The following is a 69475-nucleotide window of genomic DNA, read 5'->3' as shown; positions in this document are numbered from 1 at the left end:
CTTTTTGCAGGTGTGGGTGTGCAAGCTTAAAACAAACAAACATTCCTCAACTCCATGAGCCCCAGCACCACCATCCTGAGCCCATACATCCGATCCGGCTGCTCATCTGGATGCACCTTCTGGTGGTGCAGTGATCAACATACTTTCAGCTCATTAAAATTGGCAGCTTGGTTTTTGGACTGACAAGTCGAGAACTCTTGAGGATGTAGATATTAGTGGGCCCGGTCCTGACTCTAACTTCTGCATACATGTGATTTTAATAATTAAAAATAATGACAGTGATCAATTTAATCCCAGTCACTCTTTTATTCACCCATTTAAAGACAAATCAAACAGTTATCTGGCCTGCTGATTGCAGAAATGATTTATGAACATTATTCTCACCTTTTCAGGTGATTTGACACCTTCTGCCCCCAGTAAACATCACATTTGACAATCAAATTTAAAAAACAAACCAAGAAAAAAAAAAAAAGGTAAGAAAAAGAAAATCTCTTTCAGCAATTACAACAAAAGTATAAAAAAATCTTCACGCTTTCCCCTCAGATCATGGGATGGGGCCCGCAGACGTTCAGTGCTGTGTGTTCAGAAGAGGGGGTGCGATTTTGAGTTTCTGGGTTTTACGTTCTTGAGAGGCCACGGTTGTCAAGGTCTTTGACCTGTGGAGGTAAAGCAGGAGATCATCAGTTGAAATTCAGATGGTTTAGAAGGACAGTAACGGTTAAATATACACAGGTGAGTTAAGATGTACCTTGTATATCCTGACAAGCCAGTGCTCTGTAGTATATGCTTCCTCCAGCACATCCAGCTCAAAGTCCTTGTTGCCAATCTCAGCATTACGAACCCTGTCGTAACCAGGAGGACGCTCTGGAAAAGTAAAAAAAAAAAAATGTAGAATTTAATTCTAGTCATCACTAATTTCTTAGTTTTTGTTGTTCAAAACCTGAACTAAAAGTCAACATGAAACAGCATTTGCAACTCATTTTACTTTTATAATATCAGTTATGAAGCTAATAATAATAATAATAATAAAATATTTACTAAAAATATTAAATAATATTCAAAATAATACTAATTAATTGTGCTGTTATTGTTAACTAAATAGAAATAGAATAGCTATGAATAAAAGCACATCAAATTACAATTTGTTTTTAATGAATATAAAAGTATCAAAACACACACGTACGTATATATATATATATATATATATATATATATATATATAGTAATTTCTGGAACTATAAGTCGCACCTAAGTATAAGTCGCATCAGTCCAAAAATTCGTCATGACGAAAAAAAAAAAAAAAAGTCGCACTGGACTGGACTGAACCAAGAGAAAACATTACCGTCTACAGCCGCGAGAGGGCGCTCTATGCTACTTAGTGTAGGCTACAGGAGCACTGAGCAGCATAGAGCGCCCTCTGGCAGCTGTAGATGGTAATGTTTTCTCTTAGTTCATGTCAAATTCATTTTGATAAACAAGTCGCACCTGAATATAAGTCACAGGACCAGGCAAACTATGAAAAAAAAGTGTGACTTATAGTCTGGAAAATATGGTGTGTATATATATATATATATATATATATATATATATATATATATGTTAAAAAAAACACACACACACTTACTGGCTTCAGTGTAAACCTGGCCGAAGCGATAGTAGCACATCTTGTACATGAGGCAGTTGAGCAGGACGGGGGACCCCTCGCGGTCCACACGGAACTCTCCGGTGGGTGTGTAGTAGTCATGTTCCTTTATGTGCCTCCCTGTGTCCGTGCTGCCCCCGATCCGGACCATCCACAGGAACTTATTAATGTCTACACAAACAAATACACAAACACTAAATACTCATTTTTACATGTTATTTAGGTTTAATCCAATCCAGATCCTACAATTCAAACATTAAGAACCACAAAGCCGTTTCCGTGGGTCAAAATAAATCCGAGCCCGTACCGTCAGATGAATATCCTGTCAGTCCACCAAAGATCACCAGGACGTAACTAACATCCAGTTCTCGCATAATCTCATAGGCTTTCTCCTCAGTGGAGGCCATGGCCTGCAAAGGGCGAAAACCAAAGTATAAAAACTGTAAACAGCGAAACGATATTTTAGTAGTTTAAAATATATAAAGCAACATCCTCACCTGACCCACTCTGGAGATGTGAGTGTTATTCCAAGTGTTGTTGTCAACCAGAATCGTTCGATTGGCCATCGCTGTTATTTGATACCCATAATCCCACCACGACATGACTTTAGCATCCTGTACACGCACAAAAATAATATGAGAGGAGCAAAAATGTTTGGAATCAAAAGTAGCAGGATGTTTGTGAGGGTCAACAGCATGACAGATCTCACGAACCTCTGGTGTGTTGTGTCTGAGCCAGTAATACGCCTCTCTGAAGTCATCGAAGATGATGCGGCTGCCATCACCACCGCGGGCGGAGAGCACGATGGACGGGGAGGAGTACGCCTCGCTGGTCACCCAGGTGGAGTGGAAGGTGTATGTGATGAGGAAAAACGCCATGACCAGAATCATCCCGCTTGCCACCTACGGACCAATCAGAGCGGAGTATCACTGAGGGAACCAATGACGTAAGAAAAGCTAAGAAAGATCAAGAGCATTGATCGTACCTCATTTTTGATTGGGTAAGTGGAGTCCTGCTGCTTCTTGGACTTCTTGTCCGGTCGACTGACATCCAGGTTCTTCATGTAGGTGGTGAGAACCTGAGAAACGCCGATGCCAGACAGGATGCACATGACGGGAGCCAAGACTAACATGAGACGCACCTGAGCAGAACAGATAAAACTAGGGTCAGGGCTTCCTTTTTAAAAGAACCTTGACTAATATGAAGTAAAAGGGTTTTACCATCACAGCTGAGAAGTACATGCTGGTGACGCCATACATGATGATGAAAATCGTGGCATCAGAGAGGTTGTTAAAGCAGTAATAAAGGCCAACTGGAGAAACAACAGATGCAGATTATTTTAGCATTATTTATACACCATTATAGTATTTATTAATATTTTGACTTTCTTTATTTTTATATTTTTAGTTTTCAATTTAATTTAAGTTTTAGCGATTTTGTTATATGTCTGTCCCTTTAATTAGTTTTTCTTAAAAAATATTTCTATTTAGATTTATTTGGTTTTTCAAGTAGTTTTACAACTTCAATGTAAGCTTATTGTATTTTAGTTAGTTGCCAAGGTGATATTTCTAATTTTCATTTATTTATCCAATATTTGTATTTTATTTTACAAAAACAAGCACAGGAATGTGCTGTACCTGGAAACATGAAGACCAGAAGCTGCAGGTCAAAGTAGTAGGAGGACCAGGTGGTGGGCTGATGCTCAGACACAGAGGCGATGATGGGGATGTTGTTCTTGGCGTAGGATGGATCCAGCAGAGAGTAAAAACGGCCAGTCCAAGGTGAGATTTTCCCTAGCATAAGCCAATACAAAAACAAACTATTTAGGAACAATAAAAAATATATATATTTAAATGGCCATAAATAAATACTTACATATTATATATTTATATTAAAAATAAATAAATATTTAACAGGGAGAGTCTCTTCTAACCTGTCAGCATGAGCACTCCACCTGCAGAGAGCAGGATGATACCGACTAGCGAAATGACGCTCTTGAACAACACTTCAAACTGCTGCGTGTTCAGTTTGCTCCGCAGGTAATCGACAAAGGCGTGAATCTGACACAGGCCAAACACCCCGAATGCAGCCATGTGTTCAGAGGACTGGACAGGCTGGAGGAAAAGAGAGAAAGACAGAGATTATTGATCTATTTTTAAGATTATATGATAGTAATTTTTTGGTAGGTGATGTTCAGCTCCTCACCTGGAATCCAACAAAAGAGATCTGCATGGAGAGGACGGTGCCCAGGCAGTAGACTGTGCAGTACGCCACATAGATGCGATGAGTGAAACGTCCGGTGAGCATCAACACCAGCACGTGGAGGGGAATGAGGTTAATCAGAAACACATAACCACCCCAGGAGGACACCTGACGCCAGCACACAAAGTTACAGTGTTATTGAAATGATGGATTTTGTGTATTTCAATAACTCTGAAACATATTCCCAATTCAAAGATTCTATCAAATGTCTCACCATGTAAAAATATGCCAGCGCGCACATGGACGACCAATAAATGGAGCCCGTCTTCACTGCTTTGATCCACATGTAGTACGTCAACAGCATGCAGAAAATGGCGATTCCTTTATATCATAAAAAATACTATTTAATATAAATTCATATATGTATTCATTGTTATATTATATTATTAATGTAAATTGTCAAGGATATTTGAAAACACAATGTCATACAAAGAACAAACTATACTATAAATATATTTATCCACACTACCATTCAAAGGGTTTGGTTAAGTAAGGTTTTTTTTTTTTTTTGGAAAGAATTAATCTTATACTCACCTAGGCTTCATTTAATTAAACAAAAACTATATTATTGTGAGAAAAAAAAAAAAAAAAAAAAAAAAAAAATTATATATATATATATATATATATATATATATATATATATATATATATATATATATATATATATATATATATATATATATATATTTTTTTTTTTTTTATTATTATTATTTTTTTTGTATAACTCCAACTTTCTTATTATCATCAATAATGAAATAAGATTTTAAAAAGTTGCAAATTGTTTTTTTTGTTTGTTTTTTTACAGAAACTGTCACTTTTGAGCAATTTAATCTGTCCTTGCTGAATAAAGTGTTAATTTCCTGCCAAAAGAAAAATCTTACTGACACCAAACCTTTGACCAGTAGTGTATGTTTCAAATAGACATTTAACAAATTCTAAAACTTTTCCTATTGAGACCTTTTTGAAAGCATCAAAAGCATTTTTATAAACCTTTATCATATTGACAAATTTGAGAAACTGAACACATATCTCTGAGACAAGACGGTACCTTCATTGTCATAAGAGCCTGCCACAGAACGGGAGATGTATCCAGGCACGATGGCGATCATGGCGGCAGCCAGAAGCCCTGCACCTGCATCCTGCAACAAAGTGTTACTTCAATTAGGAGAATTAGCTAGACAAATGATGAGCAGGGGGTGTGACGGCCGAGTGCTGAAGTTCATCTCACCTTGAGCTCTTTTGTGAAGTGGTAGGTGACGATAGCGGTGAAGGAGGAGAAGAGAGGGGCGAGGAACACACACACATTGCGGATGTCGATGGAAATGTGGAAGAAGTGTAGAACGTGATACAAAGCTGCAGATGTGATCATCAACCCTATAGTAAAAAAAAAAGAAAGAAATACCACACCGTTGCCATGCAGATGTAGCACTGTTTAAAGTGGTTTCAGCCTGTTGCTATAAAGTTGCTAGTCAAAAGAGTCCCTAAATATGGTTTATATTTACACCACTGCCAGTTTTATCATTCATCAGATGAAAGTCTAAAATGAACGATACTACACAATTTGCGGGGTCCAATACTAATGGTTAGGGGTGTGTTTAACATTTGTAAAATAATAAGGAAGTGACATGACCATTGCCATCAAGACTAGTAATGTGGCTTCATCAAAGAAACAGTTCTGCAGGTCATTCAAGATGTAGAGAAGATGTATTTATCCATCAGAGCATATTTGGAGAAATTTATCATTACATAATGGATCCTCTACAGTGAATGGGTGCCGTCAGTCCAAAACAGTTCTAAACAAATATATTGCTGGATTTTGATGGGACAGTACAAGAGGGGATACAATTTCTTATAGGAGGCATGTTAAGGACTCATTTAATGGCCAGAACCAACAGTCTAAAATGTAAATGTCTTATTGGAGAAATTTTTATATCCACAAACATGCAGCTTTTCACTTCTCAATATGTTCATTGATGGACTAGAGTCATGTGGATTTTTAAGATGTTTTTAATCAGCCTTTGGACAGCACCCATTCTCTGCAGAAGACCAATTGGTGAGCAAGTGATCCAATGCTAAACTTCTCCAAATCTAATCTCATCTACACATATATATATATATATATATATATATATATATTTTTTTTTTTATATATATTTTTTTTATGGTGAACTATTCCTTTACCAATATTTTCCAAGACAACATTCCACTAAAAGCAATGAAACTTTTATAGCACGAGTGAAGCATTCTGGGGTTTTGGATTTGGCTTTATTCCACAAGTGGCTAAAAAACACATTCTTATATTGCTATAAATTTCGAAATCCGTGTTATTAAGCTGTACCGGGATAGATGGTGCCTCCTATAATCCTCCCAAGTGGATACCAAGCCCGATCATCAAACCAGTTATGGAATTGGTAAAAGCCCTCTTCCGTCAAGAAGCGAGTGGTCCGGTAATTGAAATAACTGCCAACAAGAAAACAGCTCAATTAAACAGGTGTTCGGACACTGGTGCACTGCAAAAATGACCCAATAGCTGCACTTACGGATCGAACTCATGGATAACACTCTCGAACCGAAGCACAGAGAACAGTCTGGTGGAGAACGCTGGAGGAAAATGACAAGACAGACAGCTTTAGAGGACAGCTGACATACAGGGAGTCTGATACAAAGGGACGGGCATCCACTCACAGAGGATGGCTGCCATAGACAGGATGAGCAGCTTCAGCAGGGTGTCCTGTTTCTCGTAGGACAGACGCAGGAAGCCCAGCTTGGTCATCTTAACACACAGGAGGCAAGACTAACTCTTGATACCTGACAAAACAGCATGTTTATATAAAAAAATACAACAGTTAATAATAATAGTAATACAACTTAAACTATTCCTACATTTTAGGAGAAAAGGTAAAATTTTAGAGCAGCGTAGGATAGGGCTCCTTTAACAACAAACTATGTACAAGCAGTAAGCCACTGGCAGATTTAAACATCCAAATATGATTATGCAATCCTAAAATTTATTTTTACCCTGATTAAAGAGGTTTTGCAAATCTATTAAGCGTGAAAATGAATTTTAGAGGGTAAAACAGTTGAAGAAATGCATTAATCTGCAAATTGTGTTATCTGTTAAAGTGTCAAAGCTTTATAAAATCAGGAAGAGCCAGTTTGTGCACAATTCCTACTCAGAAACCTAACGTTACTTATTAACACTTCACCACACATGTAACCTAACTAGGAGGTAGAGAAATCAATGCAAAGAGTATAAAAGATGCTCATAATACTGTGTTTATCGGATGAACTATTCGTGATTCTAAACAATTAAAGTCTTGATTAGCTCATTAGCTGCTAGCTAACATTACACCTATCTCACACCATTCCAAGCTTTTTTTTAATTATACGTAAATGTATTATTTAATGCAAGGGAGTAAATATAATGACAACGAACCTGTATAGTTGCAATAAATAAGATCAGAGATTATAAATGTGCAAAATTACCTGTCTTATTCATCGGCGGTTCACTCACTCCAGACCTACCACACTCTCACATACAACCCTCTCTGCGATCAAGCCCCACCTTTCCACGTAGAGAGGGCGCTAATTGGTTCCACGTCACGATTCCGAGAGGACGCCTTTCGCTGATTGGCCTTCGAGATGTCATTCAAGCGTGTCAAGACTAGTTCCGCATGGCGCTCCAGATATGACGTGTCCTAAACATAGCCAGTAAAAGAAAGGGAGAAAAATAAAGTTAGCAATGTGTTGAGTCCATAAAACTCTTAACTTTACAAATTTAACTATAGAATACCATAACATTTATATGTTATTTTAAATGTTAAATAGAAATTTCATAATGAGTTATGTCAAGTTATGTATAAGTTTTATTTAATGCCATGTCAGCATCTGAGGCAATTTGCATGGCAAAAACTCTTAATTACAAAAATACAATTATCACATAAATATAATAAAAACCAAGCAAATAAACAAACACAGCGAGCAATGTTGTAATTTTTTTTAATTAACATACTGTATGATACAAATCTAAAACCTTTTCTGGCAAAATCATACTAAATTAGTACTTACGTGAACTTAACTTCATAAAAGAGCTTTCTGCTTGCATTAAAACCGAGACAGTCAAAAAGAATCGGTTTAATAGAAAGGGGATCTTGCAGAATATGCATAAAGTTGAGTCTTTACCTTTAAACAAAAATGCAAGTCAGTCTTATCTTTCAGAAATCATTCTAATATGCTGATTTGGTTCTAGATATTATAATACATAATAATAAAAATATAAAAAGCAGTATGAGTTATGGTAAGATATGACTTGTTTCCCAAAAAGAACATCTTCAATGCAAAAGAAGTCATTTTTCATTAAAAAAAAAAAAAAAAAACATCTGGCAAATACACAAATGTAAAATATAAAATAAGACCAATCTGTACAAATAATGTACACAGACCAAATTTATTGAAATAATGTAATACTTTTACAAAATGTCACTCACAAATATCCATCTGTAGGTGTAATACTATGGACTCCTGATGATGATTACAACCCTTTTTAAAATACACACCACCCACACCCCACGAATACAACGACTTAATATGTGCTTCAGTTTCAAATGTTTCAAAACAGGTTCCAGATACTGAACTCCAGGAACAATCACCACAGTAGACATCCACTTGACATGCCAGCATTCATCGGAGACTGGATCCGTGATCATTTAAAGAAAAGTTTCACACGTGTCACAGTTTGCCAGTGTCACCTGACAGCAGCAGGTTCATAAAGCTTGTGCATACTGTCGGAGATCATCCCCGGACCGTTACAGATGACACTGGATCATGTTGACATGGTATTCCCAAAATAAAAATGCATTATAAAAGAAACCAAATAAAAGCAGCTCCCTTTTAAGGTTTACGTTGTTACTTGTTCAGAAAAAAAAAGAAAAAAGAATCCATAATTTAATCACTCTCATGTCGTTTCCTAACATGACTGACTTTTTTTCTGTAAAACACGAAAGGAGAAATTTCAAAGAATGTTCCCATTGCTGTTTTTCATAAAATATAAGGATATAGGGACAACATGATCATACTGCAAAATCTCTTCTTTTGTGTTCCACAAATTAAAGAAACATAAGGGTGAATAAATCATTTAGAACACTGAAGATGTGTAATCAATAAAGTAATGAGCTTTAAAATGTCTAGCAAAAAATTCACAACATGAAACATCCCTTACATAAAGAAGCCTTTCAATTTGATCGGTTTTTTTTTTCAGTCTAGTCCACATTTTAGTGCAGAAAAACAAACCACTGGGGGACATTGGGGTCTTTTTCTACTTATCCATATCATAAGTCATTAGCTAAAGCATAGAGCTTAGTGTTAACTGAGAAACAAACTGTCATGTGTCTGGACCTCACAAGGCAGGAAAAGTCATTACATCAAATTAAAAAGAAGGCCATAAATAGATAAAACTCGAGAGTCGAGATAGAAACTACAGGACCTAAAAGAGGAGGGAAGTCAGTTCACAGAAAATGTGCACGCTGAGGTCTTTGTGCTGTCTCTACAAATCACCCAAATGGCACATAACGGGTACAAAAATAGTCACACCAAAAATCATGACCTTGTGTATCAGCACAGGGCGATCCAGTCCCAAACACTGCCCATTCTCATTACTAACCTGTCCCATTCATCCCTCAGAAGAATATCGACAGTTCCTTTCAAATACAGACAACGTAATCTTTTTCCATCCACTCTTTCAAACCAAACTGAGCTGGGGATCTTGAAAGAGGTCACTGGGGGGGCATAGGTCGCTGGCGCGTCGGGGACAAGTGAGGCGAGGACAACTTCTCAGTGGATGTGGAGGTCGTGATGGAGCTCTGCAGGTGCACCGTTTTGTGGAACAGTTTGTTACTGATGAGGACGACCAGGGAAAAGAGGCGGAGCTGGAAATGGCTGCGATGTTGGAAAAAACAGCAATGTTATCAGACAGCAATAAAATCTCTTTTTTAGTAAAAGTTACATAAAACAAAGCAAAAAAAAACCTTACTAGAATTTGACTGGGGTATTTGCTTCATTAGCACTGATGATGAAGAGCGGGAAGAGAATAGAGAACAAACAGCCGCTGGAGGAAAGAGTGCACGATTAGTAGCCACACAGAAATGACACATTATGGGATACTACATATATTCTAGGGATGTCTCAGAGTGATATTAAAACAAGAAAGTTGACATTTATTCACCTTAATGTCGTTCCAAACCTGACTTTCTTTTGTGGATTACCGAAGAAAATATTTTGAAGAATTTTACCAACTAACTAGTTTCGGTTACCATTACCATCGATTTCTACTGTAAGGACCAAAAATATCAAAATATCTTTTTTTTGTGTTCAGCAGAAGAAAAAACAGGTTTGAAATGACAGAGTGAGTAGATGACGAAAATTTTCAGTTTTCCCTTTAATCACGATCAGACCAGAAGACGTTAAGTTGAAATGGACTCTGATTAGGGCTGCACGGTTATCACAAAAATCATAATTGTTGATTATTCTCTTGAAATTGTAATTGCGATTATTAAATCACGATTAGCGCAATTTAAACTGAATGTTGTTTATACAATTGTTTGATGCAACTGCCTGCCGTATTTTTATACGAAAATAAACAAGCTAAAAACACTACTGAAAAGCTCAAATGTCAATTATACATCAGATTGGTTTCTTCTTTAAATTATAAAAAAGTAAAAATAGTAATGGTATTGTAATGTTATACTAAAACTAAAATTCAATAATGGTGAGATATCCTTAAGATAAAAAAATGCATCTTAAGCACGCAGAATAACATGGACTTTGAACGATTAACTGCCGATTTGAACCCTAATTGTGGAATCCATAATTGTAATTGCGATTAGAAATTCAATTAATAGTACTATCCTAACTCTGATCGTACCTTATGATGTATGATGAGGGCAGCGCAGTCAGTAGTGCCATGGGCAAACCAAAGCCAAAGTAATACGGCCAGTTTCTCTCAATGTTTGACAGCCTTTGGTGCATTTCAATTCCTTCAGAAGAGATAAAATGTCAATCAGGAAAGGTTTCGAGTAGATATTCTGATCGTTTGTCCCACTGATTGATCTCAGGAGACACACACTTACCGTGATTAAACCAGCGATATTCAAAGCAGTAAAGCGAGTAAAGCAGAGACATGTGCAGGAGACTGACCAACTGACCAATAGCATCAATGGGAAAGAGACTCACAATCCATCCCTGAAAGACAACAGACATAAAAAAGTGCGTTTGAAAAAAGAGAGATAAACAATCTGAGGGAATCGCAGATGTAAAGATTTCAGCGATCTTCTACCTGAATGAGGAAGAGAGCTTGGAGCAAAAGATTGAAGAGCATGTCTGCAATGATCTTGCTGACACTGGGAAAAGGCTGAGCTTTCCGTCCGGACACTTCAAACGCCAGATCAGCAATGTCCTGCTCGACAAAACAGAACAACAACCACACCTCTACATTTAAAATATCACAAAACAGATATACGTGTATGTAAGTGGAGATGTGTGCTTCTTGAGCAGCGAATCAGCATATTAGAATGATTTCTCAAAGATCATGTGACACTGAAGACTTTTGTAATGATGCCTAAAATTCAGCTTTAACATCGCAGGAATAAATTACATTTTAATATACATTTAAAATAGAAAAAATATATATTTTACTACTATAAAGTTATACTTAACCCATAAATCATGGTAAGATCACTGTGAAGAATGGCTTTATATATATTTTCCCTTATTGCTCAAATAAACTGCCTTAATTACAAGAATGCTGATTTCACGATCAAACCAATAAGTCATCCAATAAAGTATGTTCAAAAAAAGTCTCACCTGGAACCAAATAGCATTAACTATCTTGCTTAGCACAAATAGAGGCAGAACCCAGAGAGCACTGAACACAGATGTCAGAATAAACTCCAGCCAGGACCACACATTGCCGTGTAGCGAAGGGTCACCTGAAACCAGATCAGGACAAGAAGCATAAATACAAAGACAAATCTGGAATATATGACATGAAAGTTATTTAAAAGTGACAAATACCTATGATTTTAGCAGTGAGGGACTGCAGCAGTGGGATAAACACCCGATAAAACAGGAACAGACTTAACTGTGAGATAAATGAAATGGGATTATTTCATAGAAATTTAGCATACACACACCGAAGCATAGTTGACCAATAAGAGACAGAGAAACATACCCAAAATACGCCTCCATTCCAGGCACAGCACTGAAAAATTCGACTTGCTAGTTTCGGTTCACTGTATTAAAAAAAAAAAAAGAAACCTATTTTATCAGGACCGGTAGTATAAGAATAGACTGAATAAATGAATTTGAATGGCACATCTACCAGTCCTGTTTCCGTTCCTCGCTCTGAGCCCGTCTCATCGCCAGGGCCCCGCTCGTTCTGCGCCTCCTCTGCTCCTCCCTCTTCTGCTGGATTCGAGCATCAAGCTTGGAGATGGTTCCAATGCCCAGGATGGAGTCCTTGATTCCCTATATGAAATGGGAAGATTGACACTTTTTCAATAAGAATAAAATAAAATATTATTACAATTCAATAATTCATTTTAAAATGTAATGTATTCCTGTGATGCAAAGCAAAATTTTCAGCAGCCATTACTGTAATCTTCAGTGTCACATGACCATTCAGAAATCTTTCTATTAAAAAAAAAAATTAAAAGACAAGCTGAACCAAAACCAAGAGCTTAAAGGGATACTCCACCCCTAAATGAAAATGTTGTCATTAATCACTTACCCCCATGTGGTTCCAAACCCATAAAAGCTTCATTAATCTTCGGAACACAATTTAAGATTTTTTGGATAAAAACCAAAAGGCTTGTGACTGTCCCATTGACTGCCAAGTTAAATACACTGTCAAGGTCCAGATATGGAAGACATCGTCAGAATAGTCCATCTGCCATATGTGGTTCAACCGTAATGTTATAAAGCAACGACAATACTTTTTATATGTGAATAAAACAAAAATAACGACTTTATTCACCAATTTGTCTCCTCTGTGTCTTTCCACATTAACGTAGAATTATTTTGTAGAATCTGAGTAGTACACAAGCAGCTTACGCTCTTCTGTGTCAGTCGCGATGCAAGGATGTACTGTTTTCTTTCAAACCAAAGATTAAATATACGTAAATAGCATATCCCAGTGGCGCGGTGACACAGAGGAGACAAAATGTTGAATAAATTGTTATTTTTGGTTTTATTCACATACTAAAAGTACTGTCGTCGCTTTATAACATTACGGTTGAACCACTGATGGCAGATGGACTATTCCGATGAGGTCTTTCATTTCTGGATTCTTGAAAGTGTATTTTACTTGGCAGTCTATGGGACAGTAACAAGCCTCCGTGTTTTCATCCAAAATATCTTAAATTGTGTTCCAAAGACTGACAAAGCTTTTACAGTTTTGAAACGACATGGGGGTAATGATTAATGAAAACATTTTCATTTTGGGGTGGAGTATCCCTTTAAGGTGATGATACACTGGGCAACTTTTTAAAGCAATTTTGCTGGGGCACTTTTCCATTGAGAATGGGCAAAAAATATTATAACTGGATTCTTTCGATAGGTCATGTGCCCTGTGTCTTACTTGGTCGCTCAATGAAGGCAACATTGCACAGCAACACTGCTCTAAAAGTTGTATGTGTATCATCACCTTTACAGATGTTGATGTGATTTCAAGTCATAAAAGACATTAAATCATAAGGTTTATTAGATGTAAAATTATGTTCTGACCGTCGCAACATTGCGGACAAACGCTCTGACACTGTCCGTCATCTCCCCACCGGCTGCAGAGTCATCAACTGCAGGAGGGGTAACCAGGGGCCAGGCAAGGTCTCATGTCGGGAGGAGGACACTTCTGTAAACTGTAGTGTCCAGAGAAAAAGAACTCTTTATATCTGTGGCTTCATTACATTTTCATGCTTTTATTTCCGTGTTTAGCAATTTGATCTGAAAATTTGATCTAGCAGCTTTGAAAGAACACCCTGATATTAGTCATGAACTAAAATTATAATGCGTCTTCAATTTTAATAGAGAGAACTTAGAAGCTCACAACTGAAATGACATGACATGCACGTTAACAACATGCCCTAATAGAACTCCATGTGACCATGATCAAGGGTCTCTCTCACTCACACACACACACACACACACACACACACACACACACACACACACACAAACACACAAAAAACACACACACATACATAAATATATATATATACACTAACAAACATGTTTTTGTAAGATATTTTGATCTGAACTAAAGCTTGGTGTAGATAAAAACATTCCATATCACCAAAAGACAGTATGCTTCATCAGGCCAAATAAGATTATCATTATTTCGATTATCAGAAAACATTGTTTGATGGACCAGTTCTCTAGTAAACAACAACAGCAGCATTAGCCACTGGATCATTAGCTGAGCAGCTAACGTTAACTACAGCAAAAATCAGCTTTAACAGATATTAACGGATACTTATAACCATAGAAAACATGATTTCATATCAATCCAGCACATCGTACCTCATGTGCCTGTCTAGGCTAAAATATTCTCTTCACTTGAAGCCTTGGAGTTTCAGACTCTTTTTTTTCAGCTCTCAACAAAACAGCATCAGGCCAGCCCAGATCAGCTGCGCATGCGCGAAGCAGTCTGCCGTATGACGGGATTTGTAGTTTTTAGACCACGTTGATTGACAGGAACTACACCGCAAATACCCAGACAGTAAAGGAATAAATACCCAAAGGTCGCTTTCTGTTTGTTCCAAAACTCACCGCATAAATGTCAAAAAAAAAATCATTTTTTTTTACCGCATCCTGTTTGGCACTTTATTTAAGATTACATTTGATATATTTCATAGCTCCATCAACCAGAGAAAGGAGAGCTACATTTCCAGGGAGGTCTTGATACAGAGTATGAAATTCTCCCCTAATTCCCACATGTAAGAACATTAGCGCTATGTGTGGTCTGTGTACTTTGATCCTGGAATGATCTCACCTCTATTTAATGCCTTGTTGGAATTTTATTTACAGTGGCTCAGTGGTAGAGCATTGCATTAGCGGCGCAAAGGTCATGGGTTCAATTACCAGGGTATAAAAAAAAATTGTATATCCTGAATGCACTGTAGTTGCTTTGGATAAAAGTGCCTGCTTAATGCATAAATCTAAATGTAAACATCTCAGAGAGCTCCTGTTGCCAGTCCTCTGACAATACTGTCGGACTGCTGTTGTGAGGAGGGACTTAATTCCGGTTCTTGTTTCATCCTGGTCTGCATCATTATGTGGGCTCTGCATAGCACTATACATCATTAATATAGATCCTCACTCTTCCATAACAACACAACCCTCCAGCTGTAGAATAAGACTAATATCAATGCAAATTTGAAAGACCTTTTAAAATCTGAGTGAGGCCTTGTAAAGCTGGAAATGATGTGTTGTGTGAAATTCTAAAAGGTCATGGGATCAGATATATAGACACAGCTGTCCTATAAAATACATGGACACTATCAAAGTGCCTGAACAAAAAAAGAAATAAACAAAAAGCTGCACATCAGTGTTGGACTGCATTGGATTATAGCACATTTGGAATAATAGCAGGGCTTCGCATTCCATGATATTTCTAAAACTTTTGAACATTCAACTTTTTTTTTAAGCAGTCTTGCTGTGGACTTATGGAATTATTTGTTTAATTTGTGTCATGAATAATGTTGAGCATGTTGAGATGGACTGACTACCCTTATGAAAAATAAGTTTATTCAAGTTTGCTGTTAGTATACTTCTTTTAAACCAAAATAAGAGAGTATGCTTTTAGTTTAGTTTGACCAAGTATACTTAACTTATACTCACAAAAAGTCTAAATATATTTGAGCTATACCCCTTAAAATCCGTGTTTTCATTGCTATACGGTAGAGGGTGCTAGTACACGTCTTCTTCACAGAATTTACCCCCCCCCCCAAAAAAAAAAAGACAAAAAAAAAGAAACACCAGATACTAACACATCTAACATTATCATCTGACATGAAACAGCATCAAAACTGTAACTTTATGAAATAAAATGACCGATGAAGAGGTAATAATTACAGTCAAGCTTTGGGGTGTTGATCAACTCCATCTACGTTTTGATTATTATTCTGAATCCAATTCTTAGTCTTTTTTAAGCTCTTTGTTCAAAATGTTATTTTTTTAATGAAACTTACCCACATTAAAGTGTTTAAAAAAAGAACGCATGAAGCTAGAATACATTTTTTTTAAGGCAGATACCCTGTTCTTTCTTTCAATGTTTTGTATGTTCAGATATTCATATAACAAAACATATACAAATTAAAACCTAAATAGGGACATAGTAGTATACTTAAAGAATGATGTAAAGTTCACTTAAAGAAAACTTGAGTATTTATGAGTATATAGGAGTATACTTGCAGTATAAAACTATTAAACTAGTTTACTGACACTAAACTTCAAAGTGTACAAAGTATTTAATTAATAAACAATCAGTATACCTATAAGTTTAATAGTTTTGTATAATAAACTACAAACAGAGGTAAACTAGTAGTGTACTCAATGTTTGCTACTGTTATACTTGAAGTATACACTTTTATATACTAGAAAGAGGGCCAATTTAGTCCCAAGGAATATTGAAACAGTACACTTACAAGTATACTGCTAGAACACTGATATTTGTATACTTGCTACATAAAGTATACTTAAAAATATACTTGAACTTTACTTAAGTATACTTAGTAAAATAAACTTGAAGTATTCTACTTTTTTTATGGAGTATATTCCTGGTTGCAGCTAAAAAGGCTATTACTCGTAAATGGCTTCAACTTAATCCACCCACTAGAACACTGGAAAGCAATTGTAATTGAAATATATAAGATTTAAAACCCTTACTTTTTCTTTAAAATTAAAAAAGCGACTATTTTATGGAGTAAGTGGGAATCATTTTTGGACTGAGAAATAGTAATAATAGATAATATAATGGAACAGTATTGTTAATTTCATTTTGTAACTACGCAAAGTCACTATCACACTGTACATTACCCAGCTGATTTGTTAACATTATTTTTATTTTTTTGCGGTTCTGTTCTGGTTCAGGAAGCACCTTGAGCTGCCATTTTTTAACACTAAATTTGACATTATTTTTCACAGTGTGTAAATATATGTAGACTGGCTGTGACTTTCAAAACATGCATTGACTCATAAAGACTGCAGATACAGGTAGCATATTCCAGCCTTAAGTCAAATACTTCAGTGTGTCTCTGACAGTTTACAGTCAGTGCAATAAACAATAAGTTTTATTACTTCTGTTCCAGATACTTAGAGTTTAAAAACATCATGAAAGTTGTTCATCATACTTCCAAGGTGCCACTCCTGAATCCCTTTTTTCCTTCATTCCCAAGAAAGGGTCTTTCTGTCCGGGTATGCCAAACCAGTATCTGAAAAAGACAAAGAACACATTTATCTGTTTACTTTTACAAGCCTCTTCATTTCCAGCCAGGTTATGAAGATTAAGATTCACAAATGACCTTTGTGCAGTTAGCGGCTTTGGGTTCCAGGTCACTGAGGGTGACCAGGTCCTGTAGCAGACTACCTTCCTGGTATTTACTTTTTACCCCTTTTAACTTAAAACAAGCTTGAGGTCTGCTGAGGATGAGCTGAAGATTCACTGCAAACCCAGCCATGTCAATGCCAAAAGGTCGTTGAGGGTCAAACAACGTCTTCCAGCCGATCACTTTGCCTTGAGAGTTGATTCTGGGCGATTCATACCGGAGACCTCCAACAAGGGCGACCGGCCAGACTGACACTTTACGAGTCCAACGCATCTACGGTATGAGGAAGAAGGAATCAGTTAATGGTAAGGACACTATGAACGGTGGACCAAATGGACCATACCTCCTCAAACAGCTCCAAGCAATAAGTATTGTCATCATCTGCAAAATACACGACTCCTTTATGACTGGAGTTTTGATTTATGTGTTCCCTGAGCCAGCTGAGAGCCAGGTTCCTCTGCATGCTGCCGCGTGGGAAACTGTGATTTCTGGGCTTCTTTAGTGTCTTGAGATTCTTAGGCGTCTCTACGTTCAAGTGGGTGTAATTCATTCCAGTGTTCTCTAGCAGTCTGGACACCATCGCTGTCTTCTGCACCGAGTCCTCCACCACCAGCCAATGAAGGTTGGGGATTAGTAGGAGGGTGTTAGTGAGCCGGGTCAACTCAGCCTTCTGAACGGGTCTACTGTAGGTTGGTGTTATTACATGAAGAGTTGGCAGTGTGTCAGACCAGGGTGGAGGGCGCTGGTAGACATACTTAATCTGGGTGGCCTTAGTGATACTCTTGTTCATAGTGATGCACGACTCATGAAGTCTAAAGCCACTTTGGTTAGCTTTACTGGCCCCAGTTCTGTTATCTGTCAATCAAAAAAATAAGATTTTAAAGTAGGGACAAACAATATATCGGTACCATATTGATTTTTGTGCATATTGGATATTAATAAAGAACCTACTTTTCCCATTTGATTTTGTGGCTCATCCAGTGTCAAAGTACACAACACCATTCTTGCAAAATAGTGGCATTTTATACTGAAGTTCAAAACATGTGAGTGCACTATATCAAGAAGTGAACGAAATTGTGAGTGCGATGTACTTTAAAGTGAGCAGTTCTTACAAATTCTGAAATTATAATAAAAAAGTATATATTTAATTTATGTTTGTGAGCAAATCTTTTAAATACCTACCACTGTACCATGAATATCACCCATAAATACTTTTACTGAATATAAATTGCCCTATTGATGAAAAAAAGTAATAATAAATGTTATGTAATTACTACATAATATAGTTTACACATCCACTAGGTATATATATATATATATATATATATATATATATATATATATATATATATATATATATATATATATATATATATATATATTCACTGGTAAAAAGCAAGTTTACTCCCTAAAAAATAATGCATTTCAAACAAAACAAGACAAACTTTAAGTTGGCTTGAGAAACCCTGACCAGAAAGTTTGAAAAGTTTAATAAGTTTAAAAAAGCAAGTGATTAGCATATTGCTAGCATTACTAGCAAGTGACTAGCATGTTATTATCATGATTAGCAAAGTTACTAGTATGTTTCTAGCATGGTTAGCAAGATACTAGCATGATTAACAAGTTAGTAGCATGTTGCAAGCCCATTTCTATCATGATTCGCATGTTACTAGCATGTCGTTTGCATGATTAATAAGTTACTAGCATGTTTCCAGCATGATTATCAAGTCATTAGCATGATTAACAAGTTACTAGCATGTTGGTAGCATGATTAGCATGTTGCTAGCATGTTTCTAGCATGATTAACATGTTATTAACATGCTCATAGCATGATTAGCAAGTGACTAGCATGTCGCTAGCATGATAAACAAGTTACTAGCATGTCTGTTTGGGATACTCTGGATTGGCGTATACGACAAAATCTTCCAGTTCCTTCCAATATCCAAAAACTTCGCACAGCCATTGAAGTGGAGTAGACCAACATTCCACAGGCCACAGTCAACAACCTGATCAACTCTATGTGAAGGAGATGTGTTGCACTGCATGAGGCAAATGGTGGTCACACCAGATACTGACTGGTTTGTTCAGTACACATACACATATTTACATGTCTCTGTGAAATAAGATACTCAACAAAAGCACACATGCAAATGTATAAAACATTTACAAAATATATATAGTTTGCATATGGGTTTTTGTTTAGTATTGTATTTCATACATTAGGTTTTTATGGCTCATATATGCAATTCAAATATGTAAAGTTTTAACATTAAAAAAAAATAATCAAGAAAATTCAAGCTGGTTCAGCCCAGTAAATGCATCATAAATAGATTATAATCATTGTTTTCAATATAACAACAAATGTTGTAGTTTGTTGTAGCATGCACTGCCAAACAAGCATTCCAAACAAGCATATCAATCAATTAATACCTGGGGCATACAAATATCAAAATCCAAGATTAGAAATGGCAATAAATTCTGATGTCTCTTTATGGTCTTGCTGGTTTTAGGGTTAATTTCTTTGTTTTGCATTGCACATTTTTCATTTACGTCGTGTGGACAACATTAACATTGTGGCCTTCATTTATGAACATTATTATGAAAGGGGCCTGTTAATATTTATTATAGAGCACTGTAACCGTCTTTAAATCTAACAAAAAAAGTTTATGAAAATAAAAGCGTTTACACCAGTTAAATTGGACGATAAACAAATTGATAACAATAGTATAATGGAGCATATTTTTTTAAATGTTTAGATGCAGAAATGGACATCAAATGTAAAATAACATGTCACTGATTTAATTAAATATAGATTAATTCTTGTTGGAACAAAAAAATAAATAAACAAAAAATACATAAACGTATGCAAAAAAGCAGCCAAGACAAGTGATTTTCTTTTTCTTTTTTTTTTTTTTTCTTTTTTTTATAGATTAAAATTGAAGACAGAAAGCAGCTGGTAAATAAAGTCGCTTTAATATTCAAATCCAGTATCATGATCAACTTCCAGTTTATTTCTCAACAGTTTATATTCACCAAGCTATTATGTATTTTGAAATAATCTTGTATGTGATTTGTCCGTTCCACCAATGAAAAGCCAGAATGACCATCCTCTGGAGCTCAAGAGGTCGATGTTATTCTGCCCTTAGACAAAAATATCCCACAAGCACTCGTTTTATAATATATTCTTCTTGCTTTGTGTTGATTCAGCGCAGTGTTTTAATGTACAAGGCTGTAGTTTCTGTATGTAGACTTTTTCAGAAGCTGTCTCACGCTGTCAAATGGTCTTTACTTTTCTCACTTTAACAGCTCACAAACATCTGGATTTAACTCTTGGTGTGTTCTAATGGGTGGATTGCATGCAATCGCCGTAATATTTTTTTTCAAAAAGCTCTTAAACAAGATTAAATTTGTTTGTTGTGAGCTCATTGTGTGACTGCACTCTGATCAGACAATTAAAAGGGGGGGTGAAATGTTCGTTTTCACTCAATATCCTGTTAATCTTGAGTACCTATAGAGTAGTACTGCATCCTTCATTACTCCAAAAAGTCTTTATTTTTATTATATTTATAAGAGAAAGATAGTCTGTACCGATTTTTCCCGGAAAAACACGAGCGCCTAGAGGCGTGACGTGTGGGCGGAGCTAAAGAATCACGAGCGCGAGTAGGCTTTTGAGTTGAGAGCATGTGGAAGCTGTGACACAGATCCAGAGGCTGAAATTTAACAAGAGCAGCATCAGCAAAGGCGGTATGCTATGTGGTATGTACTGAAACTGTATATATTTGCTTAGTGGTTTTGGAAAATGACTAAGTTCCACTTTATGTCGTCTTTTTTTTTTTTTTAAGCTGTACATGTGGAAAGTTCAGTTTGATGACAACATCGCATGTTGTTTATTTGATGTGCTTACAGGCTGATAGCTAAGTTAACAACACAGAGATATTTGAAGCAGTTTTACTCACCGCATGCGGTTCCAACACACAATCGTGACCCTTTTCCGTTGGGACTGCATTATCCTTAAGAAATAAACGATGTGCAATCCGAAATGCAGGGAACAAGCAAAAACACTTGCACAACTCCGTTGATGCTCTGTAAAAATAAACTCCATCCACTGGTCCCTTAATGCTGTTTCTCTTTTGGTAATCTGTGCCGGGTTGTCTTGCCCTGGCAACCAAAAACACACTTCTTTTGTGACTTTTCGCGACGCTCTCACTCTGATCAGGCTGTGCTCAGCCTCTCAGTGCTCTGCTATACGGAAGCGCGCGCTCTTCCGGCAGAAGAGCGCGCACTTAGGACCCATATAAGGAAATTCCGCTCCATCTAACATCACACAGAGCCATACTCGAAAAAAACTTTCCGAAACTTGTGACAAACCGGAAGAGGTTTTTTTGGAACAAAAATACTCCTTCAAACGTTCAACTTAATTTTTGAAACTTTGTCCATGTTTAGCATGGGAATCCAACTCTTTAACAGTGTAAAAAACTCAGTATGCATGAAATAGCATTTCACCCCCCCTTTAAGGAGCCCTGACCCCAGTAATAATCAGACATGTTGGTTTAGCTTGTCAGTTTGAAGGAAATCTTATTTACTTCTATTTTTAACTGGTTTAAAAGTGAAACTAAGGCAGATGTCAAGCCAACATAATAATGCATTTAAGAATCACGATATCTTATTTTTACAGACTGAGATTTACAACATTTACATTTATTCATTTGGCAGATGCTTTTATCCAAAGCGACTTACAAATGGAATTCCACTGTCCTAGTGGAAGCAATCAAAAACAACAAAAAGAGCAATGATATATAAGTGCTATAACAAGTCTCAGTAGCTTAACAGTACACGTAGAATGGGTTTTAAAAAAAAATATAATAAATAAAAAGAAAACAGAATAAAAAATAATAATAAAGAGAGCAAGCTAGTATTAGGAGTCTTTACACACACACACACACACACACACACACACAATTGCCTAATAAATGAAAAGAAAAATGGAATACAAAAAGATTAGAAAGATAATTAGATTTTTTTTTAAGAATAGAGAGTGTTAAAGTTAGAGGGTCAAATAAAGATGGAAGAGAGGTTTTAAGCCGATTCCTGAGGATGGCTAAGGACTCATCATTCCACCAGGAGGGAACATTTAATTTAAAAGTCTGTAAAAGTGACTTTGTGTTTACGTTTACCTTTTTGTACTTTTTTCTTTTTTTCCACTCTCTTTATATTCTTCAGATTTCAAACAGCCACAGTGTTTTATTTTCTTTGCAACGAAATATACATGTAACCTATCAGTCATACTAGACCAGATAAAGCCAGATAAGCAACGGGATGTGCCAACAGCATGGGCCAAAGGCATTTATCTAAATGTGCACATTCTCTGTATAGCATTTAAAAGTTAAGATTGATATTATTATTTACCTTTAGGAACTGGAATCAATGGGCAGCCAGCAAGCTGTTGCCAAAATGTGATCAGTAAAGTCCACGGTAACAAAATCAAAAAGAGTGCTAAGACGTCCCTTCTTTTCGGCATGTTTTGTTTTATCTGTGACAAAAAAAAAGGAAAGAAAGACAGAAAGAAAAAGTAAAATAAATACAAAATCTATGGTAATATGATGCGTTTCACCACCAGTTTAATTAACTCGCTCAAATGTATATAGCCTACGATAAGCAGCGGATATGTTCCTTCTAAAGACGATTTTAAGGGATCGGGTTTCCTCCCTCCGTGCACCTGTGCCGCTCCTCCCCCGCCGCTCATCGAAGACGCCGAGGAAGCGCGGAAAACGCGGCGGTGTTATTGTGAAACTGAAATGGACCACGGGTGGCAGAAAACTCAGTGACGTATTTCGTCCGTTATCCAACACTTGCGGACAGGAGAGATGTTAAACGAAAAATGTATGGGCGCTTCACGACTGGCGTGCGTGGCGCGGCCTTGGTGAGACAATCGGGATGGTCACCCGTCTGTACAAGAAGCATTGAGCTGCGGAATCTTCTCTCCGTCTGTATCGAGCGGAAGATGACCAAAGGAAATGCCACAATGCAAATGGCTTTACTCAATGTTCTATCCATGGGAAACAAAACTTTTATACTCAACGATTTTATCATGAAAAATAAACTGGATTTCCTTTTTTGTGGGAAACTTTGTAGAATATCGTACTCCGTTGACTGACCTTTTAGCTACCATTGGATTACTCCTAGGGCTGGGCGATGTATCTAACGATATGATCATGCACATTTAGTCAGTAAATCTGGTTCTGTGATTAGCGCTAAATCGCCGTCACCTGCTTTCAAATAGAGCGCATTTAATAGACAGAGCCCTAGATCACTGACAATATATATCGCGTTCATTATCGAAGGCCATTAATCTGCGATAATGAACGTGATATTGCGAAGCTTGTCAGTTCAATGATTCATCCTTTAAACTTAATGAAAATAAAACCGATGTTATTGTGTTTGGCGCTGTGGCCCTAGAAAGCAGAAGGCGCTGCAGTGCTTGAATGCAACTTCTATGACTGGTTTTGTTAAATGCTAATGTACGAAATTTGGTAGGCTATTTGTTCTGGATTGTGATTTAAAGTTCGACAGACAAATTAACACTGTGGGGAGATCTTGTTTTTTTTTTTTTTTTTTTTTTTTTTTGCTATTTTTTTTTTTATCTACATCTGCTAACTAAAACTAAACCATTTCTATCTAGTTACGATTTTGAGAGAGCAATTACGTCCATTGTCTTTTCACGAATGAATTTTTGTAATTCCCTTTATTATGGAGTTGATGTTCAAGCACTTATGCATTTACAGAAAATCCAAAATGCTGCTGCAAAAATGATCAAGTTGGCAAAGAAATATGAATCTGTGACTCCATTATCAATTTCATTAAAGTGGCTGCCAGTACGAATTGTTTATAAAATCCTGGTACTTGTCTTTGAGGCCTTGCACAATCTCCTGTGTATTTGTCCTGTTTGGTGACAATCTACACCCCTTCTAGATCCTTGAGATCAGAAAATCAACATATGCTTGGCACTACCAGGACAAAATATAAACATAGAGGTGATGGAGCTTTCTCTCGAGCAGGCCCTAAATTGTGGAATGACCTGCCTCAATCTATTCGATCTGCCAAACCCTTACACATGTTCAAAGCTGTGTTAAAACATCATCTTTTAAATTCAAATAGAGAGTATTTTTAAATGGGTTAATGTTTATGTGAGGTGGATATGTCTACCTCTGTCATTATCTTGTGAGTTTGTTTTTTTTAAGCTTGTGACGGTAAAGCACTGTTGGGCAATGTGAGTTGTATTAAACTGTGCTATATAAATAAATAAACATAAATCAGATGAAGAAAATACATAAACCCATTACAACTTATATGTACCAGGTGACATGTAGGTACATTGTAGGTGACCAGTGCTGTGTGTGTGTGTGTGGGTGTGTGGGTGGGTTGGATGGGTGAAATGCAGAGCACAAATTCCAAGTATGGGCCTTTCCTTCCCTTTATAAACATGACTTCTCTTCTTGAATAAAGCTGAGAATGCTTTGGTCTGCTCATTCATTCTCACAGGTCTGTGCTGCAAAGGAACGCCGCTGGACAGAATAAACGACAAATAAAATAAACTTCCAAAAAATGTATATAACAAGCAACCAGGGCATGTTTTCCCCTATTTAACACTATGGGGTAAAAGGAACCTGCACTTAAGATAATTATTTAGCGTATGCTTTTCAACAGAAATTGTAACTGTTAAACAAAACAGTTAATTTGACTCAACATTAGAAATGAAACAGAAATTCTAAATAGTAAACTGGAAGAAATTACAACATTAGGGCTACACGTGACAGCTTGCATCAATACAAATATGACGCCAAAAATATGACATTGAAATATAAGATTGAAGGAAAGAATTCACAAACTAGTAATCTTCGATTAAAATTATTTAACCTATTTTGAACTAGATTGTCTCAGTCAAGACAATAAGCGGAACAATAAGTTCTAATTGCGCCATCTTGTGGTTGCAGTGCAATGATAGTGCCAAATATTTACTTCAGCACATAAACTATTCGAAAAATCAATGTAAACGTTCCATGAAAACCAATTTACAAGTCATGTAAAAGTAAACAGTAGGCTGACTATTTATCGCAAATGCTGCGCAGGGCTGCCAGCTCTCACGCCACGCGTCCATTCTCTCACGCAGACAAAAACACCCTAATTTAAAACTGTAAAAATATGATAATGGCGAAACAGATTTGGTAAAGGCTCCACTGCGTATTTTTGTTTGCACGCTGGAAAGCGTCAGAAGTTTTTAATTATAAAGTGTTCCTGTTTTTGTATCATTGATCGATGTAGCCGATCATAGACTGTTGATTTCATGTGATTGGCCGTTGTTCAAGTAAGAATTGTAATAAGGTGAAGGTGTAAATGTATGTAAATAAGAGATTCACTGCTCATAAACATAGACTGCATAAAAACGGAACATTGTGAGATTGCGATAAAGTGAAAAATTTAGTAAAATTGTGAAAAAAAATGTAATTAAAATGTAGAAAAGATAGAAAATATTATTTTACATCATAGTAATATTTCACAATATAACATTTTCCAGTAGGTGTGATCAAATAAATGCAGCATTGATGAGCGTATGAAATTCCTGTTAAAGAAAAAAAAACTTTTGACCGGTAGTCAATTCCCATCTCTGTGGAAATTGTCACTCCAAGTTGAACTCAAAAGTTCATTTCAATTCAATCCAGCAATTCAAAATGTATACATCTTTTATTTTTCCTTAAATGCTGTAATTTTCGAGAAAAATTAGAACTATTCCTCAAATGCAGTAAATATTCCATCCAAAAATGAATGCCACTGAGGACCGCAAGAAACCCAAAGCCCGCCCACCGCGCAATAAATGACAGGTTGGCACGGCCAATCAAAACAGAGATTAGAGAAAGCGCTCCTGCTCCGAGGATTCTGAACGAGAAGCCCGGACTGTCGGAGGTATTTTATTCATTTATCCTGATATATGAACAAGTAAAGCAACATTAAACTGTCTAAACAATATATATGTCGAGAATTATTGCTGTATATCTTAGCATGACAAAACACGCTTAGTCTCCACGGTGGTACTGAGGACGGTTGTTGTAGAGGTCAGATACTGCGTTCGCTGTTTTCACGCAGTGACGTGGCCGTGCGGTTTTGCGTTTTTATATTTTGACGCGGGTACCGGTGCGTGCTCGCTCGCGATGTCAAGGGCAGATCATCAAACATATCTCTTTAATACATGTATTATTATTAAATTAACACAACAGTCATCGGTTTCACCAGTTCTTGCAATAAGAGCGCATGTGTCCACCTGCCATGAGAAGCAAGCATGTTTAATGTTATTTTTATCTGATGTGTTTGCATTCTTGCAAGAGACGTTCTCTTGACACCTGCATCATGTTTCAAAGTCATATCGCTGTTCAAGTCCCCCTCACAAGCACCATGGCCTCAAGTAGCTCTTTAACATTTAGACTGCAGGAGGTCTGTATAAAGTGTTGATACTCCTTACATAGAACTCCAGTCTGGAGTGATTTGTTTTGATTTTGAGTGTCTGAATAGTGCTGATGCTTTGGTTTTGCTCAGATGTGTTTAGATGCAGGCCAGCTTCACAGCAAGTTGTGCGCTTAGACCGCAAAGTACACTGACTATGAGATGTTTTTCAGGAACATCATCAGTGAATGCCGGCCGTGCAACTTTAAGGAACCTGGAGAGCTGAAAATCCCCTCCGTAGAAGTCCGATGAAAGGAATTAGACCTTTGGATCAGTTTTGGAAACTTTGTAAAGTTTCATCAGGAGAAAACTGGTTTTCATAACTGAAAGATTTTTCATCCAGCACATATTTTGGCCTTGATATTGCATCCTTTTTTTTTTTTGCTTTTATTTATTAATAATTTCACAACTGCAATCATGGGAGCAGCTGGTTATGGATATTACCGCACAGTTATATTCATCTCAATGTTTGTGGGGTACATGCTGTATTACTTCAACCGAAAGACTTTCTCCTTTCTGATGCCATCAGTGATGGAGGAGATTGATCTAGATAAAGAGGAGCTTGGTGAGTGTGCTGTGTGTTCTGCAAGTTTTTTTTTTTATTATTATTATATATATATATTTTGATTAAATACTTCAGTAATTAATAATTATTCGGAAAGACAAAAAAAAAAGGTATATAAAAAAGCAATTCATTTAAACTACCTGTTCATCATCTTGAAAATATTTCAGTTTGGCTTTTTTTTATCAAATAAATCAAGTCTTATAATGCAGTGCAGAACAGCAAAGCCTCCAGAGTAGGTTTTCAGCCTTTTCCTGTTTCCTGTGATGCAGGGCTGATCACCAGCAGCCAGACTCTGGCCTACGCTATCAGTAAGTTTATCAGTGGAGTGCTTTCGGACAAGTTCAGTGCCCGCTGGCTCTTCTCCATCGGGCTCTTCATTGTGGGTGCCATAAACATCGCCTTTTCCTGGTCGTCCACTGTCATGCTGTTTACTGTGCTTTGGTTTGTGAACGGGTTCGGTCAGGGTTTCGGGTGGCCACCATGTGGAAAGGTGCTTCGTAAGGTAAGACTGACCCTTTGCCCTTTAAATCCATTAATATGCACCTGTCTTCCACTATTGGCAGTGTGACAGGAATAGTAAGGGAATTCTAACTGCTGACCACACGGCTCATGCTGATGGATTGCAGCCTGTATACTATGCAACAGCTGATGCCGGCAACATACTTGTGGAGTCAGGCCGGGAGCATTACGATACACTTAAATGTATTTAAAGCAACTAGCAGCAGTTATCTGTGCCTGACCATTTGGAAGAACTTGTTGGTCTGCAATAAAATTAATGTCATTGAGTGTTACATATTTCAGTGAATGATCAAATGCATAATGGTCATTAAAATGTATTGCTCTTGAATGTAAGTTGACTAAATGTTATTTACTAGCTTTTCAGATTCTAAGTATTATTTACCTAGATTTGTAGACATTTAGTAGTCCTTTTAGGTTAAAAATAAATAATCATATTATTATTGTAGACTACACCAAACCCTATCCCTAATAGAAAACTTTCAATCTTAGAATTATACTTCAAGAATATCCCAAAAGGAGGTTTTATTTGCTCTATCCAAAATTTTTAGGCAATTTTGACCTCAAAGCTGAACTGTAGCTAAATTCTCTGGGTTTTCTAAAGAAGCTGGAAGGCTTTTTCTAGAATCTAACTTTGAAATACTAGTAAAAAATCATTTGAATAGCCGTTTTTACTCTCTATCCGGTACACTGGCATTATGTTTTTGGTTCCCCATGAAAAGTGTTATTAAAATGTCCTTGTACTGGCCTTTTTTCAGTGGTTTGAACCGTCTCAGTTTGGGACATGGTGGGCCATCTTGTGCTGCAGTATGAACCTGGCAGGTAGTCTGGGACCCATCATCACTACAGTGTTGGTTCAGTACTATAATTGGAGAATCATCATGTCCGTGTCTGGGATGATCTGCATGACTATCTCTGTCGTTTGTCTTCTGACGGTGAAGAACGAACCCAGTGATGTGGGGTTGCCCAATATTGAGGCTGGTGCTAAAAAGGGCAAAGGCAAAAAGGGAGGTAAGAAAGCATTGTATCGTCTGGTGTTTTTGTTCTATGAAGAGAGAAACAGATTTTTGAAAATACAGATTTGCCTTCACAGTAATGCATTACATTTTGGAATACATTTAAATAGAAAACAGTTTTTACAGTGCAGCATTGGTGAGTTTGTAAGATTTCTTTAAAAAACATTTTTGAAAGGTAGTGAATAATATAAACTTGTTGTTTTCTTATTGGCTGCTACTCGTGTCAGTCCACTCAGTCTCCACTCTTTTCCCAGGCCCTAATGATGAAAGCAGTCTAAAAGAGTTCCTGCTGTCTCCTTATCTTTGGGTGCTGTCTGCGGGCTACCTGGTTGTGTTTGGGGTAAAGATCGCCTGCACTGACTGGGGTCAGCTGTTCCTCATGCAGGAAAAAGGCCAGTCTGCTATGATGGGTGAGTTTGGTACTATATCTCTATTTATGCTGAAGTTTTCTGTGTTTTTTGAGGCCTGTGTTAGGATGCTAATGTACTTGTGTGTTTTCTACAGGCAGCTCATACATGAGTGCCCTGGAAGTTGGTGGGTTTTTTGGCAGCATTGGAGCTGGTTATCTGTCTGACAGGGCTGTGGCTAGGGTGGGTTCAGTTTAAAGTAGCATACATTAAAGGAATAGTTCACGCAAAAATTAAAATTATCTGAAAATGTACTCACCCTCAGGCAATCCCAAATGTAGACAAGGTTGTTTCTTCATAAGAACAAATCTGGAGAAATTTAGCATTACATCACTTGCTCACCACAGGATCCTCTACAGTGAATGGGTGCCGTCAGAAAGAGAGTCCAAACAGCTGATAAAAACATCACAATAATCCACATGTAATCCACACAACTCCAGTCCAGTCTTGTAAAATGAAAACTTGCCTTTTGTAATAGATAAATTTGTTCCGATGAAGAAACAAAATCATCTACATTTTGGATGGCCTGAGGGTGAGTACATTTTCAGCAAATCTTCATACTTGCATATGGGTGAACTATTCCTTTTAGGGATGTTCATTTAAACCAGCTGTTAAAAATTTTGATCGATTAATACGATCAGTTGATTGATTAAAACATTTATTTTCAGGAATTTATCAAAATATTTAAAAAGGTTTGCTGCATGGTTAAATTAGACACATATATATATATATATGTGTATGTGTATTAAAAATAAAAAAGTTTTATTATTTCATTCAGAAATAGGCCTAATGCCAACCCGAAAAATGTGTGCAAACATTAGAATAAACACTGTAAACATAGCAAGGCTATTTTAATTCCCCCCACACCACAACAATCCTTTCAGTTAACAGTAGCCTATTCAGAAAAGAACAAGAATTAAAAATATAAGAAGCTTTAGCAATACAAAGGACAAGCCAAAACTAATTCATTTAGGCCAAAATGAAACCGAAACCAACACTGTGTCTCTCAGTCACCACAAATGTTACCGTATTTGTGATGTATTTGAATCCCAAATTATTACTTATTATGTACTTCACTTATGTTCAAATATCTACGTAAAACAAAATGTTTTGCATAATATCACGGCAGTACAGTGATAACACTTAACGGCACGGATTTTACTAGGCTTACATATTTCAACTGCGCAGTTTGTTTTTTCATGTTTGACTGACTTTATTTTATTATGATAATGTGTGCGTGCTGCGCAGATTTTGTATTAATTTTCCAAGTTGAACTGTGGAAGCAACTTCTCCTTTTAGTCAAAAAGATAATCTGAATTGTAAACGGTATGCCTTTATTTGTGCACATTCACAATAAAAACAAATCTTTATGCTTCAAATAAGCCCAGGTGCTGTAGGGGCGTGATGTGATATGAAGACCATGTGAATCATCATGTTCTGTTGTTTGCTGCTTTCTGCGCATGTAAAATTAATTCCCAGGAAACAAATGTTAGTATTTTTAATGAGTCACAGACACTTATCCATTCTAATTTAATTCAATTCTAATTTAAAATACTCTTGTTGGTTAATGGTTAATAAACGGTTAACGAGTGTCACTTGTCGGTAAGGAAAAATAACTAAATGAACATCCCTAATTACTTAAATTTGGTATGCAAAATCAACTTTAATTACTATATTGGTGCATCTTCATTATTGGATAAATTAGTTATTTCTGAATAGAGATCATGTCATGTGTTTTACAGCAAGGGCTGGGTACCTATGGCAATCCTCGCCATGGGCTACTCTTGATGATGATGGCAGGCATGGCTGTATCCATGTACCTATTCCGGGTTACCATCACACCAGAGACCCCAGAGGTCAATTTTATATTTATCTAAAAATTATTGTTAAATCTAAATGAGCATCAACTTTTGCTTTATTCTGTTGCTTAAATCATTACATTTGGTTTCTCAGGAAGCACCGCTATGGGTTTTAGCACTCCATCCAGTTGCAATCCTCACTGGTGTCTCAGAGAAAGAGGTATAGCCAAAAACTCACCACAATGAGAAATTCAATTTGAACTTATTAGGCATCTTCAAGGTCTTTTTTTTCTGTTCTGCAGCTTTGGATTTTGATTCTTGGTGCTGCATTTGGATTTTCCTCCTATGGACCAATTGCTTTGTTTGGGGTGATTGCAAGTGAAAGCGCCCCGTCCAATTACTGTGGGACATCACATGCCATTGTAGCTCTGATGGCAAATGGTAAATCTGCTGAAACAGTTTTATGACAAAATGCATTAAGATAAAATTCACCATATAACCATAAATTCTCAATTGTTTTTTCTTTCAGTTGGTGCATTCATTGCTGGCCTGCCATTCAGCACCATTGCCAAACGCTACAGTTGGGACACTGCATTCTGGGTAGCAGAGGTTGCCTGCGCTATAACAACAGTTTGTTTCTTCTTTGTGCGTAACATGCGCACAAAAATGGGCCATGTGCCTAAAAAGATGGACTAATCCTCTTAATAAATATGATCCAATCAGAGAGCCCTGCCAATGTGCCAGTACTCAGTTAGGACATCTGTACTTAAAGGGATAGTCCACCAAAAAAATTAAACATTCTGTCATTATTTACTCACCCTCGTGTCATCTAAACTTGTGGAATTCTAAATAAGATATTTTAAAGAATTTTGTTTGATTTGATTGTATTTTTGGTCCATACTAAGAACGTTTTGGAAAAATATGAGGGTGAACAAATGATAAAAGATTTTTCATATTTTGATGGACTATCCCTTTAAGGAACTGTTTTAATGTCAGTGTTACTGTTGTAAAAAATTATATTTTTAACTTACATTTTGATTACCTTCAGTATCATATTAATAATTTTTTCGTCCGCAATATCATGACATTCACACACTTAACAGATAAAGTGTCTCTGATGTACATCTCTGAGAAGAACATAATTGGTATTACTGAAAGAACAGAAATGTTTACACACTTCTTAAATATATAAAGTTGTTTACTTTCTTAGAAGAACTTAACAAGACTTATTTTACATGAATGTTGTTTCACTTGCCACAAGCTTTTTGAGCTTGTTCATTTTGTTTTGTTAAGTAACAGCTTTAAAGATTGAGTTATGTGCTGAATTGAGGATCCTCTCTTTCCAGGGTACAGACTGTCTTACGTAGACACACGTTGTTCTTTTGCACTTTAGATATCTGTACTTTTGCTTTCAGTATAACAGTAAAAATTCATTTTAATTTAATACAAATCACAGCATAATTTATGATGTATAAAGGTGTAAAAAATGTAGCATAAAAGGTTACTGTAACTAAGTTGTGTCTTTTGTGTCATTTCACATCATTTTTAACATTGGTCTTGATCATGTTTTTCTTGTCTTTTATTTATTTTATTTATGTATTTTTCATGAGCTTAATTTATTTTATGTTATCGTTTTAGTAGGCTTTTTTTTAATGAGTTGTGAAATATATTATAATCTATATTTAAGGTTTATTAAATAAAAAATTGGGCCAATTATCTTGAATTAAGTAAGTATATATCAGTCTCTTATCCTCAGCAAGGCTGCAGTTATTTGAGCAAAGATCCAGTAAAACGGTAATATTGTAGTAATAGTGTTTATATTGTATTATTACAATTTAAAATAACTCTTCTATTACAAAAATTTTTCAAGCAGCTTACAGTCTTCTGTGTCAGACGTGACACAGGGATACGTTTTCTATGTGTATTTCCGCTTCTTCCGCCGTTATTTTCCGTAAGTATTCTCATCACTTCATAACGTTTCGGTTGAACCACTGTTGGCAGATGGACTATTCTGAAGATGTCTTTGATACTTTTCTGGACCTTGATAGTGTAAGTTACTAAGCAGTCAATGAGACAGTCACAAGCCTCCCGGTTTTCATCTAAAATCTCTCAAAAATGTGTTCCAAAGACAAACAAAGCTTTTATTGATTTGGAACAACATGGGGGTAAGTGATTAATGAAAATTTATGAATTTTCATTGTCGGGTGGAGTATCCCTTTAAGAAATAAGAAACAACTGCTGAAAACAGTTGTGTTGCTTAATATTTTTGTGGATACTTTTGGATACAGGATACTTTTGACGAATAGAAAAGAATGACATTTATTTGTAATATAAATCACTTAATAATATTATAAAAGTCTTTACTGGAGTAATTTGAAAGATGTAAAACGGATAAACAATTGTACTTTTTTTGTTTTGGGTGAAACTATTCTCTAAAAGTTACCTCACTACACGAGAGTCGAACTCGCTCCAGTCCTGCAGGCGGCGGCCGTGAAACAGTGAGCGCAAGGACAGCACGCGCTGCACCAGACGAAGTGCACACGGACAAAGCGGACGTCCGCGTGCGCGACTTCCTTTCTCTTCCGCAGCTCGCGACGCCTCAGCATGGTGAGTGCTTGAGCGATTCCCCAATGTTAGAAAATATAACTTCTTACCCTTTTCTCACGTGTAATAGCCGTATTATAACAACGGTTTCCTACGTTTTTAAGCATGATGAATAATATATTGTAGCTTTAGTGGGCCATTTCAGCGCATGTGTATGATTATTTTGTATGAAGTGTTGCCGCATCGTGCGCGAGGCCTGAACACGCGCACCGCATAACCACACATTGATTCACTAAAACTATGTAATTAAAATATGCATTTATTTATGTATGTGATTGAAATTAGTTTTCTGTAACTGTCTAGCCGCCCAAGGACACGAAGCAGAAGAAAGATGCGGGCAAGTCCAAAAAGGACAAGGATCCCGTCAACAAATCCGGAGGCAAAGCTAAGAAGAAGGTAAAATATTTACGTTACCTCACTTAGAGACCTGTCAGTCATTTTTAAGTAATTAATACTGATTTTATGCTGTAATTGCCTGCATGGATGTAATATTTATTTTATTTGTTCTCGAGTAGAAGTGGTCCAAAGGAAAGGTGAGGGACAAGCTAAACAACCTGGTCCTCTTTGACAAGGCCACATATGACAAACTGTACAAAGAAGTTCCCAACTACAAGCTCATCACACCCGCTGTGGTGTCTGAGAGGCTGAAGATCAGGGGCTCGCTGGCCAGGGCTGCCCTGCAGGAGCTGCTCAACAAAGGTGTGTATATCACATATGGCAGGGCTTCCAAAAACTTTATTATTTTGTCAGCCAAACCCATTATCAGGCTTTTAACATTTCAAATCCACTGGCTTTTATTTGGGCAGAATACTGGTGAAATTCTGTAAGCTTTTTACAAAAATGTTAGAAATACTGCAAATGTGCACACATTGCACTCCCTAATGCACGTCAAAATTGGCACATTCATAGACGTCTTGAGTTTTATTATGAATCCATTATGGAGAGACATTTTGCGTTTGTTGTTGTCAGGTCTGATCAAGCTGGTGTCCAAACACAGAGCTCAGGTGATCTACACCAGAAACACCAAGGGCACTGATGAGGCAGCTCCAGAGAAGGAGGCATAATATGGTGACTATCAGTTTGGAATATTTTTTACATATTTGATGACCTCGGCCAGCTATTGTTGTTGTATCTACTGGTGTCCTATATTGAATGTTTATTCATCTCTCTTTCAGATTGCACCTTGGCTTGAGTTATGGTCTTTTGTATAGGTAAATAAACAACCACACAATGAAACTTGCATTTGTGCATTTTTTTTTTCAACAGTGAATCTATACCTTGATTGTAAGTGTTTGTATTAGTAGGAAAACATTCCGCACAACTTGTATTGTGAAAAGTATATTGTGGTTTATGACCGTAGGATGCTCTGAATCTGGGGTTTAACGAATTAAACCAAGCTCAATTTATCCAGATTAAAACCTAGACCAGATCATAAAATGAAATGTATTGCTTTTTCTGTGTGGCTTTCAAGATTAAAATTGGTTATGGTGTTTTATTAAAATGGTAGTTTTAGACCAGCAGGCCATTTTCAAGTATTGGTGTAATTACAAATAAGAGGAACATGGCATGTTTTTAATCAAAGGAAGATTATTGTGGCAAAAATATAACTTTGATAAACCTCTTCAAATCCGCACCTACCATCACTGAAGTGTGCTGAAGGTCAGTTGATTTCTGCACAAAGTACTTAATGTGAAACTGAGGCCCTATAGAAGTGACGCCATATTTTCATGTTGCCTCACATTTTAATAAAATTTATAAGGCAGCAAGACATTAGGAAATAGTTTGGTGATACCCAGTGTATGAGACCGAACACATAACAATCATCTTTCATTTCATCTACTAAACTGAGGATTTGACATTTGCATTAAGGTCCAACACTAATGCATCGACAAAGTCTTCAATGGTAGGGGTTTTCTGTAGCATTCCTGAGAATCAAAAATATGAGTCCGTTAATATTTACTCTTAAGACTGACAGTTAGCGAGGTCTTACAGAAAATGTCATTTCGAGTGGTGTTTTTACCTTGGACCATCAGCACAGGCTCTTTGCTGCCTCCATGAGCGAGCATCTCTCTGCGATAACGCTCTCCCATCACTCTGAAAATAACAGTTCAAGTTCCTTAATTAGAACAGACCTCCTATACAACTACAGATATTTTTGTATGTTTGATAGTGAACACCAGTTTGACATTAAATGTAAATAGAATTAGAAATAAGTATTTCCAGTGACCATTAGTACCAGTTTGATGTACATTATCTGTACACTCAGTATTCATCATTATATATATATATATATATATATATATATATATATATATATATATCATGCATAAGACAAAAGTGTTCTAAATGGCATGAGGAGTTGAAATCTCACACACTGACCTGCTGAAGGGGTCCTGTAGAAAGCACTGCCTCCACACCATCGAGGCAACCGCCCTGGACATGAGGTAGGAGTAATATTTAGCACCATAGCCAACCAGGTGACTAAATCTCAGCTGCCAAGCCTATATCATCAGAAAAAAAAATTAAGATAAGCATTTAATTTTTAAAATTACAGGTCATGAAACAAAAAAGTAATAATTAGACAAACGGCAGAATTGTCTGTGATGCTACTACTCACTGTGTCTTTAACATATGGTAACCCGTAAAATCTCTCCTGCATTTCTCTGAGGATGTCGGTGGTTGATCTGTATTGTGGTTTTCCATGATAAACCTGGTCCAAAGCTGCATAGAAAATCTGTAAAGAGAAGAATCACTAGAAGACTTGATATATATAAAACCTACTGTATCATATTACGCACATTTTAATGCATCCTAAATGATCAACAATCGAAAATTTTATGAAAAACTTATTCTATCTACTGCATGCCTTCTGTCGTCTGCTTGATTTTTTTTTTTCTAAAAGCTTTTTAGTTTAATTAATAGTTGTAGTCAACATTTTACATACACTTTGCAGTATCAAATTATATTAATTATTTTACCTGTATGATATTTTTTATTTTGTACTGACCTGAAAAAGATATTTTACATAAAATATATTATATTGTCCACAATAGAAAATAGTAGTTTGAATTTATGAAAATTACCCCTGTCAAACGTTTACATACGCTTGATTCTTAATACTGTGTTTTTACGTGGATGATCCACAGCTGTGTTTTTGTTAAGTGATAGCTGTTCATGAATCCCTTGTCCTGAACAGTTAATCTGCCCGCTGTTCTTCAGGTGCTAAAAATTCTTTGGTATTTCTGCATTCTCTTGAGCATTTGACTCCTTTCCAACAGTGATATTGAGATCCATCTTTTCACACTGAGGACGACTGAGCGACTCGTACGCGGCCATTACAAGTGTTTTAAATGCTCTCTGATGCTCCAGAAGGGAACATTAGGTAAAATATAGTTTAGGTTTCAGATCTCTGTTCATGAGTCTTTTTGATGTGATATATTTCCACAGTCTTTAGAAGTAAATGTAATATTGTTAGAAATATTTCAAGTATCTACTCAACTACAGTTTACATCCCACAATTACTGCTGACTCATTAAAGCTGACTTCATTCATACCAGCACAATAGATCTCCATCACAGAGTCATGATATCTGTTTTTAATACCTGTAGCTGAGTATCAGCAGCACTACAAACCCTCTTAGACTCACATAAACGGGACACTAGGTTCTCGGGAAGAGGCTGGAGAGAACAAAAGACAGATGTAACATTTACATTTTTTTGTCTCCCTTAACATGCAGTTCTTCTGATGGGGTTCAGATAGATATACAATGATCTCTGAAGCAGGCATGTGCACAAACCTACCTCTCCAGTCTGATAATGTCGTGCAAACCGGCTCAAAACTCGATAATCTGAGGCAAAATACTCCATCAGAATGGAAGGGACTTCGGCAAAGTCTGTGGAGCACCTGGTTCCTTTATAGATATATAAATAAAATTCAGATTAGTTAATTTTCATGTAAATTCAATTTACACATAAGCACAACACAATCCTGATTATTAATTTAACTCTGACCTGTGACGTGCTGATAGTGTGTCCTGCCTAACATGGAGTGCATGGCATGTCCCATCTCATGAAAGAGGTTCTCCACCATAGAGGGGGTGAGCAGAGATGGGGTTCTGCCACTGGGTGGAGGTAAACTCAGCATCAGCACCACAACAGGCAGCTGGTAAACACCATCTTCCCTCAGCCGCCCACCACGGATGGTGAAGTGGCAGTCCTGCCATATATAGAAATAGTAGTTTAAAGGGACAGATAAAGTAAAATATGAAAATACATATATATATATATATATATATATATATATATATATATATATATATATATATATATATATATGTATATATTTTATATATATATGATGTATATATGTACACACACTATTCTTGATAGTTTGGGGAATTTTTTAATGTTCTTGAAAGAATTCACTTATATATGGAAGGCGGTTTCTGCTGTTGAATTAAAAAAATTGGGACTCATGTCACAAATTGAACTTTATATCTTGCAATTCAGAGGACAAATAAAAGCTGAATTTATACATCGCAATATTTATTTATTTATTTTTTTTACATCTTCAAGTATGTGTCTCATAATTCTAATATTGTTTTCTCATAATTGCAAGTTATAAAATCCGAACTGCAAGAAAAAAATCTGAATTGTGAGATAGTCACAATTTCCTTTTTTTTTTATTCCTTGGCAGAAACAGGCTGCCATACTTATAAATGAATATAGTAAAATGGTAATGTTATGAAATATTACAGTTTAAAATAATTTTACAATGTAATGTATTCCTGTGATGCAAAGCTGAATTTTCAGCATCATTGCTTCAGTCTTCAGTGTCACGATCCTTCAGACATCATTCTAATGTGCTGATTTGCTGCTCAAAAAAATCTTTCTAGTTATTATCACTGCTGAAAACAGTTGCGTTTCTTAATACTTTTTGTGGGAACTGATGGAAAGGTCGAAAGAACAGCATTTATTTAAAATAAAAACCTTTTGTTACATTAGAAATGTCTTTACTGTTACTTTTGCTGAATTAAAGTATTAATTTCTGTCCACAAACTTTTAAAAGGCACTGTGTGATTAGTTTAACCAATATTATGCATTATACAGTACAATTGAATTATACATCTGCATTATAATCAGTCAAGAGCAGCCAGCCTTACCTGGTGAGGTTTATCAGGTCTGCGGAAGAAATCACAGTAGATGTATCCCAGCAGTCCCTCTGTTTCATGGACCACAGCCTGTTAAGAAACAGTCAATACGGTGGCGCATCTATATTAATACATCTATGACTGATTGAAGGAGAGCTGGACTTAAAAAATGAGCAAACAAAGATGGAGGACAGAATCTTACAAGCTTTCGAACATCTTCACTCCACAGTTCGCCCATCTTCGGGTGCTCCGCTTGAAAATAAACCCCCAGAAGCTGTGTGAAGAGGCAGTTGAGTCCCTCCATGCAAGCACCCAGAGAAAAGTACGGGCTGTAGATGCTGGGATCAATGTTAAACCTGCAGGTACATGCATGTGTATGAGGATAAAAATTAAGCAGATGGCATATCCAGAGGGATGTATACATGAAAACACCTTACATTTCAGTTCGTATGGCACTGCTCAGGTACGCATGATCCCACGGCATCACTTCCTGACATGTTTAAAACAATATTTTGAAAATCTGTCTGCATTTGTGAAGCAAAAAAAAAGAAAAGGAAAACAGCATTCCCAAAACAAATCCTTAGCAATAAAATAAACATTTACAGGATTTGTTGTGTGTGTTTTCCTCTTCACTTCTTTCATCATCTTGAAGTCCTTTGATGTTCTGTATTATGACAAACAAACAGAGTAAACTTCAAACACATCAAAGACTCCCATTCAAAAACAGCACTTAACCTGAACCGTACCTGTCAGAGAGTTTTTCGGTTAGCAGCTTCAAAAACTTCATCACGGTCTCTGTAAAACAAATATGTTTACAAATTCGTTTTCGTTTCTCCTTCGTTTGCAGCTGTTACATAAAAGTAGCTATGAGGACTATAGCCAGCAGATGACGCTCTGATTATTTTACCTGGGGTTTTAGCCATTGTTCCTTTCAAAGCCCTGTGTGCAAACGACTCATAGCCCACTAATGTTGCCAGCTCATGTCTACAAGCCAAAAGCTCATCCAGACAAAGCAAGAGACTAGTGTTGGGGTACAGAAAGATTTTATACGCAGCTTCCCGCACCTACCAGAGGGAAGAAAAAAGATGCTTACGAAACATGCAAATTAAAGCGAACCTTGCTATAAAGCTTGGGTAAACAGCCAACAGCATATCACACCACAGGGACGTGATGGATTTATGTGCACCTTTAAGCTCAAGCAACAAACAAAGAGATGGTAACAACATAAACAGAATCATTTGATCACACGCACCAACTCATTAGGAGAGTCAGCATACAACCCGCCGATCTGAACACGGTTCCCATCTATGGAAAAGCAGTGGCGGATGTGTTCTGGCAGAACTTGCTTATCTATGGCGTTTGGGAGCTGAGAGCCGCTGAGAAACTCGTGGTAAAGATCCAGCAGCTTCACATTCAGAGCGACAGCCTTACTCCTCTGAGATGATTCATAAAGAAATATATTTATAAAATCAGTATGATCACATTAAAGAGGGCTTGTATTTTGGATTTAAAGGATTGTTCTCACCTTTGAATAATCCAGATGTATTCCACTGATCTCAAAATCAAACATGAAGAGCTCTGCCACTCTTCTAAACCGGCAACAGAAACATATGAAAGAAACTGATAAAAAATGATAGTAATAACATTTATATCATTTCAAAAAGCTTGTATTTTAAATAAATGCTGTTCTTTTCAGCTTTTTATTCTTCAAATAATCCTGAAAAAATGTAGCACTGTTGTATATTAATGTATATAAAACAGCATAACTGTTTTCAGCATTGATATTTGATTTTATTGATATTTCTTGAGCATCAAATCAGCATATTAGAATGATTTCTGAAGGGTCATGTGACATTGTAGACTGGAGTAATGATGCTGAAAATTCAACTTTAACATTACAGGAATAAACTACCTTATAAAATATATTAAAACACAAAACATTATTATATTACATTATATTTTGATCAAGACTTCTTTCAAAAACATTAACCAATCTTACCGATTCTAAACATTTGAACAAATATAAACAGTTTTTAGACTACAGTCATTTCAGAAATACATCTTCTCCTGTTTAACTTCAAATGTAAATAATGTTTAATAAGAAGTTCACCTGCCTTGTGTCTGAGTCCAGTGTGGCCAGAACAGCCTCGTTTCCCAGCAAATTCTTCAGACTCTGACACAAATCAACGTTTGTATTGAGTCTGTAATACACATAAAAATTAAAATAAGACACAAATACCATTTAACAGTACTGCCAGAACAACCAGATGACAGAAACACACATTTCCACAACAGTTCCAACTTCAACGCAGGTCCTTTCCGCTGCCTCCCGGAACGCAGCATCCGGATGAGCCACTTTGATGAAATCTGCCTGCAAATGAAATGCTTGTGAGACCCCTAGCAAGAATCACAGTTTACGTTACACCAACACAATTAAGTTTACCAGGTCTGCAACTCTGCATAAGCTGTCAGATAGCTGATCAAATGTCTCCACAGTGACGGCACCAGGAGGATGTGTGCAAGCCTTGTGGACCAGAAACTCTGCCTCCCTGAGAGCCTGATGCTGAGCCATCTGGAACCCGGCAGGACCGCTGAGCTCTGGTACTCCAAACAGACCCTGAGCACAGAGAGGAGAGAGACTGACTTTAACTTTGCACAGCAAAAAAAGACCTTTCCAAAATGTTTGAACATCCCCCATTAATTTCTTTTTGTTAAGCAAAGAATTTAAAGAGCTTTTTCGTTAAGGCTTATATATTTACAAGTGTATTTAAAGTTGGATTTCTTCAAGTGTGAGTGTTGCCCCTTTTCTAATTGACAGAGCAAAACAAGGCCATTAAAACTTTAATAATTTTAATGCAAGCCTGTTTCTGCCAATGAATTAATTAGTTTTTTGACTTTTTATATCATAATTCCGACTTTACTTCTCATAATTCTGAGTGTACATCTCACAAGTCTGACTTTCATATCTCCCAACTGAGATTTAAACTCACAATTGGAAGATATAAACTCACAAATGCAAGAAAAAACATTTTTCTTGCAATTTTAAATTTATATCTCCCAAATGGTAGTTTGGGGTCATATGACCCATTCTAGGCTATCCAGTGGGTTGTGATTGGCTGAATGCCTCAAGAATGTGACGTAAATGTTACGCATCTCACCATACTGTGATGCCGTGTGTGACCAGACAAAACCAATAAAACACATTACAAACAAGGCATTTGTTGCATCCAGTGGGGACATAATTTTAAGGATTTAAGGCCAATTCAAAGCAAAAACAGTAGGTAATTCGGCCGGGGATTTTTACGGGGGTGGTGAGAGAAAAACACTGACATCCTCCGTCCGAATAGGGCTTTATACTCTCTTTTTAAGTTAAGCCTTCTTTCTTTGCATGTTCATCTGGGTGGCGTTATGCAAATCTTCCAACATCATGACATAGACATGTGGGGGTGTGTTTGAATGAGCCGTTTAGGGGGCGTGGCTGACTCTTAGCTTTTATAAAGAATACCTCTTTGAATTTGAGGTTTTAGTCTTTGTAACTTTAAAGATCTTCTATTTGCACCAAGCGCTTGTAACATTACAAAGAGAAAAGAAAAACTGAAATGACATCTTATAACCAATCTCGCAACTGTGAGATAATTGCCAGAACTGTGAGATAAAAAAGTAGCAATTACCCCCTTTTTTTTTCGTGGCTGAAACGCACTTCCATACATTTGCCAATGCATAAAAATAATATAATCATAATGCATTGTGAGCAATACAAATATACAAAAAATAACATATTTACATTTAAAACACTTTATAAAAATTAACATACTTTTTACAAAACACAACTAACAAAATAATTAAAGATTAAATACTTATAAAAGCTTTATACAAAATAACAATAATGAAATAAGACAGACAGATACGTGCACCTAAATTCTTCAACTGTTAAAGCATATATTATAATGTATTATAAAAGTTTTTTAAAAATATATTATAAAAGTCTCACCACATTTTTCTGTAAATGTTCACATCGTTGGTGCTGCTGAACATTAAATGCTGCTCCGACGGCAGACCATGTGTTGACGCTGCGTCCGTAGAGCGCGTGAGAGCGCTGCAGCAGGAGACGCGAGCTGCGCATCACTGACCCTCACACACAACACTGTTTAACATTACAGCATAAGCTTCTGAGAAAACTCCCTGTGAAACAACCAAGCCGGATCGGCTCTTGCAAAGTATTATGCAAACATAAGTAATTAACTCAAGTTTCCCAGCGTGTAAAATCTGCAGAGATCAGCTGTGGATTTCCCCTCTCCTGTGGAAACGCCAGAGTAGATTTCACTTCAGCACTTTCTATAATCAACAACGAAAACGTGCAAAAATCTTTAGTCAAGAAATTATCATCCAGAAATGCAATTACATTTATATTGTTCAGAAATGTGATACGTTATGTTTAGCAATGATGTGGTTAATTGGGGTTTGTTTCATATACTAACGAAACTGCGCGGACGTTTGGGTAAATGATATGTGACGTCAAACTCAGAGTAAATAAATCCAGCCAAAGCAGCAAACAAAAGGTCGCTCTGTCCTTGTGCTTCATTAATACACAAGCGAAAATGTTTCACACGAAGATTAAGCTTTGTTGTTTAAGTTAATGGCCGGTTTATTCAGTCATTTGTAGAATTAATGTTGGTTTAAAATCAGAAAATGAAGAGATTATATGCGTCACATACTGGCCAAAGACTTTTGAATTATATAAATATCTTGTGTTATATTTGTATTATCTTGTGGGTCACATAGGCTTGTTTTCCATCTCTTTTATATTGAATGTTCATAAGGAAGCAATAGCTTTGTAAACCTACATTAGAAATAGCTTGAATGTGGCACTATAAACAAAACTCAGACACTCCCTTGCCTTAAGCTGAAGTGTGTTAGAATATAAACAAAAACCCTTATGGCAAACATTATCTAGGTCATCACAGTCAAAACTGAGAAACTTTGGCTGGGGGTTGGGGTTACCATCACATATGGTGGGCAATTGCTCATCCAGTTATCTTATTAGTTAGATTTTCTTTTGGTGTGGGAACAGAATGACTGTTGATGTCACTTCCTGTGCCAGGTGCCACTTATGAGCTTGGATCCATCTGCCTCACATCTGACTTGGCATTTAAGATACTCACATCGACTAATAACATGTAAATGGGAATGGTTTCATATGTGTCCATATTCATCTGTCATATTAAATGAATAAAGTATAAGAAATAGACCATAGATATCCAATTCTTGGCATTGCATTTAAATCCCTGCACATTATAAAAACCATCAGAGAGCTGTCAGATTCAGTGAAAAACAATCTGAATGCTCTTGGAGGGAAATGAAAAAGCAAATCTTCAAACACTTTTGTAAAATAGTTATTCACCATACCAAAGAAATGTGATTTTAGCCATAAAGTGACATTTTGAATTAACATAAAATAACAAATCCATGTGTTAGTTACTTTTCAAAAGTACATAACTGTAAAGAAAAAATGTTTTACCTGGATCCTAAATTAAAGAGAATTAGTTCAAAAACATTTACTCATTCCTAGACAACTAGTCATTCTAAAAAGTACACATATGTACTTTATATATATATATATATATATATATATATTTTTTGTTAACATTTGTTTTATTTCAAGCAACTATGATTTTAGTGATACAATGGTATTTTTAAATATACCATACATTGTACATGCAGAACAAATTACATCATTTGAAAGTGCAGAAATCTTATCTCATTTTAATCACCCAGTTCATTTAATACATCAATCTTTTTAAAAAATGCAAGTATAACTACACCTACAGTAATGAATGTAACTTCAAAAATCAAAGGGAGAACCGGGTATCACAACTGATTTTTTTATTGTCTTGAACCATAACACACAAGAGATACATCTATAAACAATGATCAAAAGAAACTGTACATTTATACTTGATATCCAAGTCCCACAAAAATAATGCTACTGCTGGTCAGAACGCTTTACAACTAAGGAGATTTTACACCTAATGACTTCCACGAATTTTAATAATGCATTTGGTTATTTAAGAATCGCTGGCTTTGCAGATATTCATCCCACGTCTGCCATTGGTGCCATAACACAAACTCAACTCCAAGCCCCAAAAATCTTTTTCCTAGCAGTTTTACTAATTTATTGTGGTACTATCACAGAAAAGACGAAATCAATACACATGAAGCACAGGCCTGACATGAACTCCAGTACTAGAGAAAGTGTTTATTTAGCAGAAATGATAATGGAAAACTGCAGTTAATATAAGGAACACAGCTTACAAACGTTCTACAAGTAATCTTTCGCCTTATAAACAATGAGTTTTTTGCCCACCCCTCCCTCCCCAAACACACATTACAGGTCACACACGCACACACACACCCACAGACACACACAAAAACAAAAATCCCTCATAGAGCCAATGGAATGTTAGTCATTCGGACAAGCTCGGCAAGATGTCCAGATGTCTGTGTGAACGACATGCTTGCAACCTTCCCCTCTACCTCGCACTTAGAAAGCAAAAGCACAGAGGGGGAAAAACTGCCTGTCGATATTAACCATGACGGTAGTTTTTTCTGCCCAATGTAAAAACGCTGGATATGATGAGATCACTTTCAAAATGTTTATTTTCTTCCATAAAAAATGTGTCTCTACAATCAAACTACTAAAAAACCTGCCTTTAGAAAATAGTAGATAAAAATATTCCCCTGAATTGTACAAGAAAAGAGGTACAGGGAGTGCTGGTAAAAGATGAGACCTCAGCAAAGTTATTCCCCGTCTTCTCCCTTCTTGTCGCCGTCTTCTGTTGCCGATGCCTGAAAAACATCACTGGCGTTAGATTACATACGTATGTATATGTAAAATTTCCCAGTATATAACTATGTTACCTCTTCGTCAGCTTTTGTTTCTCCGTTTTCTGCGGGCACGTCCTCTTTCTTCTCCTCCTCCTTGGGCTCCTTGGGTTCCTTTGTTTTCTTAGGCTTGGCAGCCGCCTTCTACAATGTGTTAAATCATTTTTTAATATTACTGCCAAGTTATAATTTATAACTTAATTTAGGTTTGTATCATTCTTCTTAATGAAAGACTCTTGTTACCTTTGGCTTAGGCTCTGCCTTTGGGGGTGCAGGTTTCTAAAAATGAAAAAGTTATAATACATCAATTAGTTAATAAAGATTATAAATAACTGCCATGTGTGTTAAATGAATGAGAACTGAATATAAAAGTAGAACATGAATACTCACGTTTACCAACCTCTCCGACCTTCTTTTTGGCTGCAAAGTAATAACAAGTTTAAAACATGCAATTCAATACTTATTTTAAAATTAAAATTAAACCTTATTTCCATGCAATAAGGAGTGAGATCTGCTTACCTCAGTAACTTCAGCATCATTGTTCGCCTATGGGGGGAAAAAAAAGTATTATTCTCAAGTGCCATCACTGTCATTTATAACAGATTCAACTGTATAACACAAGTTGCATGTAGAAAATGGCTAAATTTATTAGCTTTAACAGTCTAGCTCATCAGGTAGGGATGAGAATTGTACAAATCTATTTTATTTTGATAATTTAATCATTTTAAATAATTAATAACTTGAATAATTATTTTAGTACTTTTGAGAAAACATGTTTTGAGAATATTTCTTCAAATGAGATAACAGAACAGATATAATAAATCTGAAATAAATGTAATAAAAATGCAAAAGATGTTTACAGACTTTTTAACGACTTTTCATAATTCTAGAGGCCAGCAAATCATGACAGGATATGAATAAAGCTACGTTGACATAAATCCTTAAACATTAATTTAAGCGAGCCTTGAGTAAAGTTACATCATAACACAAGAAACAGTTTTTGATTCCTTTCCATACAGACATGACCAAAGTAAATAACTTCTGGTTTCATAAGTGAATCAGTTTTTATCAACTGTGAATTTAGTAACCGCTCTAACTGATTTATTAGATTCATTAGAAAGGGGCTAATAAAAGCCATTCCATAAGGAACTGGAATAACGGAGTTGTTTTTAATTGATTCACTAAGAAACGTCTCATTCGAGTCATTGGTTCGAGAAACGGTCTCACTGATCGCCACGTATGGTTTTGATTCATTATTAAAAAGAATCGGATCATTTGAATCATTCGTTTGGGAATTTGACTACCCGGGTTCAAAAGAATCGGATCATGAGTGATTCGCTCGGTGTTCGTACATGGTTGCTCTACGTTTTGTACTTTTTGTCGATTATTTCTAAATGACTCCCAAAGACACAGCCAGTACATAATCAGTATTTATGTTTTGCCTCCGTTCTCCAATACTGTGCTGCTCCGTCCGTTTTTATTACAGTCTCGCGCGCACCGCCCCCTTCATGCGTACAGTCTCATTCAACGCTGATTAATGGAGATTTGCTCTCGCCCCACCGACCCCGCTCCATGACATTCCCGCCATTCGATTTCAAACACAACATCCCGAGGTGCACAGCCGCAAGAAAAAAAAAACACTTACGTTACAGAATATACCAGAATAATAGGAAACACCAAACAGTGGCGCTATGATGTGCAAGAATACCGCCATTGCATAATCTGGCACATGCACGAACAAATATACCGAGACGCAATCGTGCACTACAGCCCTAATGCACGAATTAAATCCCTAATGCGCGTCTATGATCTGCAGGATAAAATATTGCACCGTCTGTCACCGTGTTTTCAGACCCACAGCGAGTTTAAATCATCAGGGTTGCGCTTAAGGGCAGCCATGACACTAAAAAGACCCGAGCCTTTACAAAGACATTTACGTGCAATTGTAGCCAACCCTACTAAAGATAAAAACTGCATGTGATAGATAAATTAACAAATATCCCATGCAACAATCTGATTTGATGTCCCGCGCGCGACAGTTCAGGTTGCCCGACTGTATAAGCTGCACATAAACGAAAACTAATATCGTTACACCCCCTTTGTCTGATGTCGACAGGGACTTCGTCCATTTGTAAACAAAAACACGACACATACACACACAAATTAATAATCTACGTCCGCGCATGTGTGAAAATCAAGTTGGGTTTTAATTAATTTGATGGAGACAAAAATCTCAGTAGCGCGCTCTCAAATCAAAACGCATTTATTCAAACACAAGAATATGCAAACAAAAATGCACGAATACTAATGCAATTGGATAAAAATAAACACATTTGTATGCAAAGTGCACTATTGCACATGAACTATTCTTTTGATTCCGCTTTTGCTTTTTATTAACTGCATGTTCTATTAAAGATGGTGCTTCGATAAATTAGGAAACCAATGCGCTACTTACTTTGCTCCTTTTAGGCATGGCTGTGGGTTTGTACAACGCGCAAAAATCAAAGCAGTTAAAAATGCAAGATGCACGGATTTAACGCTGAAAAACAGTCGACACTGTGTTGAGCTCGGTTAAAGATTCACACAGTAGGTTTGAGCACAGTATAGGAACACGTTAACGCTCGTCCGAAACAAAAACCTGCTCAAACCGGATTGGATTCTCCTCCTCCTCCTTCTTCTTCCCTATTCAATTCATCACAGGCCGACCTGACAGCGAATCTTCGATTCCCACTATGGCGAAGCCCCAGCTTATGAATATTAATGATATATTGATGACGCAACCTGGCAACTTTCCGTAAGCGTCCAGTCACTTACCTTAATTAATATTCATGAGCCATGCCATAGAGATAGTAGGAACCGCTCATTGGCCAGCAGACTACAGTTCCCTTGCCAACGACTGCCTTTAAGCCAATCCGAATGAACGCAATTTTGCTAATTTAATATTCATAAGCATCATCTTCACCATAGTAGGATTATCAAATCCGTCTCTCCACCTCCTGCTCCCGGTGATTGGCCCAAGGAGACTGACTGCACATTTTCAAATCATAGCAAAATACCCCTGTGGACACTTTTGCGTGCCAATCAGTTGGTATATTAATAGTTTTTGCAATGACTTTGAGCTTTTGAAAGGAGATTTTATTGGTTCTGTTGTCGATTTAAAATGTTAGGTAAATCCCAAATCATATTGCCATCTTTAATTTCCGTGCGATTAGATCATAAATGTTGCACAATCTAAGGCTTTATTTTTTCATTCTTTTTTTATGGTTTCCAGATGTGTGCGAGCTATTTTAGGAGCCGGATTTGAAAGGGACCTCTGAGCTGTTGGGCTTTTAAAGCTTTTAAAGGTTTTGCAGGAAAAAAATGGCCACTGTGCACAGAAAAGATTTCACCTGTGAAAAATAAAATAAAAATTCTTGCCATTGCTGAAATCTACAGTGCAAACAAAAACAATGCAAAATGAATGAAGCTGCAGTTCCTGTGCCATTTTTCATTATTTTGTTTAAATTATTATTATTTTTTTTTTTTTATTTTTTTTTTTGCTTTTAGTGTATTATTAATAAGTGAAAAAATACATATTATTATAAACATACAGTACTGTGCAAAAGTCTTGGGCCATTAGTATTTTCACCAACACAAAATTGTTTTAATCCAGTTATTTCTATGTTTTGCTGTAGTGTGTCAGTAGTAAATATGAATTTACATTTCCAAACATTATTTTTTGCCATTAATTGTAATAATCCAGTGAGATTTTTGTTTGCACAAGGAGTCTGACAACAGCCGGTGGTCCACACAGAGATCTGATCTCACCATCATCCAGTCTATCTGGAATAACATGAAGAAAGAGAACAAACTGAGACAGATCAAATCCAGAAGAACTGGCAATGTCTCCAAGATTTCAAAAAATGGTGCTCTGAAATCTGTCATAATGTATGACCTAAAATGTACTAAACAGCTTAGTGTCATCATACAGCACATTGGTATCAGCAAAGAAAATTTTCTCATCAAGTACCATATTTTTGCTATATAATGTTCTTGAGTTTGCTACAATTCTTTTGAGGTTAAAAAAAGTCTTGACATTACAATACAGGATCTTCTAGCAACAGTAAATGTAGTTCTAAATAAATGAAGCATAAAAACTGATTTGTGGAACTTAAAAATATCTCATAAGGCATAAGTGGAATTTTTTATGTCCAAGGTCCCCATTTCTAGGGTTCCTGTATGTTCCTAGTCCACAACGTCATGAAAATCAGTCATGTCTTTTACTACATTGCTATCTCCTTATCCAGACCCTTGCAATTTCACAATGACCACCAGCAAGTCCCTCCCCGGCGGTCCCCTCCCCCATGAAGTTGTCCCATGTCTATGTTCCTGCAGGACTGGGATGGGGGTGGGTGTTGTAGGTGTGGCCGCTGAGTTTCAGATAACAGGTCACGATTAAAGACTGTTGCTATCCTTTAACTTCAGTTAAGACAGGAAGGAAAGGGGCACTGAAGTGATCTGTGCCATGCTCGATTTCAAAGCTGCTAACTAAGCATACATGTGAGGGTGAGATCATTGAGCATGTGTGATCGCGTCATTGAGAGAACACATAACACCAGTGTACAATGAGGTCCTAACAACTCAAGAGCACCATCTGAATGTCCTCAGTGTTTGCTTTATTTCACATGCTAAACACCTACGTACTCCCAATCTCTGTGTGTGTTTACTTGCAAAGAATTCCAATGTTTCTAAGGACAATCAAACCATATAATTTTAGTAGCTTATTAATATAAATGTGTACAAAACGGAAAACACTGTATGATGTCGCTATGCAAATGCCATGGCATTCTGAACGGGTTTAATGTTTTTCTGTGTGGTGGCAAGGGCTAGTTGCATAAAAGGTCTTAAAAGGTTATCATATATAAATATATATTTTTTATTTAATCCAAAAATAAGATGGATTACCCTGCTAGTGTGTCAGACTAGCTCTTAAGACACTGTAGAGGCTATTATGTTAACTGGCCCCTGTCTGGTTTCTAGAGTGTTGCTATGCATTTTCTAGGGTGTGAGTGGTTTCATCTGGTTGTTGAGGTGTTTTGGGTGGTTTTATGGTGTTGTTATGCATTTGCTAGGGTGTAAGTGGATTTTAGTATGTGGCTATATGGTTGTGGAGGTGTTCTGGGTTGTTTATTGGGTGTTGTAATGCATTTGCTAGGGTGTTCTGTTTTGTAATTCAAGTGTTTGTAGCTATGTGATTGCTAGGGCATTGCTATGCATTTGCTTGGATTTTCTAAATGGGTTTAGTGTGTTTCTGTGTGGTTGTTATGGTGTTTGTGGAGATTTCTAGGTTGTTGCTATGACTTTGCTAGGAAGTTCTGAGAAGCCTTGTTGTAGTGCATTGCTATGCAGTTGTTAGGATGTTTCGGGGATGTTGATAGGATATTATTATGGATAAAAAATTTTTTAAAAAAAGATCAATGCCTAAAACAAGCTTAAGTCTATATTATTAAGAAGTGGAAGGTATTTGGTACAACACAGACCCTCCTTGGATCAGGATGTCGCTCCAAACTGGATGAAAGAGCCAGGAGGAAACTGGTCTGAGAGGCAACCAATAGGCCTACAGCAACTCTGAAGCAGTCGCAGGAATTTATGACAAAGAGTGCATTGTGTGCATGTACTAACAATATCACAAATTCTCCACAAATGTGACTTGTATGGGAGTGTGGCAAGAAAAAATCCACTCCTCAAGAAAGACCACATGCAGACACGACTGAGCTTTGCCAAAAAAAAACCCACCTTTGAGATTCTGAGGCAGATATGAGACTAAAATTGAATTATTTAGTCTCAACACAAAACGATATCTCTGGCAGAAATACAATACAGCTCCAAATAACAGCATTTCTCTGCAGCAGGGACTGGAGCACTTGTCAGGAGAGACGGAAGAATGGATAGGGCAAAATACAAATTTTTGAGGAAAATCTACTGCCCTGTGCCTGAAAGTTGTCGAAGGGAAGAAGGTTTACATTCCAACAGTGACCCAAAGTACACACTAAAACTGAGCACACTGTGGTTGAAGGAGAAAAAGGTAAATGTCCTTGCATGGCCTAGTCAGAGCCCAGACTAAAACTCCACTGAAAATCTGTGGAATGACTTAAAGATTGTAGTTCTCAAACGCTCACCATCAAATTGGGCAAATATCGCAAATAGTCTAAAGACATAACCAAACAGACTAAAGGCTATAATTAAAGCAAAAGGTGGTCCAACAAAACACTGACACAAGAGGGTGATCCTTTTTCCAACTCAGTGATTAGTTTTTTTTTTTGTTTATTTTCTGATGTTCATGAGAAAAAATGGGGTCTGTCTTCATTTCAGTCTGCAAAGCAACAAAATGTGATTAATTTAAAGGAGAGTGCTTCTTTTATACCCACTGTATACTAACTTCACAAGTTTCACTGGTGACTGCACTAGAGCAAGATCATTTCTATTATTTGTCCTCTTTCATGGACAAGTACTTTCTTCAGTGTAAATGTGGTTAAATTCCTCATATTCTTCAATCTCTTAATCTTTAGGAGAGTTTCAAATCTCGCTGACTCTCTTGCGAGAAGTGTATCACACTTGCTCTGTGTTGCAAGGCATGTGATTGGCTGTTCTTCACTCATGTCACACATTCATGTGCATTATTATTATTAAACTCAGGATTAAAGCCTGGGTTGATAAAGAAAGTTAATAATCAGCATAATGGTACCAACAACACTGGATTTGAGTGGTTTGGTTTTGTTAATTCAAGCATCCTGTAACTCTGAATTTGTTGAACTGCCATTAAGGTACAGGCCCAAGGTTTTCTCAATCTTTTTGTGTGTGTGTGGGTGTTGCTATGTGGTTGCTGGGGTGTTTTGGGTAGTTGCATATTGGTTGGGTCCCTCCTTTCGTCTCTTTTTTTGCTTTATTTATATTTTATTTTTATATATGTATAATTAATGATTCAGCTATGGTATTTTGCCACATAGCCACATAGCCATGTTATTTTGTTAGAATGTTACAATGGCATATTTTTGCAAGGAAATCATGTTGTTCCATAAAGTTGAAAGGTGCAATGTGAGGACCGGTATGAATAGATTTACAGAAGGATGTGTTAGATGAGTGAGATTAAGATACCCAGGTCACCTTGAGGTATTTCCAGTAGCTTGAACAAAAGCCTCTTTGAGGGGCAGCACTTCCTGTGGTTCTATCATCCATCTGCCACAACATCTTACTCATTCGACCGCCTTCATATTACCCGCTTGATCATTATATAATCTGCGCACAGACGTTTAATTAAGACTCATTTCGTAGCAAAATCTACCAGACTTCAACTTTGATTTGGTTTGAATATGTCTGTTTGGCTCCAGTCAAACCCAGACCTGCACAGGCACGCCGAAGATGATGATGGTGAATGCTAAAAAATGTAAAACATAATAATCGTGGTGCAATCAAAAATCCTGCCACTAGTTGACTAAGAAAGGTTATAGCAGAGATCGGTGCAATGTAATCAGGCTTCATAAAACATACAGCGATGTTATCGTGGAAACATAGAGATTAAACTTGTACAGTAAAGCTTTGCTGATGTGGTCTTGCAGGAGTGGATACGAGCACAGACGGCTCTAGTGCACGCACTCATTTGGAAGTGCAAGTATAACCCAGTGACTATATGGATCAGTAAGTGGATTTCTCCTCGAGCGAATGGCTGCCTGCCCATCTGGACATGCACGTAAAGCCCAGATTACACAGAGTAATGGTGATGCTGCAGGGGTCAGTGAGAGGGGAGCAGACAGAGCTCCTCGCCAGTCTGGTACAGATTTATTATCTGAAAATACATGTTTTGATTGATATTTTTCTGCATATGCACCTTCTTCATATCTTTACATATTACATGACTTATTATATTACAATATTATAGTTTCTAATGGAATATTACACTACCACATTGACATTTTGCTCACTTGACTTTTACTGCAATAATGTTTGATGTAAAATACACTTGCGTTTATGCATTGAGCAGATGCTTCATCTAGTGCATTCTAGGCATATACATTTTTATACTTGGGAATTTAATCTAAACTACATAAAAGCTGAAATGTGAAAAACGATAACTTTTCAACTTTAAGATACACAAGCAATTAATATTATGTCTGTTCGTATGGTACAGTCTGTTAAAAAAAAAATTAGCATTTTGGGGAAAAATATGAACATTACACATGATACTGTTGCCAACTGAGGCCACGTGTTGGAGATTGATGTACAGCAAAGCTCGGAAACCTGCTGTGACAGAGTGTCGCTTTAACTGATGGACCAACTGGCTTAACAGATTTCCTAGAGGTGTGTCTTAGACAATGACATCATGGCTGACCAATTTTTTTTTTGTGATGAAGCTTATTGTCTCAAACTGCAGTGAAAACACAATTGGTTTAATCTTGGGTGAAGTAATGAGATTAACAAGGGACTTTTGGAAGTCAGTAACTTTAGATAATAATGAGGGACACCATGGCAGTGGATTTAAAGACCCTGTAGTGCTATCTGTGCCTCAAAACATGGTCAGGGCCAGAGAGCATCTTGAGGGCTTAACCCTCCCCCATACTATACAACATTTCCCATTTGCAGCACTGATGTCTTTATTGCTTACAGTGCTGCTATTGGTTTATTAGATCCACAGCATCCCCCAGTCAGCCTACAAAAGTGATTTATTTATACATCTCATAGTACATTTATGGAGAATTTCACAAAAATCTTCAAATACAGACAGAAATGTCTGTCATGGAGGGCAAATCTCATTAAGCCTCCTACAACTTGCTTCGTTTTTTCTCCTTCCTGCTTTGTTTGAATTGTATTGCCTTAGTGCTTAATTAACACACTGCTTTACAAATTAAAAGGCATTTTTTTAATCGACAGACACCGAAAAAGCGCCATTTTCTAATGTTTACATTTTTAGTTTTACATGTAAGAGCGCATTCCACCACTAGGAGGCGACAAAGGCAAATATATCTGACAGAATTTATGTAATTTTCAGCGACATTACAGGATACAGGAAACCTACCAAATAATTTTACATCAAACTTCATGGCACTGAGGTAAGAAATAGGGATGATTTAAAAGAATATGGTGACAAAAATACTTGTATCATAAAAAACGCGAAATATTCAAGTATTCTCAAAGGCATAATTTCACAATTGAACACTTTATTTAATAATACGAAGTTGTTCACTGTTATGCTAACTAATAAATAAATAAATAATGTTATTATTATTATTTCTCAGAAAGTGCATCAAAATTAGATTTTTATGGTCGTGAAAAATATTGTAGCCTATTTTATTTTTCCCAACATCAAGTGAGTATTATGAGCACTAAATATCAGTGCATATATTACAATAATGCAGGGAAGTCAAGAAAAATCTACAATTAATTTAAAAAAGGTAATCTACGTATAGCCTACACTAATATAATATAAAAATAAAAGCACAAGTTGTTGAAAACGACTTCCTAGATCAAAGATCACAGGAGTGAAGAAGAAAAAAACCCAATAAACAATTATATGAGGTCAGATGTTCAAATCTACATCGGAAAATCTATATTAATGTTACTTTTTTTCATTCTTTCAATACATACAGCATTGGTTTTGCATTGTTTAATGATGGTAGATGAAAAGTTATCATATTTAAATATTAATGAATATTAGCTGGGAGAAAACTGTAGCATTTTGTAGAACAGAAAATTATTTTTGAGAAGGACCCAGTAAGGTCACATCCCAAACCTGTAACACCTCAAAACCCTCCTCCCCAGGGGTCCCTGTGCCAAACCTGCTGCTGTTTTGCTGAATGAAGCAGCTCAATTCACTGGTGCAGGAAAACAGAGGAGCTCAAGAGGAAAATCTGCAGTGCAACAGCAAGGCTTCAGTGATTACATCTTCACAATTCACTTCAGTTTTCTTATTACACAGCTTTCTGAAAAAAATAAAGAAAAAAAATAATTCTGTGATCAAATATAATTTGTTATGTGGCATGTGATGGTATCAAATGCTTATGCCATGTTCATTTCCCCCCAACATATTCATATATCATAGAATTAAAAATGCTGATTCAGTGTACTTAAAAACATTGGAATTAGCACATTACTATAGCCAAACAAACAAGCAAACAAAAAAACAACAACATGGGAGACCGGGGGCAATTGCAACTCTGATTTCTTCTATTTCATTTAATATATTGTCCTTATTAGTGAACATATTTAAATTGTATTAATAATCAGTGCACCTGTATTTTATTTTATTTTTTTTAATCAAAATATGACTAGTGTATTTCAAGTAGCCAGTGAGTGCCCCCGCTCTCCACTCCACTTATTTTTATGTGTTAACTTACGTACTAAAGCACATGTACTTGATTTTAATTTAAACTGTGTGTTATTTGATATTACATTGAACATATTTGGTAATGTACTAATGACAACTAATGCATTATACAGGTGTTAATACAACTATAATAAATGGAAAGTTAAGATATAAAATGAATATTTTAATTTACCTTGAGTTGTCATTACTTTCGGAATTACACTTTAACCATATTTCAAAGCAATTATGAAATTACATATAAAGATGTAGCTACAGTTCTACTTAGTTGAGAAAAAACAGTCGAATTAACTCCATTTAATATAATTTTTACCTATAATTTAATTACAAACATGCAATTAAGTGTGAAAACGTTACATTTAGTTAACATTTAAGATATTCTTTAAAAAAAGGGAAAAACTACATTTACATTTATGCATTTAGCATACGCTTTTATCCAAAAACTAAAAAATCTAAAAATGCAAATTCCATGTTGCCCGTTTCTAGTGACTCCCCTGTCCACCAGTTGTGCACCTGCATGTAGTCTTTGTTTTTGACCTTGTGTGGTTTCTCTCCCTCCCATTGACTCTAATCAAATGTGTGACCTGCCATCTCTGGCTCTCCACAGGTGTAGTTCACGCTCATTGCTCATAAAGAGCCTCACCTCACTCCTGCCCCCTGCAGGCTGATTCGCACATGCCCTCTCTGCATTAACTCACTCTCGCCCCCTGCATGTTGACTCAATCCCTACATCTCATGTGAACCTCATAAAGTAGCTCTCCTCCGGATAATACCACAAAACTGGTCCAATCTTAATGTGTTGAATCCAAAAGACTGGGGATATTTTTGGTGAATAATGGCTTAAATATTTGACTGTTATTCACAGAAAGCTATCATGTGGCTTCAAAAGACACAGGCTATATAGAACCTGAGTCATATAGACTTCATGATATATATTTTTGTCAGAATCACAGCCGAAATCCGAATACAGGTCGTTTTCCATCAAACGTTCCTGCTAGAATGTGCCTGGTGTTCGTGCATATTATCAAAGTCTTTATTATGGGTGAAGTGCTGTGGAGAAACAGCCACGTTGAGTGAGTGGTGCTGTAAAACAGATTCATTTACTTAATCTTTTTAGACAAGCTGCCTGAGTGCTATTGCTATATTTCATTTATAATGGCTTTAATGGTACCGATATTTTTTTCTGGTGATGTCTAAGCTCTATTTTATATCCTTGAAAGCGTGTTGGTCTGATAGGAACAGACATGGATGTATAGCAGGGCCGTCAAATCCTTCAAGGCAGCATGACTGGTTACCAGTATGCTTTACCATCATTCTTTATCATTTATTTCACTCAGAAGGGCTTCAATGTTACCATAATTCATTCTGGTGATGTCTGATATCTTAAAAAGCATGTAAACAGCTGCAGATTTACAGCAGGGTCTCTAAATCTGACAAGAAAGCATAACAGGCCACCGAAATCCATTGTCTGGTGTCTAAAAATAGTACTTAAGTACAGTAATCAAGTAAAATTACTCAAATATTTTACACCTCTGGTAATGTCACCCAAATTCAGTTAGGTACTGTCTAAACTCATGTTCATATTTCATGCTCTATAAAACATTGTGGTCTTATGTGAGCAGAGACATTTACAGCAGGGTCACCAAATCCGACAACACAGCATTAGAGGATACCAAAATCTGTACCGAAATCTGTCGCACAGAATGGCTTTAATGTTACACTAATTCACCCTGGTAATGTCTATCCGCCTCTGTTTTATATTTTAGAAAACTTTTTTGTTCTGAGGTGAACAGCCGCAGATATAAAACAACAGGGACAACATAGAATGTCTTTAATGTTACCCACATTCCCTCTGGTGATGTCTAACTTTCTGTATTTTATATCTTAGAATAGATTTGGGTCTGATGTAAACATACACAGATACAGCAGGGTCACCAAATACAAGAACACAGCATTAAAGATTACAGAAATCCATCACCCTCCATGTTTTCCCACAGAATTGCTTTCATCTTATACTCCGGTGATGTCTAACTTCCCCCGTTTGCAACTCTAGAATCATTTTGTTTAGACATAAACAGACACCGAGATATAGCAAGGTCACCAAACCTGACGAGGCATTATTGAATATAAGTTTTAAATAGTTTTAAAGATTTATGCTAATATGCTTCTCAAGTAAATGTAGCTTTAAAGGATAATTTTTTATGCTTTGTATTTATGCATTTGTTTAACTATTTTGTAAATATCAGCGGATTTTAAAATTATGATTACACTGAAATTCATAAAAGAAAAAAGCAACAGGCATGTATGGTTTAAAAAGGAAAACAGAAAGTGCAAATAAATGCATTGTAAGTTATGGTTAAAGCCTGTGTCAAAGGTGTAATTCTTTATAATTGTACGTTTCTCAACTTTTTACATTTCACTTAAGAGTTTGGTTTGTTTTTACACCTGTTAATGTGTAGCTGGAAGCACAAACCCAGTCACGTCAAAGTTGATTTGTTATCATTTGTCTTCTTCGCAGAAGGTAAAGAAACCAAATACAGTGTCTCCAGGAGCCACAGGGCATGTAGTTTTGAATATAAACAGAATATGTGTTTCAGGCCTGACGTCATCGTAACCTGTTTGCATATGTCCTTCTGTGTACACTATACTTGTACACAGTTGATGCCTGGTAACAATAGATAACTCAAGCAAACAGAGTTGCTTAAAAACCTGAGATTCTGTCTGCTCATCTTAAGGTAAGTGAACATTACCTGTGCAAATTAAAAGTGGTTTTGTACAGATACAGTGATAGAGATTTGATATATAAATCAGCTGGGCTCCAGGAGTGACTGCTTGTTGACATTGTCTCTTTTTTTCTTCTTCAGTGAAACTGGGTGTGTCTGCTTCAGATTTAAATCAACTGCATTGAAGCACAGTCTTGCAGGAACCCTAACAGATGGATGGTGGGCTCATGTGCCCCCAAAGTGAACTTTCAGATAGACGGGCCACCTTGTTTGCCATGTCAGTGTGACACCAAATCATCATGAGATCTGCAGTCATATGCAAAGCAGACAGGCTGTATGGAGACGGTTTCCTGCTCTCTTTGATAACATGACTGGAAGCCAGCTGGACTTTGGCCATCTCTGTAGGCTGACAGGTGATTCAGGTGGTCTGACGAAGGAAGATTAGGGAGTGTCTTTGATTTTACTGGATTAATGGAATTTCATAAGGTAAGTCGTTCAAGCTCTTATTATAAAATTTAACTTCACTGTCACAAAGGGAGTATGTGTATTCAAATCTGAAAGCTGCTACCTGTCTTACCAGCTGTGTACTGAACAAAAAGTGAAGTAGTGTAGACAATATAGTGTATACCCATGATAAAATAGCACATGGCATTTGATCAAATATGTTATTTAAGTGTAAATGGCATATTATAGTTTTTTAGAAACATTTTGAATTAGTCTTTTTTCCATTATATATATATATATATATATATATATATATATATATATATATATATATATATATGCTATTTTATCATATATATTGAGATCTTCCCCCAAAATATAAAAAATGGAACAAAAGAGATTAATACTTTTATTAGACATTTATAAACATTATAAAAGACATTTGGAATATTGCAGATGATTTCCATTTCAACCAGAATATTCAATAACAAAAACAGCATTCACTATTAAAATAGAAAACCATTCTTTTAAATTGCAATAATATTTTATAATATTAAAGTTTTTATGTATTTTCAATCAAATAAATGCAGGCTTTTCAAGCATCAGTGTTATTTAACTATGGTTATGTAACTGGTACACTATTAAAGTTTTTTAATATATATTTTGTATTGAGTTTTTATTTTCCATTTTCATTTTAGTTAGAGTTAAGTACTTTTGTGGTGTATTTTTTATAAAAAAAAATGTACCCTCAAACACATCTCTATAATCTTTATAACATTTTATTTCAGTACTAGCTTTAGTTCTTTTAGTACTTAAAGTTAAACTAAAATTAAATGAGAAATAATTGCTTGGCAAATAGCTGATATTTTTATAAATTTTCTTTTATTTCAGTTAAAGTTTATATTATTTAAAGTTACTTTTTTATGGTTTTAGTTTTTAGTTTTAGTTAACGGTAATAACCTTGGTGAGCATTTTCTTTCAAAAAACATAATAAAAAAAGAAATACTTTTGACTGGCAGTTAATATAATTCTTTCATACTGAAGTTCATAGCGTGACACAAACATTTTGGGTAATATTTAGCAGAAAATCTTAATAATAACTTTGATTATCAAATAGATATAGTTTCAGTGACTGGACTATGTGGAAGCATGCTACAAATTAGTGTTTAGCTAACATGACAACAAGATATGTACGCACAGTCTTCATGTCAAAGACACACATGTTTGGAGACAATCGACAGCACGTACCGATCATTTCAGGGTTGTGTCCATCCTTTGCCCTTCCTGATTCATAATGGTGTGTATTTATTTTCTAGGGCTGTGGATGCTGGTGTGACAGGAACTGAGGAAACATGTATATTTTTAGACTCAGTCTTTTTCTTCTGACCACTACGGGTGAGTTTTCATATTCACTTCATCAGGGAGCCCACAGCACCCTCACACATAAAAAAAAAAAAAAAAAGACAATTTCGTAGTAGTCGGTATTTTTAATTTGTTTTCCAGTAAAACTATCTAAATATCTTTCAAACAACACACATTTGCTTGTTTGTTTCACCCACTGAACATTCTTTTTCTTTTTCTATAATAATAAACTTAAAGTTTATTCTAAAATTAAATGAATTGAAAACAAGTCTCGGATGGATGAAAGGATGGACGAATAATTAAGTAGCAAGTTTTTCTGGAGTTTGGAAGGATCAGAAAATATTTTTAAACTGTGATTTGCAGGCTTGGAAAAGTCATTGAAATTAGTGAAATTAGAAATTACAAAGTAAGGAACATTTCTATGGGAGTATAGACCAAAGTCTCTTTAAGACTATAGTCTTTGTATAGATGTCATAGGGCAAGCTGTCACACTGTATTCCAGCCAATATTTCTCAGAGTAGGTTTATATGAAAAGTGTTTATTAAACCGGGACAAGGGCGGGGTCTCAAAATTAAAGACATAACGCCAGCAGGGGTCACTCATTCTTTATTAAATAAATAACAAACAGTTAATTCGGCCGAAATACATAGAACATGAAACAGTATTGATTGTTTTTTGTTGCTAAGGGTGGATACTAAAGGTGTTGCTCAGTGATACACCATTGGGTAACGCGGTCATAGCAGTGCTGTATTGTGAATAAAACACAGCTGCTGACCAATCAGAATCGAGGAATGGAATTCCTCCTGAAACAAACATGGCAACACCGAAAAGGTGATGTCTAACCTTATATTTTGATGGTCAAGGATTACAATGATACCATATACAACACCATAAACTGTTCAGGTGAAGAACTGTTCAGATATGTGAGAAGGAAATCGCAGTATCTGAGTATCATAGTATCACAGCGTTAATAGTACATATTATGGCTATTTATTTTTTCTCTTTGATAATTAACTAATATTTTATATATATAAAACATAAAAATATTGTTTTCAAGAATACTTCAGAGGTAAAAACCAAAAACATCTCAGGTAAGTGTATTTTTCCTTACCTCTCAGGCAGAGTCGGGTAAGTAGTGTTGTGTTTCAAATACATTCTTGTTCTCTCTCAAGAACAATCTAACATCACACACAGATGACAACGCAATCAGGTGAACCGTTAATTGTTAATTCATTGATTTTATGAAAACGATTGCAATGAAATCTCAGATGACGCAGAATGAAATTTCAAACAAATTTCATGTAAACTTAATTTACAATTTTCTATCATGTTGTCCTCGGTGGGAAGCCAGTGTCCTGCATGCAGGCGGATACATGCATATCATAATAATGGACATATGTTGACGTATATGTAAAGCGACTGAAAGAACGGAAAGGAGGATTAAGAATCTCCAACGACAACTGGCAGTGCTGCACTTCTATCGCTGTTCATCATTCTTGCGAAATAAGTTGACACAATGCTTACAGTATGTTTGCACAGCGTTTTATATCCTGGTGGGTGAGGGCGTCTGGCCAATCAATGTCTACTTACGTCACAATTAGTACCAGTTGTGCTGGTTAGACCCTTCTCTGGATTAGGAGCTATTTGGGTCTTGAAAAAGGCCGTTCGGTACTTAAATAAGTGGATAGTTCCACAGTTAGTTCTATGTATTATGAAAAGGTTCCCGCAGTGCGGAAAACCATAAAGAGAGGTGTGAAGTGGACCCTTTTGGGCTCATGGAAGAGTAGTCATGCTTTTGATTGCGCCTGATGGAAGTTCAGCCAGAAGAGCATTGCAATAGTCCAGTCTACAAATGACAAGGGCCTGGGCAAGTAGTTTTGCAGCAAGCTCTGTTTGGATCCTTCTGATGTTGTGCAATGCAAACCTGCATGATGGAGCTTTACAATATGTTCCTTGAAAGTCACCTGATCACCAAAGAATATTTTTTTATGAATCTATCAGGATGATGCAATCTGATTGGTTAGCATTCAGCTGGTCATTCTGTGAAAGAAACAATGTAACTGTGTCTATAAAGGTGTGAAACAAATGCTCCCCAACCTTAGAATAACAAAGGAACAGCATTCACCAGGAACATGTTGTAGATTGCATCTTGGATCTGGGTGAAGGAAGAGAGGATAACACTACCTAGGAAAGGTGGAAGGGTGAAAGAGAGTGAAGTTTTTCCTAAAAGTAGCTGGTAAAGGATTTGGTGGCGCACAGGTAGTAATATGTAGGTTAAAACATAGGGGTACACATCACATTTTCTGGGTAATCTTTTTTGGTTCAGAAGATATGACATGAAATAACCACGAGACGTAATCATTTCACAAACATCTGTTGGAACAAAAACACATAATAAAAAAAAAAAAACACAAATCTGTGTAATGCATTATTAACTTTTGACTCAAAATCTGATATTCACTGAGATTAGCCACTGAACTAGCCCTGGTCTGTATATTATCTATTTTTATTCAGCTCCAAGTTAATGCTCTTTTCTTTTATTTCAAAAGAGGGGGGTATAAAATATACCAATTAAGTATTCCATGATTACCTTTAATGCTCATAACTTTCCTTTAAACGTAATTTATGATGAGAAGAAAACAGGAAAACATGCCTTGAATAACTGGATCTAAATAAGACCAACTCTGTGGAAGTGTTTGGAGTCATTCGTTTCTTGTGTGTCGTTCACTGCAGTGGCCTCCGCTCAGCTGCAGCTACAGCCTCTGAATGCAGCGGTGCTCCGTGGGTCAAAGGCTCGCTTCAACTGCAGCACAACTCAGCCCCCATCTGTCATGAACTGGATGGTCAACGGACGCTTGGTCATCACCATTCTGGAAGCGTCTGGGGTGTTTAACTTCACAGATCGTTTTTCGGCCCAAAATTTCACCACACCTGGAGATTACAAATGGGAGTTTATAATTAGCAACGTGCAGAGAGACGATGCGGGTGAAGTTACCTGTCAGGTTTTGGGTGGAGCGCCTCAATTGGCCACACTATCTATACAAGGTAAGCAGTGTTTTAAGTTCTATTGTGACTCATTTTAACTGATCCATGCCATATGACGTAAAATGTTTTGACCACAGAGAGTGAAATATGAGAGTATATGAGAGAAAGTGATCGAGACAGAGCAGCTAAAGATAATTAAAGCAAACCATTTAAAAAATATTTAAAAGTTTGGGGTCAGAAACTAATACTTTTATGAAACTTGGATGCAAACTGGTTAAAAGTGGTTTCTATTTCAAATAAATGCTGAACTTTGAACTTTCTGTTTATCAAAGTATCCTGACATTTTTTATTTATTTATAATAATTAAATTAAATTATTATAATTAAGATAACTCTTTAAAATATGAAATAGTTACTAGAACTTGTAAAAATATTTCACAATATAACTACGTTTGCGTAAATGCAGCCTTTGTGAGCATAAGAGACTTATTTGAAAAACATTTGAATAGTAAATGAAAGAAAGAAAAAATGTAAGTTTATTTGCATGGGCACTGCTGGATCTCTTTGAACTGTATGATCCACTTTTTTAAGAACATTACACAAGGATTTAAGTAAACAATTAAAAGCAGACAAACACAAATGCATGATTTGATCTCACTTAAGCTTAAGCTTAACTTCTGCTTCTCAGATGCAAAGCTGCATGCTTAATGATTTTGGTCATGGTTTGAATGTTAAATAACATTCTTCAACAGCATCTACCTTCTTGCTTCATGCTTCATCTTTGAGTGAGTTCCAGCACCTAAATCCATATGCTGATCTTTACAACCTTTAAACATTACTCAGCAATTTTATGCACGACAGAGTTGCATAGAGTTGCAAGAACATTCCCAGAGACTGTCTCCTTAAATATAGCTTCATTAACTAATGCTCACATCAGCACAAAAATAACCTTTGTGAATCAAATAAATATATCAACTAAACGGCAGGAGTAATTGTTTCTCGTAGACAATAAAATTAAAACGTGACCAAATTGAGACTCCCTAGTATTTTCACATTGCAAGAGATCTCAGCAATGTTCCAAACGGTGCTCAGATTTGCCAAGATACATAAAGTCAAACATCTTAAAAGTAACTCAAATATTTCTCAACAAATTCTCCCCAATCCAGAATATATTCAATATTGTTTTTTATAGCTATATATTCCTCCTTAAACTGATTCCAAAATAAAGCAAAATATAACAAATAATAAAAAAAAATCCATTAAGTCTCCTGCAATGAAAGAGAAACCTTTGAGCAAGAACATTTTCCTTAAATGTTCTGTCTATTATGTATACATTTTATTCATTATTTGTATCTTTGATGTTTTTAGATTGCATAATAGCTTGCTTAATTAAACAAATGAAAAAATAAATAAATCATACAATTAAAAAAAAAAAATTCTATATATTAAAATGTATTTCTGCTTAAATTGATTCCAGTATAAATAAATCATCTAAACAGTTGCAAGTTCATTTTGCTGTTTTTTTGTCAGGTGCATGATCCATGTTTTTTTTATTTATTTATATATATATATACAAGCTTTAGTGTAGCTGCTGGAATATACTATGTTGCTTATTTTGCTTGTTTAACTTTCATAATAAATCATTATTATAATATGTTATTATTTTTATTTATATTTATTGTGTCAGAATATTCTGTATCAGACATTTTAGCTTTAAAATGTATCAACAGAAGGTCAAAATAACCACAGAACATAGCAGTTTAGCAAGCATAATTTCTTCATTCTTTGATGAAGTCAGTGAAAGGAGTTTTGCCATATAAGATCTGTCGGTGCTTTTATGATGGACCACAAAAAGTACAAAGTGCAAGTACAAAGTTTTGTACAAAGCAAAACAAAACTCAGATGTTATCAGCCGCACCTGTGAGTCACCTGTCCTGCTGTCCCGTGGGAAATTATCCGATTACATCTCAAAGTGCAGATAATCAATAATAATCTACTTCTTAATTAAAGTGGACCATGTTTTGAGACAGGCCCAACCGTCATTAAAGCAAACGCACAAATCCACAGTGATTAGGGCAGAGTGTGTGTTCAAAGAGATAATTCTGCTCTGATCTTTTCCAGAAAGTGGCAGTGTGGAAATCGTAGGTGGAAATCAGACCAAAACGGAGGGAGTTCAGACAGAGTTTCAGTGCAGGGCTGTGGGCTGGTTTCCTGAACCCAGCATGTCCTGGTCTGTAAATGGAATGGCAAATTCCTGCAACAGAAGCTCTGTAGCACAGGGAAACCTGTTTAACTCCATCTGCGCGCTGACGGTCACTGCTGTCAAAAATTCTTCTGTTCAGTGTCTGGTCAGTGTGCCTGCCCTGAGCACACCGGACACCAGCACTGTCTTTCTGACCGTTGGTAAGAACAATAAACATGTTTTTATTTTTATGAGTAATCAAAAATTATAAAAGATCACACATTTTTTAATTCTATTCTAATGAAAAACACAAACAGAATCTAAATACAGCACAACAAATATTTATTTCCACCCACAAATCAGATGAGTTGCTTTCAGCAACAGATAGAGGGCACTGCAAACACCAATCCAGCCACATAAAGTTTAATATTACAATCAGAGTTAATTGTAATGAGAACTTTGCTGTCATTTTTGGCACAAATTGAAGAAGATGCATGATTCTCTTTTCTCTTTCTGTTCAAGAAAAGCTTGCTAAAAGAGACCAGACGGTGTTGATCGCTGTCACTGTGGCCTTCAGTGCTGCGGCTCTATTGTTTCTAATCATCTACGCAATTTTTTTCTTCTGCATGAGAAGGAAGAAAAGTGAGTATTTGAGAGGATGAATCCCAGTTTTCCTAATGTAAAACAGATTATTTGCATTAGTGGATACCACAAAAAGTACTTTGTGCAGCAAGATTGTGTATAGCCAAGCCTTTTAAATTCTAGACATAATTCTGGTCTTAAATTGTAATCAGCTCATTTTATTGTTTCTTTTCTACAGAGTCAAGCTACCAAGAGGAGATCAGGAGGTGAGAAATGAGCTCCAGTGTGTGTTTTGCATTTAAGAGGGACTGAAAATACACAATAATGTGGAATTGAGGAAATAATTTCTTTTAAAAGCTTTATTACTGTGAGTGGCTTGTTAACAGGTTTGGGTTTCCGTTTCAGGGCAAGAATCCAGTCCCAGATTAGGACGCCTTCCACAGAAAATGTGCAAGGACAGGACAACGGAGGATATATTAGAGATGGACATGATGGTCTGTATGCTTAAAATAACATACACAGGGGTGTGTATGTATATACATATACATATACATATATATATATATATATAGAGAGAGATATATATATATATATACTTATATAGAGAGAGAGAGAGAGAGAGAGAGAGAGAGAGAGAGAGCATGAGTTTGATAAAAGTTGAATTACCATGTACATTGAATGGTTTCATATATATATATATATATATATATATATATATATATATATATATATATATATATATATATATATATATATATATATATATATATATATATATATATATATACCAAGCAAAATTTAAACTGTACTTGACAATAATAGTGACATTTCAAAACTTTAAAGACTGTAAAGAAAAGAGTAATTGATTGCAGTCAAAATGTAAAATCTGAATGGGCATTATGTTTTTGCACAGAAGAAGCCTCATTTTCTTTCTTTTACTGACATCAGTTCTAATGTAATGATTTAAGAAAGCATGAATGAACTCTCATGTACTACAAACTTTCATGTGTCTCTCTTTACTGCAGGAAACACCACCAATGGAGTCTGGTACACAAACCATTCTGACAAACATCAGGTGATGCCTCCGATCAAGATTAAAGTCAACATCAAACCAAAACTTCATCTTTTTACTTCCTTAGTAAACATTTCTGAACTTGTTTAAATGATTCATCAAAACAGACTACTTCAATGAAAAATTGTCTTCATAATCTATGAACCAATCTTTTTTTTGTAATGTAAAGTGTCTCATAATGGAAGTAAAATGGGTTGTGAGCACCTTTTATGTTGAAAATTATTATGTCATGAAAATGAATATTTGTCAAGACTCCAGATCTAATACAAATCTTTGGTTTTTCAGATGACAGGTATTTTATTTGATGATGCTCACAGGAAGCACAGACACATGACCATCGTCTAGAGACTAAATGATGGACTTCACAGACAGGTGTTCTGGTTCTCTTCTTCTCTCTTGTACATAAAATCATCATTTTAGTTTTAATTACAGAGGAAAGAGAGACAGAGGGACTTATGGTGATCTGTTTCAACTCCACTGGATTATTTATTGGAACACAAGTATTTTCTTGGTGGTCTCTGACTTTTGTACCCCAATGATTACTGTAGATAATCACCAAGAACTTTAACAGATAAACATGGTCAAAATAAGGATGGTCGGGTTGGTAAAGACCGGCCGGAAATCACTTGTCTGTTTAGCTAAACAAACCAATATGACAGAAACATTGATTCATTTTAAAATCCTTCATGCATTTCCAAGGCAGGTTTGTTTGAATCAACATCTTCCTGTTTTCTACTGAATCAAAAACATGATCAGCATATGACACAACACACCCCATGAGAGTTTTAAACCAATTAAACCAAAAGATATTTCATGAGAAGATCATCTTATGCGACACATCATGCTTCACGGAACATGATGCGGTTAATCAAAACCACTGATCTTTAACTCCTCACATGCAGGGGAAAAACTGTCATGTCACTGAAAGTGTCATGAAATGGACTGGAACTATGATGCTTATTAATACATCAATTAATCAATAGTATAAAATGTACACATTTTTGTGTAGTTTTCACTTATCTGTGTTTCACACTTTAACAGCTCTATGATCCATTAAATGGATTACAAGCATTTTGAACAAATGTTTTTTTATAAACCTAGGTGTAAATTATTTGTATTTTTTTATTTTCTTGTTTTAAGAATGAACCTCACTTTTATGGTTTAAACAAGAACAATATTAAGCAATGTACTATAAATTAATCCAACTTGTATTTTATTTTGCTACTCAATTTTAATTTGTACATTCTTAAAAAAACAGATTAAGATTTTTTTTTTTTATGTGGCCATAAATTCTTATGTAAATACATTTTTGTTTGTACTATGGTTTTTTAATTGGTCAAAACTCAACTATCTATCTATCTATCTATCTATCTATCTATCTATCTATCTATCTATCTATCTATCTATCTATCTATCTAAGTTGACTTCATTATATTGTTTTCAAGATATTTCCAAAATGCTTACAGAAGCCACAAAGCTTGAGAAAATAAGAACAGACATATAGATCACAAACAGACATTTTCTGCTGCTCTTTTCAAGCGTTCCTTTAGTAGAACATCTCGCTGCGGTGAGTATTTGACATTCTTATCCAAGAGCTCTGCTGCAGTCAGTGTGTGTGAATATTAGCCCTCTTTCATATTTTCCCTTAAAAAATAATGAATGCTCATAAATAAATAAATAAAGCTGGGTTAATGGCCAGCTGTAGGCTGGCATCTATTCCCCTGTGGCTTGTTATGAGCTGTGGAGTCTTCCTCTTCCTCACGCCTCACTCCACCCAGCTATGAGCTGACCGAGCAGCTGATATTCTCCCACTCATTATGACCACACCAAAGACACTTCCTGT

General features: G+C 36.2%; 8 protein-coding genes and 1 long non-coding RNA gene across 17 annotated transcripts in view; 4 read left to right on the top strand and 5 right to left on the bottom strand.

Annotated features, from left to right (window-relative positions):
• Positions 1 to 497, top strand: part of LOC113054521 (uncharacterized) — a 3734-nt gene extending 3237 nt beyond the window's left edge. For 3 of the 5 annotated variants that reach the window (XR_003277392.1, XR_003277394.1, XR_003277395.1), the window contains exon 4: positions 11 to 473. This is a non-coding gene — a long non-coding RNA (uncharacterized LOC113054521). Of the gene's footprint in view, positions 1 to 10 lie in introns of all 5 variants that reach the window. The other 2 variants (XR_003277393.1, XR_003277391.1) reach the window with 2 other exon arrangements.
• Positions 287 to 7488, bottom strand: LOC113054518 (dolichyl-diphosphooligosaccharide--protein glycosyltransferase subunit STT3A-like). Of its 2 annotated transcripts, none has more exons than XM_026220128.1 (18): positions 7391 to 7488; positions 6590 to 6712; positions 6445 to 6505; positions 6243 to 6364; positions 5133 to 5278; positions 4953 to 5043; positions 4119 to 4225; positions 3848 to 4012; positions 3576 to 3756; positions 3280 to 3435; positions 2863 to 2954; positions 2628 to 2783; positions 2356 to 2544; positions 2140 to 2256; positions 1950 to 2052; positions 1625 to 1813; positions 749 to 864; positions 287 to 656 (listed from the first exon to the last, which is right to left on the bottom strand). In XM_026220128.1, exons 2-18 carry the CDS (start codon positions 6675 to 6677, stop codon positions 618 to 620), a joined length of 2118 nt encoding a protein of 705 aa, XP_026075913.1. In that variant the 5' UTR covers positions 6678 to 6712; positions 7391 to 7488; the 3' UTR covers positions 287 to 617. The 2 variants fall into 2 exon arrangements, with proteins under 2 accessions (XP_026075913.1, XP_026075914.1); XM_026220129.1 differs by having other exon boundaries at positions 7341 to 7434.
• An 844-nt stretch (positions 7489 to 8332) lies between these two features.
• Positions 8333 to 14617, bottom strand: LOC113054520 (etoposide-induced protein 2.4 homolog). The gene is made up of 11 exons (XM_026220130.1): positions 14474 to 14617; positions 13682 to 13812; positions 12279 to 12424; positions 12129 to 12189; positions 11972 to 12038; positions 11762 to 11886; positions 11235 to 11354; positions 11029 to 11140; positions 10824 to 10935; positions 9933 to 10007; positions 8333 to 9838 (listed from the first exon to the last, which is right to left on the bottom strand). The coding sequence occupies exons 2-11, from the start codon at positions 13721 to 13723 to the stop codon at positions 9676 to 9678; spliced, it is 1023 nt and encodes a 340-aa protein (XP_026075915.1). The 5' UTR covers positions 13724 to 13812; positions 14474 to 14617; the 3' UTR covers positions 8333 to 9675.
• A 2411-nt stretch (positions 14618 to 17028) lies between these two features.
• LOC113054517 (galactosylgalactosylxylosylprotein 3-beta-glucuronosyltransferase 1-like) lies at positions 17029 to 24056 on the bottom strand. Of its 3 annotated transcripts, XM_026220126.1 has the most exons (5): positions 23655 to 24056; positions 22906 to 23029; positions 17843 to 18354; positions 17476 to 17772; positions 17029 to 17385 (listed from the first exon to the last, which is right to left on the bottom strand). In XM_026220126.1, exons 2-5 carry the CDS (start codon positions 23015 to 23017, stop codon positions 17299 to 17301), a joined length of 1008 nt encoding a protein of 335 aa, XP_026075911.1. In that variant the 5' UTR covers positions 23018 to 23029; positions 23655 to 24056; the 3' UTR covers positions 17029 to 17298. The 3 variants fall into 3 exon arrangements, with proteins under 3 accessions (XP_026075911.1, XP_026075912.1, XP_026075910.1); XM_026220127.1 differs by lacking the exon at positions 22906 to 23029 and having other exon boundaries at positions 23655 to 24053; XM_026220125.1 differs by lacking the exon at positions 23655 to 24056 and having other exon boundaries at positions 22906 to 23614.
• Positions 24057 to 26387: 2331 nt separating this feature from the next.
• slc37a4b (solute carrier family 37 member 4b) lies at positions 26388 to 32808 on the top strand. Of its 2 annotated transcripts, XM_026220123.1 has the most exons (10): positions 26388 to 26457; positions 27165 to 27556; positions 27826 to 28058; positions 28831 to 29083; positions 29343 to 29498; positions 29593 to 29678; positions 31238 to 31351; positions 31449 to 31514; positions 31597 to 31735; positions 31824 to 32808. In XM_026220123.1, the coding sequence occupies exons 2-10, from the start codon at positions 27409 to 27411 to the stop codon at positions 31988 to 31990; spliced, it is 1362 nt and encodes a 453-aa protein (XP_026075908.1). In that variant the 5' UTR covers positions 26388 to 26457; positions 27165 to 27408; the 3' UTR covers positions 31991 to 32808. The 2 variants fall into 2 exon arrangements, with proteins under 2 accessions (XP_026075908.1, XP_026075909.1); XM_026220124.1 differs by lacking the exon at positions 26388 to 26457 and having other exon boundaries at positions 27010 to 27556.
• Positions 32809 to 33701: 893 nt separating this feature from the next.
• LOC113054515 (40S ribosomal protein S25) lies at positions 33702 to 35138 on the top strand. Its single transcript, XM_026220122.1, has 5 exons — positions 33702 to 33901; positions 34202 to 34294; positions 34414 to 34597; positions 34868 to 34966; positions 35074 to 35138. The coding sequence occupies exons 1-4, from the start codon at positions 33899 to 33901 to the stop codon at positions 34960 to 34962; spliced, it is 375 nt and encodes a 124-aa protein (XP_026075907.1). The 5' UTR covers positions 33702 to 33898; the 3' UTR covers positions 34963 to 34966; positions 35074 to 35138.
• Positions 35139 to 35620: 482 nt separating this feature from the next.
• LOC113054514 (mitochondrial intermediate peptidase b) lies at positions 35621 to 43376 on the bottom strand. The gene is made up of 19 exons (XM_026220121.1): positions 43039 to 43376; positions 41491 to 41664; positions 41330 to 41418; positions 41162 to 41248; positions 40573 to 40636; positions 40300 to 40482; positions 39955 to 40111; positions 39794 to 39842; positions 39651 to 39711; positions 39485 to 39537; positions 39250 to 39403; positions 39060 to 39137; positions 37909 to 38113; positions 37699 to 37808; positions 37501 to 37575; positions 36516 to 36632; positions 36278 to 36399; positions 35919 to 35992; positions 35621 to 35823 (listed from the first exon to the last, which is right to left on the bottom strand). The coding sequence occupies exons 1-19, from the start codon at positions 43168 to 43170 to the stop codon at positions 35738 to 35740; spliced, it is 2070 nt and encodes a 689-aa protein (XP_026075906.1). The 5' UTR covers positions 43171 to 43376; the 3' UTR covers positions 35621 to 35737.
• Positions 43377 to 44913: 1537 nt separating this feature from the next.
• Positions 44914 to 48606, bottom strand: LOC113054513 (high mobility group nucleosome-binding domain-containing protein 3-like). Its single transcript, XM_026220120.1, has 6 exons — positions 48385 to 48606; positions 46449 to 46475; positions 46320 to 46349; positions 46173 to 46208; positions 45966 to 46073; positions 44914 to 45893 (listed from the first exon to the last, which is right to left on the bottom strand). Exons 1-6 carry the CDS (start codon positions 48400 to 48402, stop codon positions 45846 to 45848), a joined length of 267 nt encoding a protein of 88 aa, XP_026075905.1. The 5' UTR covers positions 48403 to 48606; the 3' UTR covers positions 44914 to 45845.
• Positions 48607 to 56682: 8076 nt separating this feature from the next.
• LOC113054512 (immunoglobulin superfamily member 5-like) lies at positions 56683 to 68905 on the top strand. Its single transcript, XM_026220119.1, has 10 exons — positions 56683 to 59018; positions 59148 to 59492; positions 60767 to 60845; positions 63546 to 63857; positions 65918 to 66199; positions 66501 to 66620; positions 66799 to 66826; positions 66966 to 67054; positions 67586 to 67635; positions 67918 to 68905. Exons 3-10 carry the CDS (start codon positions 60803 to 60805, stop codon positions 67975 to 67977), a joined length of 984 nt encoding a protein of 327 aa, XP_026075904.1. The 5' UTR covers positions 56683 to 59018; positions 59148 to 59492; positions 60767 to 60802; the 3' UTR covers positions 67978 to 68905.
• Positions 68906 to 69475: the final 570 nt, after the last annotated feature.

Source organism: Carassius auratus, chromosome 35 (genome assembly GCF_003368295.1).
Source record: "Carassius auratus strain Wakin chromosome 35, ASM336829v1, whole genome shotgun sequence".
NCBI classification, from domain to species: Eukaryota; Metazoa; Chordata; class Actinopteri; order Cypriniformes; family Cyprinidae; genus Carassius; species Carassius auratus.
Note: the sequence above shows the minus strand (reverse complement) of the source record. Positions and strands in the feature narration are given on the sequence as shown.

Bases quoted from the DNA above. Each gene is read 5' to 3' on its own strand.
- LOC113054520 (XM_026220130.1), bottom strand. From the start codon at position 13,723: ATGACGGACAGTGTCAGAGCGTTTGTCCGCAATGTTGCGACG. The intron at 12,190-12,278 runs GTAGATGTGCCA...TTTTTAATACAG, and splicing joins GAGGAACGGAAACAGGACTG to TGAACCGAAACTAGCAAGTC. The intron at 11,141-11,234 runs GTAGAAGATCGC...GTTGTCTTTCAG, and splicing joins AAGCTCTCTTCCTCATTCAG to GGATGGATTGTGAGTCTCTT.
- LOC113054518 (XM_026220128.1), bottom strand. From the start codon at position 6,677: ATGACCAAGCTGGGCTTCCTGCGTCTGTCCTACGAGAAACAGGACACC. The intron at 2,784-2,862 runs GTAAAACCCTTT...TGTTCTGCTCAG, and splicing joins TGTACTTCTCAGCTGTGATG to GTGCGTCTCATGTTAGTCTT. The intron at 865-1,624 runs GTAAGTGTGTGT...TTACTTTTCCAG, and splicing joins CCAGGTTTACACTGAAGCCA to AGCGTCCTCCTGGTTACGAC.
- LOC113054515 (XM_026220122.1), top strand. The intron at 34,295-34,413 runs GTAAAATATTTA...GTTCTCGAGTAG, and splicing joins GAGGCAAAGCTAAGAAGAAG to AAGTGGTCCAAAGGAAAGGT. The intron at 34,598-34,867 runs GTGTGTATATCA...TGTTGTTGTCAG, and splicing joins GCAGGAGCTGCTCAACAAAG to GTCTGATCAAGCTGGTGTCC.
- LOC113054514 (XM_026220121.1), bottom strand. From the start codon at position 43,170: ATGCGCAGCTCGCGTCTCCTGCTGCAGCGCTCTCACGCGCTCTACGGA. The intron at 41,249-41,329 runs GTGTGTTTCTGT...TGTGTATTACAG, and splicing joins GTTGGAACTGTTGTGGAAAT to ACTCAATACAAACGTTGATT. The intron at 35,824-35,918 runs GTAAAAACACCA...TTTGATTCTCAG, and splicing joins GCCTGTGCTGATGGTCCAAG to GAATGCTACAGAAAACCCCT.
- slc37a4b (XM_026220123.1), top strand. From the start codon at position 27,409: ATGGGAGCAGCTGGTTATGGATATTACCGCACAGTTATATTCATCTCA. The intron at 29,499-29,592 runs GTGAGTTTGGTA...TGTTTTCTACAG, and splicing joins AGGCCAGTCTGCTATGATGG to GCAGCTCATACATGAGTGCC. The intron at 31,515-31,596 runs GTATAGCCAAAA...TCTGTTCTGCAG, and splicing joins CTGGTGTCTCAGAGAAAGAG to CTTTGGATTTTGATTCTTGG.
- LOC113054513 (XM_026220120.1), bottom strand. The intron at 46,074-46,172 runs GTAACAAGAGTC...AACACATTGTAG, and splicing joins AGGCAGAGCCTAAGCCAAAG to AAGGCGGCTGCCAAGCCTAA. The intron at 45,894-45,965 runs GTAACATAGTTA...GATGTTTTTCAG, and splicing joins AAACAAAAGCTGACGAAGAG to GCATCGGCAACAGAAGACGG.
- LOC113054512 (XM_026220119.1), top strand. From the start codon at position 60,803: ATGTATATTTTTAGACTCAGTCTTTTTCTTCTGACCACTACGG. The intron at 66,827-66,965 runs GTGAGAAATGAG...TTTCCGTTTCAG, and splicing joins TACCAAGAGGAGATCAGGAG to GGCAAGAATCCAGTCCCAGA. The intron at 67,636-67,917 runs GTGATGCCTCCG...TTGGTTTTTCAG, and splicing joins ACCATTCTGACAAACATCAG to ATGACAGGTATTTTATTTGA.
- LOC113054517 (XM_026220126.1), bottom strand. From the start codon at position 23,017: ATGCCGAAAAGAAGGGACGTCTTAGCACTCTTTTTGATTTTGTTACCG. The intron at 18,355-22,905 runs GTAAATAATAAT...TTTGATTGACAG, and splicing joins ATTGATTCCAGTTCCTAAAG to ATAACAGAACTGGGGCCAGT. The intron at 17,773-17,842 runs GTATGGTCCATT...CTCATACCGTAG, and splicing joins GCTTGGAGCTGTTTGAGGAG to ATGCGTTGGACTCGTAAAGT.